General features: G+C 38.5%; 7 protein-coding genes and 1 long non-coding RNA gene across 10 annotated transcripts; 4 read left to right on the forward strand and 4 right to left on the reverse strand.

The window, feature by feature from the left end:
• Window positions 1-6,906: 6,906 nt before the first annotated feature.
• On the forward strand, window positions 6,907-10,759 carry LOC103833972. The gene is made up of 8 exons (XM_009110017.2): window positions 6,907-6,976; window positions 7,131-8,041; window positions 8,126-8,473; window positions 8,732-8,809; window positions 8,897-9,580; window positions 9,673-9,869; window positions 9,951-10,035; window positions 10,109-10,759. The coding sequence occupies exons 1-8, from the start codon at window positions 6,907-6,909 to the stop codon at window positions 10,757-10,759; spliced, it is 3,024 nt and encodes a 1,007-aa protein (XP_009108265.2).
• Window positions 10,760-11,260: 501 nt separating this feature from the next.
• Window positions 11,261-11,866, forward strand: LOC103833971 (uncharacterized protein At4g04775-like). The gene is made up of 3 exons (XM_033275897.1): window positions 11,261-11,416; window positions 11,501-11,563; window positions 11,642-11,866. Exons 1-3 carry the CDS (start codon window positions 11,261-11,263, stop codon window positions 11,864-11,866), a joined length of 444 nt encoding a protein of 147 aa, XP_033131788.1.
• Window positions 11,867-12,427: 561 nt separating this feature from the next.
• On the reverse strand, window positions 12,428-14,748 carry LOC103833970. Its single transcript, XM_033275898.1, has 2 exons — window positions 12,592-14,748; window positions 12,428-12,514 (listed from the first exon to the last, which is right to left on the reverse strand). The coding sequence occupies exons 1-2, from the start codon at window positions 14,746-14,748 to the stop codon at window positions 12,428-12,430; spliced, it is 2,244 nt and encodes a 747-aa protein (XP_033131789.1).
• A 13,044-nt stretch (window positions 14,749-27,792) lies between these two features.
• On the reverse strand, window positions 27,793-40,855 carry LOC103833943 (UDP-N-acetylglucosamine transporter UGNT1). Its single transcript, XM_009109989.2, has 12 exons — window positions 35,211-40,855; window positions 34,909-34,985; window positions 34,635-34,796; window positions 34,421-34,554; window positions 33,772-33,902; window positions 33,647-33,691; window positions 33,454-33,551; window positions 32,455-32,562; window positions 32,226-32,282; window positions 29,382-31,960; window positions 28,338-28,474; window positions 27,793-28,232 (listed from the first exon to the last, which is right to left on the reverse strand). The coding sequence occupies exons 1-10, from the start codon at window positions 35,332-35,334 to the stop codon at window positions 31,886-31,888; spliced, it is 1,011 nt and encodes a 336-aa protein (XP_009108237.1). The 5' UTR covers window positions 35,335-40,855; the 3' UTR covers window positions 27,793-28,232; window positions 28,338-28,474; window positions 29,382-31,885.
• Window positions 40,856-56,171: 15,316 nt separating this feature from the next.
• LOC103833941 (pentatricopeptide repeat-containing protein At5g02860) lies at window positions 56,172-60,186 on the forward strand. Its single transcript, XM_018653870.2, has one exon. It carries the CDS (start codon window positions 57,422-57,424, stop codon window positions 59,849-59,851), a length of 2,430 nt encoding a protein of 809 aa, XP_018509386.1. The 5' UTR covers window positions 56,172-57,421; the 3' UTR covers window positions 59,852-60,186.
• A 1,723-nt stretch (window positions 60,187-61,909) lies between these two features.
• Window positions 61,910-64,034, reverse strand: LOC103833940. 3 transcript variants are annotated; one of them, XR_004449585.1, is made up of 6 exons: window positions 63,348-64,034; window positions 62,787-63,259; window positions 62,630-62,709; window positions 62,492-62,541; window positions 62,236-62,383; window positions 61,910-62,152 (listed from the first exon to the last, which is right to left on the reverse strand). It is a non-coding gene; the product is annotated as an uncharacterized LOC103833940 (long non-coding RNA). The 3 variants fall into 3 exon arrangements; XR_004449586.1 differs by having other exon boundaries at window positions 62,787-63,227; window positions 63,352-64,033; XR_004449584.1 differs by having other exon boundaries at window positions 63,352-64,026.
• A 474-nt stretch (window positions 64,035-64,508) lies between these two features.
• Window positions 64,509-67,229, forward strand: LOC103840340 (uncharacterized protein At3g43530-like). The gene is made up of 4 exons (XM_018654656.2): window positions 64,509-65,444; window positions 65,564-66,298; window positions 66,375-66,545; window positions 66,633-67,229. The coding sequence occupies exons 1-4, from the start codon at window positions 64,815-64,817 to the stop codon at window positions 67,050-67,052; spliced, it is 1,956 nt and encodes a 651-aa protein (XP_018510172.2). The 5' UTR covers window positions 64,509-64,814; the 3' UTR covers window positions 67,053-67,229.
• On the reverse strand, window positions 67,152-70,622 carry LOC117126774. The gene is made up of 2 exons (XM_033275851.1): window positions 70,226-70,622; window positions 67,152-69,909 (listed from the first exon to the last, which is right to left on the reverse strand). The coding sequence occupies exons 1-2, from the start codon at window positions 70,496-70,498 to the stop codon at window positions 68,659-68,661; spliced, it is 1,524 nt and encodes a 507-aa protein (XP_033131742.1). The 5' UTR covers window positions 70,499-70,622; the 3' UTR covers window positions 67,152-68,658.
• Window positions 70,623-70,638: the final 16 nt, after the last annotated feature.

Consider the following 70,638-nt stretch of genomic DNA (forward strand, 5'->3'; position numbering starts at 1 on the left):
GCTATTTAGACGCTCCTGAACAAATCCAAAAACTTGCACCTTTGATCCTCCCAGATTTTCTGGGATGCCCAAATAAGACCCCATTCCTCCTAAATTATGTATACCTAAGATATCTCGAACTTCCTGTCGTGTAGCTTCTGCAATCTTGTGTCCAAATTGAATCGAAGATTTTTCAAAATTTATTTGTTGTCCTGAAGCCCCTTCATATTCCTTGAGAATCCTAAGAATTGTCTGACATTCTTCCTTCTGAGCTTTGCAAAAGAAAAGACTATCGTCTGCAAATAATAAATGAGAAATTGGGGGGCATGCCCTAGCAACCTTTAGACCCGTTAGTTGCTTATTTCGTTCTGCCTTTTTAATATTTGCGACCAATGCTTCCGTACACATAATAAAAAGATAAGGGGATAGAGGGTCACCCTGACGTAATCCCCTCTGTGGTATTATATGTCCTTTTGGTTGCCCATTCAATAAAACCTTATACTGAACCGAGGAAATGCATTCCATCATTAATTGGATCCAATGCTGGCCGAATCCCATCTTGGTTAGTAATTCTTGGATAAAGATCCATTCAACTCTGTCATAAGCTTTGCTCATATCCGTTTTTATTGCCAAAAATTTGTCCTGGCACGATTTATTAGTTCGCAAACCATGGAACATCTCCTGAGCTATAAGAATATTATCTGATATTAATCGTCCAGGCACAAAAGCCGATTGCGTCTCTGAGATCAGTGATGGAAGACAGACCTTTAATCTTTGACATAATACCTTAGATATAATCTTGTATCCTACATTACATAGGCTGATAGGTCTGAGTTCAGTCATCCTTGTGGGTCTCTCCTTCTTAGGAATCAGACAAATATTTGTAGTGTTTAACCTTGTGTCCAAATTTCCCGATGCCAAAAAACTATTGACCATTTCCAATAGATCCTTTTTTATTATATGCCATGAGTGTTGAAAAAAGAGAGCCGTCATTCCATCCGGCCCAGGAGCTTTCTCCGGATGCATCATGAATAAAGCCTGTCGAACTTCCTCCTCAGTTGCCAACCGAACAAGCCGTTGATTCATTTGTGGTGTAATTGAGGGTGTAATCTCATCTAAGAACCCATCAAAACCAGTAGGAGTTGTTGTCTGAAAGAGATCTTCAAAATAATCCACTGCCACCTTTTCTAGACAAGTCTGGAAGGTAACGCCTTATGTAGATTTATTTATCACAATTTTCTCTCTTTATTTCGACCATAGAGTAGTTAGTTAGTTACAATATTAAAGGGTAAGATTAAAGGTAAAACATCAATGAAAATATGGTGCAAAACATAAATTATATACTTATGTTAAATATTATATATATATATATATATATGTAGTATTAAACAATCATATTCCTAACCTAAAATAAATTAATTTGTATTTGTACATGAATAACATTAAAATTACAACTGAATTTATGCTAATAATGAATATATCAGTAAAATCACAAATGTTATCAAAAAATAAATTTAAAATCAAAACATCAAATATTATATAAACGATAAAATGAAATTTAACTAAATATTTTTTTTTTAAATATGGAAGCATGAAAAACTAGGATTAAAACATTAAAGAACACTAAAATTTTGACAAATAATAAACATAATATAAATAATATAAGAAAATGCAGAGATAATGTTTTTTAATTTATTATTTTGTGTTTTTGTCTCCTATTTTTAAAATTTAAATTATGGAGAATATGTAAGGTTGATGTTTTATGGGTTGTGAATCTTGTGATTATCTATAATCTTTTTGGTGCCACTCGATTTTTTTTCAGTCAAAAAATACAATAAGTGTTTAATTGCAAATCCAAATTTCCTAATTTGGTTAATACTATAAAAAAAATTGATCAAAATCTGCATCCCATAAATAAAACTATTAAACAGAAGAACATAATTTAATACATCAATTACTAATATGAATATTGAATTTTTGTAATTTTTAATATGAATTTAAAATTTGTATCTAATTTAAAAAATTTTAAAAATAAAACTAAAATTTAGAACTAAAAGTTATTAAGGATATTTTATTATTCCGTACAAGATGCCGGACATCAACTAGTGAATAACTATTTTTCAAAATTTTAAAGAACAAGATTAGTTGTCAAATTTATGTTTTTTTGCATTTTCTGCAAATGATAAGAATTTTAATTTAACAAACAGCAAAGTAGTGTGGAGATCAATGATAAAAAAAAAAAAAACAAATTCCACTATCTACGTAACTTTGGTGTGGTTATTTTATTTTTATTTTTCTCTCTTAACATCAACTTTCATTAATCAAAGAGGTGAGTACAAGATTTTAACCACATAAGTTAAATCAAACATACAAACAACAAGATCCAGTATCACCTAAGATCACTATGATGGATCCTACACTACCTAATCGAACTGTCAATGTAGTTTCTACTACAATGAGTTGAGATCACCTCACTACCGAGATAACCCGACTCTTAGACCCTAAAAACGTACCCACATAAACAAAGATAGAGATACAAGCACCAGAGAACAATAAATGCTTAATCAATACTAATTTAATCACTCTGTTAGTCCCATAATGATCAAACGTTCCAAACATGAACCAACATAGGCCACCAACCAGCACATCTCGCTCAAGCTCCATTCCCTCCGGCCAGGGCCGGTCCTGGGCTAAAGTCCACAAAACAAAGGTTTTAGACGCCAAAGATTATAAGATTTTAAGGGCAAAACATACAGAACATTTCACCTTAGAGTAGTGGATGCCAACTTAACAACTTGCCCTTCAGATCATAAGTTCGACTCTCAGCTCTGCGTTTTACCTTCTTTGACAATAATAACAGCTTTTCCTTTTCTGATACCTAATAACAATTAAATTTAATTCATTCATTGGTTGCATGTTCTAACAATCTAGTTTCTTTTATCATACACTAGGGGGTTGGCCGCGCTTCGCGCGGAGATTTTGGTGAAATGTGGTTTGTTTGTTTGATTTGGGTGTTCCGAGTAATTGGATTACAATGATCTAAGGTTTTGACAATGATGTAGAATAGCTGGTAGTTTGATATGTTGCAAGTCATCCAGTTTTGCGTTTTGTTTTAAGTTCTGTGTTTTGATGTGTGATTTTTGGTTGTAGTGTAAAATATATGTTCTATGGTTATGTAATATTGGTTTGGGATTTAAATTTAGTATTTTAATCGTTAATTGTTTCCTGCTATGATATTTTGTTGAGAACTTTGTTTTTTCTTTGAATTGTTTAAAATATTAGTGTAATGCATACACAATCACAATAGGCAAATTTAAAATATTTTGGCAATTTATATATGTATACGAAAGTTCAAAATATTAGAAACCTGATTATTTAATTTTTGTATTAGATTTTTGAATTGTTTTATTAATATGATTTAAAATTTGTTGGCAAGAAACATAACCGGTATTGAAACGTCAATTACATATAGGTTTAGTTCGTGTAATTTAAAATTAAACTACGTTGAAGATGTTTTAGTTTATTAAAAAAATCTGTTATTTCTTAGAAAAAAAGAACAATATGTATTTCAGGGTATCTTATTGTTGACGTAGTCTATTCTTTGAGGCCAAGCTTTTGTTTAAAACAAAGACAATGGTGACAGGAGAATAGAAAGGTTGGTGGGGATGGAGTAGCCATTCAAACGCACATGCAATGCAATGTGGGTTTCAATCAATAATTTGTTTGTTTTTCCATTTAGTCAGAGGGATTTTTATAATCAAGTACTCTTTAATTTTTGAAAGAACCATTGATAGAATGAGCTAATTTATCTCATGGGCTGTATCATTTGTTGGACTTAATATTGCCATTTTTTCTTAAGTATTGGAGGTTTTGGTAGTTGTTAATGAAGTCTGGGTAGGCGGCATCAGTTAAAAAGCGTACTGGCTGTTCTGAATTGGGGATCATGAATTTAGTAGGCATTGCAATCTGATCTCCTTCTCTGTGTTTATCAGATAGACTTTCCACAGTTGCAACCGTGCCATTGAAAACTTCCAATATCCAGTCTGCAAAGTTCCTTTCCTTCTTTTGTAGATGCATATTAACTGTTAATCTGAACATAGTTGTAGATGTCCATATATAAGACTAATGACGCTAGCACTGTGCCTGCTATACATAGAAAGGTTTTAAACGTACCTTTTTGTTTTCTATGGCAGTTATTATACGTAGCCTTGTTTTCTTTTTAATGTTAAATAATAAAGTCTTTATTTTCCTATGCGTATTACAACTGGAAACTTTGATAACAGTTTAATAATTTGACGACATATAATCAGTAGTTTCAGTGAACGCCAGTTGGATTGACTAAATAATGCACATGATGTACTATTGGAGTCATTATGTGAAGCTCATATGCATCTCATAACATTAGTTGAGGCTGTTGATATTCTTAGCATCGTACTTGTTATTCAATCCATCTTACGTGTGCATCACAAGCACTGAGAATGAAGCTGTGGAGGACCTCCTATCACCATTTGCAGATATCATGTGAAAACCGTAAAAGGAAATATTATAACCAAGTTTACATGTTATAAGCAGTGAGAGACAAACTTACTCGCTACAGAGATTATAATATATAGTATTGTGTAGTATATGTCAGATCAAAATAAACATCGAGTCATAGTAACATGAAGCATATAATAGGAAGCAAACAAAACATCGAGTCGGGTTTGGAAGACAACCTGGAAATGGTATGTACTAAGAATATGGACAACGACATGTGTACACTTCGCTTTAAAAGTATGAGAGATAATTTAAGTACTCCTCAAATAGATTCCGGCTTGCGGCCACCTCATTGTCAAAATAAAAAATGTCCCAGAAATAGCATTGAGGTAAAGTCGACCTGCAGATCATTTTTTGAACTTTTTTTCTTGGTTTGAAACATAAAAAACGTGAATTTGTCTAAATATAATACAAAAACTGCTCACCTCCTACAAAGTTGGGGTTGATGTTGGTTGCTACCATCACTTTTGGATGGACAACACCAGCTTCCAGCCTCTTGTGGAGGAGCTCAGCAACACTGTCAAAAACGCTTACGCACAAAGTTGCATCCCTGCCAAGTAAGGACGTGGTTTTTTAAGTAAATATCAGCTCTGGTTATAAAGATACATATTAAAAAACACTGAGTAATAGTTGGTCAGAGATATTACTTATATACTCGGATGTTAACATTGTCTGACTGTGATCCTGATATCGCATACCTCACCAATGATGTCTATAAGATATGGTTATATGGTATGAGATGTCTGAATATTTAAGTTATGACTACAGACATAGTAAGGCTGGTGAAGACTTACATGGCAGCTCGAAGTTAGTATTAGCTAAAGACATGATTTGCTCAACATTTCGGAACCTGAACATCTCAGTAGGGATTGGATTAGCAACCGCTGGCACTTCAACCATCTTTCTAAACTCGTTAAGACGGATGGCTACAACAGCGGAATTACAATCTTGAAATGATTGTTGCTTCTTGCCACATCGAAGCCATTAAGCTCGTTCATAGTTACCTCCCTAAGAAGATCTTGGAATGTGTTTAGGCGATGAACATATACAGATGTTTGGATGAGAGAGGACTGCAAAAAAAGAGATTTGTAATCAGTAGGAATACATTGTAAACATAGACGACATAACAACAAAGACTAAGACATTAACTGCTATAGATACATGATCATCAAAGAGAAGCATATCAGACGCCCATTAGTTCACAAGCCTTCTTGACATTCCTTTCTTAGCAAAATCAAATCAGAGTAGACGTGTGACAACGGTCCGAGTACACGCCCTGGCTTCTGCTTGGAAAGAAAGATCTTGGAAGAGGCCATCGTTCTTGCTCGGGTGTGTCTGATTTAAGGGTAGAGAGGAGCGATGAATCTGTGGGAACCATCAAGCCAGAGATGCTTATTTCTAGGTTCGAAAATCGCGAAGAAGCTGAAGAGGATGAAGGGTTTGAAGTAATGAGACGTAGTGGGGGTCGAGTTAACAGAGATTGATTGCAAGGTTTAATGGCTTCAGATTTAAGTGAGGTGAAGCCGTTACTGAGAAGTAGGGTACGACGAAGAGAGGGCTGGAAATTGGCTGTGAAGATAGTGAATGAGTTTTCCTAGGGTCTGATATCAGGTCTAGCTTTGTATTTTAGAGAAACGGGATCGAGACTCCCGATACAATCCGACCCGTATCAACATACTTTTTATGGGCTGCGAAATGGTTTAAATGGGCTGGGAAGGTAACTTAACTTTTTTATTCCAAGCCCAGTCTGCGATGATCTGGCAGAATGAATGGTTGAGAATATTTTGCACATGTGGCACCTTTTATAACATCCAAAATTAGTCTCTTTTATATAGTGGGATGTATTAAATGTAGTTATGTTATTAGATAAGTTATTTAAGTTAACGTAACTTAATTATTTCTCTAGACGTCTCTTATTTTATCAGCTTATAATACATGTGTGAACAAGTGAAGTTATAACAATTAACTCAAATATCAATTATTCATATTACACTTACACGTTTCATTTTTGACTACTCTTCATATGAATATCAACATTTTTTATTGATCTTCATATGAATAGTTATTGGAAATTTTTACTTCCTAAGACACTTTATGTCTTATGTATTACATAAACAGGTACTTCCCACTTGAGGAGCACTTTATGTGTGGTTATTGTCTTGCATACCTTTAATGTTGACCACATTAAAGTAAGACTAACCAAAGACACCTAACCATGATTATATTTTTATAATATTTTTCAACTCTTCAGGGTTCTGTCGGAAATTAGAAAATACACAGAAACCACTTTTCTCTTTCCTAAATCCCCAACCCTAATTTCTCGAAAAGCTCTCTATTTCTTATCTTTCTCTGTATCGTTTCCGTTGGTGACACCGGATTCAAGGAAACACAATGACGAAAAGGAAGGCCAAGAAGAAACCCACGGCGACACCGGAACCGGATTCACCGCAAGACGCTTCAGGTCAGCATTTGTTCCTCCTCCTTTTCATTTTTACATCCAATAATTTTTCAAAATTATGAGAGGGTCTTTGCCACCAGATCTACGCCAGTGAAACCGTGTTTTGTCTGGTTGTCAAAATTAGGAGACTAATTACTTGCCCTGCTCCAAATTTCAGGATCTTTTCAACCAGATCTACGTCTCCCGCCACGATTATTTGCGACAGATCGATTCCCAACAAAGCGTCTTAACATCTACTCCTCACCGGAGATCCTCCCCTTCCTTCGTCATGTTCTTAGAGACACCAAGGAGTTCCAAATAATTCGAGAGTCTTGTTTCGGAAAGCTTTTCGACATACCAGCCCGTCAATGTCCAGTATCTGCTAAGCTAATTCACTCGTTTCTCACTCGCCAGCTTATCTGTCTACCCAAAAATACGCTTTGGTCTGTTTTTGGTGGGAACCCTCTCCGCTATGGTCTTCAAGAGTTTGGGACTGTAACTGGTCTGAATTGCTCCTCTTTCCCTGAAGGATATCACCCCGACACCGCAAAGTCAGTTGTTGCGGGAAAAGACGAAGTCTGGAAGAGACTGTTTGGGAAGAAGACGATGGTAACGATTGCCGAACTTTGTCTGATGCTTGAAGAGGATAAGAAGATGGATCATTGGAAGAAGATACATATAGCTTTATTCATCATTGTCGACGGTGTTCTCATTGCTCACAAACAACCAGCACGCACCACTCCTCGATATGTCAAGATGCTTAAAAATCTCAAAACTTTCTTTGCCTTTCGTTGGGGCAGAAAATCATTCGTGAAGACCATCTCATGCATGAAACCACCCAAACCGTCTCTCAAAAACAGCAACGATCCTGTTTCTTGGCTTGTTCGAAAGCTCAAACAAGACTCTTTCAGACTTCAAGGCTTCCCTTTGACATTTCAATTGGTGGCATTTCGCGCCATCCCCCAGCTATTATCTTTCATTCCTGCTCAACCCGACCAGCGCACACTCATGGACTTAGAAGATGGTTATCTACCACAACACAAATCTATCGATTCTATCAGTATCCGCCGTGTTGAATTCTCCTCGGATGTAAGTCATCATGTTATTATATCTTACTGCCTTTACATTGAACATAAAATGTTTAATTCACTTATGCACGCTCCACTGTCTCAGCTTGCTGTCTCACCGATTATACCTATTGAAAGCCAACCGCAGTCTGGCTGGGGAGAGTGGCCCAACGACCCCAAGGATGACTGTGTAATATACATGGAACAATTGATAGCTGATCAGTTCACTTTCAACAAAGGGATGTGGCCAGCTGGTGTCACAACCGAGCCTTTGCTAAATAAGCCTAAAGCTCGTGGTCATCGAAAGGGCATGTTTCCGACTCGGGTTAAGCAATCTCTCAAACCAAAGAAGGTCATCAAGAAGGAGACGTCCTCAAGGAAGCAAAGGCGCATCTGTTCGTACTTTACACGTTCAAGTGTCGCCAGTTTCACCAACGAACAGCTCTCGGAAATGGTGTTGAAACTTCAAAAGCAGATGAAGCAGCTGCACAAACTCTTGCAAAAAAAAGAAGAAGATATCTCATCCAATGCAAAGATCATTCCATACACTTATATCCCGTAGCAAGAAACCCGCGACATCTCATAAGGCTAGACATGAAGCACCAATCCATCAGGTATTTTTTTTCTAGTTTTTGTTCTTCATATCGACCCATACTTTTTTAATAAACCAAAGAGTTCTTTAATGACTTCACCTTTAAAATTATTATTTTAGGATGCTCCCGACACATCTCACCATCAACATCAGCCTGATCAGGCACCACCACTCGATGATGATCATCCAACTGATAAGGTTTTGTTCAATCAAACTCTGTTTCTCATACATTGGAAAAACTTTCACTTATTATTGCTTACACAGTCTGTTTTGTTACGGTTGTAGGATGTGGATGCAATGGAGACAGATGAGCAACCATCCAGCCAGTCACCTATCATAAGTCAGTATGCAGTTTATCTACAACGTCAGGCTTCTGTAAGCCTGAACACTCCTCTTCAAATGACTCCAAACGACTCGCGCCCACGCACCCCTACTCCTTTCAGCTTCCCTGGTCGTGTGGAAACCATCCACACACCAACTGTCCACGGCCTTTCCGACCACAACCACACCCCCATCCACACATCCCCTGACCACAACCCAGACTCTGAGATGATCCCTCCTGACGAGAATACCACCAACACGATTCCTGAGGACGACATCCAGACAACTCCTGCTCCGGAGGAACCTAACCAGCCCATCGTTCCACCTCATCCTCACAGACACCCCAACAGCCCCGAGATTCATCACATTCTATGTCATGGTCTCAGGATATATGATCCCATCTCCCCAGACCCACCTCTTTCCAACCCACCAATATTCGACTCTACAATTGGTCCATCTTCTGCGCCAGATATTCCGTTACGATTGTCACCACTGCCTTTTACACCACTTACCTCAGCGGCTAAGCGTAATGATAGTGGTTTAGGTTTCCTCTCTCACACAGCCACACCCAATGCTTTTGCAGCCACAGCTTTAACCTCTCCACCAGTGATAGGACGTCCAACAATCGTACCTTCACCAGCTGATGAGGTATCGTTTTTTCCATCCCTTTGTCCACTTCCACACTCACAATTCCTCTGTGTTCATCATGTTAATTACATGTTGCTATGTAAACATTACAGTCTCAGGGTGATGATGAGGCAGTTATCGACCTCACACAGACAAAAGACCCCCTGAGGCACGTTCCATGTATGGAAGAGAACCATCTGGCCAAAGAATTATTCAGTTCTCCACTTGTTCCTGCTATAGCCCTCATCAGCCCACTCCCACAGATGGAATGGGACCTGTTTGAGAAAATTCTTAAAACAAACATTAACGTGTAAGTTTTGCTAACACTGAACCACTCTTATTACATGTTCACATTGTTCCTCATATCCTATCAATCCTTTTTGCATCGCAGATACCATACTACCCGGTTTGAATTTGAATTTTCCAACAAATCTCTTCTCCAATTAGCAGAACCAAAGCAATGGACAACAACCTATGTAAGTCCTGATCTCTGATTCTTTTTTCCTGGTCTCAATGCTGTTTAAAAACTCACGGTCAGTTTTCCCACAGCAAATGGAATTGCTTGTTCACATGCTTTCCGCGCGACACTCAGACATACTACAAAGGGAACATGCAGCCTTCGCCCCACCCTTTCTAGCAAAAATTATTCAGGACAACCATGTCGATTTCAGCAAGTCTAGAAAGAAAAACACTTTCGTCTGGGATGCTAATTTGGTCGACATTGTTCTCCTTCCCGGTCAGAAGTGGATGGAAGATGTCCACACAATCTACACTCCTATGCTCTGGAACGACTCTCACTGGGTGGGCCTAGCAATCAACCTAGACTTGGGGTTGGTTGAAATACTTGATCATATTCCTTCTTTATACGGCGTCAGGCGAGTCGCGAAGTTCATGAAGCCTTTGGTCGATTCTCTTCCTTACGTTGTCAAGAAAGTCGCTATGTGTGAGCATACCCAATTCCGTGGACTGAAGCCGTTTATGTGGAAACGCATTCCAGACCTGTACACAAACACTCGCTATGGTGACTGCGGACCTGTCAGTATGAAGTTCCTAGAGATGCACGCCCATGGTGACCCACCCCCTCAGATGAGCAGCATCACAGATTGCATTGTGGACAACATACGCAAGCAGTATGCGATGGACATCTACAAGACCATTGTCTTGCCTTCTTATTATGCTGCACGCTTCACTGATGCTTAGACGATATCACCTATTTCCCTCCCCTTTTTTGTGTACTATTTGGGAGTTTTCGGATTCTGCTTCTGTTGTAACGCAGTGCTCTTCGTCATGTTTCTGTCAAAAACTTAACGCTCTCTATCACTTTCAAACTCTATCTAAACTTTCTTATGCTTACTACTTACCTTTTATTGTGTTTCTATAGCTTAGAATATGGTCACGTCAATTGTGGATGATGCATTCTTACATATTAGATCCACATCCACATAAACATACTTTCACGTCGACAAACAGACCAACCGGTTAATGTAGAATATTCGATTTCCTCGAATTGATTTTGCAAGACCAACAAATATAATGAAACTTTTTTTGGTTAACCTCCTCCAAAATGCAGCCGGAACTCAAACAAAAGTTCGTTTCCATTTAATAATCTCACCTACCAAAATCCCTAGCCAGATCTGATTTCATATTCTCCTTTTACGTCTTCCTCTTGTTTTTAGAAAATTCTCAAACAAATACGCAAACATGAGCTCTTCCTCATCTTCCTCACTATCCAACACAAGGAGTCAAACTGTTGGCATCCCAACTATCTGTTGGTGTGGATCGAAGCTGACTACATACGGGGCTCAGACGAAGGAGAATCTCTTCCGAAGGTTTTACCGATGCAAATTAGGCGTACAAGTATGCTCCAACAACTTTTCTTAACACACTGCTGCTAGTTCCTAGCGCCAATGTACTGGACTAGTCTTTTCTTGTAACTTTCAGAGGAAAACAGAGCACTACTTGTTCAAATGGGTTGACGAGGCCATTGTTGACGAGGTTAACATGGTAGATGCTAAACATAATCAGCTAAAGGAAGATGTGGACTCATTCAAGATCTACACTACATAACGTCTCGAAAAACAGGCAATACAATTCGACAAAGCCTTCATTCAGCTCAATAGTCTGATTGCTGACAAAGCTACTAGCTCAGGGACAAACGACAACTCAACTATTGCCACAGAAGATACCCTACAGTCACCCAATCAGCCCTCCGATGCAAATAACTCTCGGGCACAACTTATCAACATTGCTGTTGCAGCCATTGCAGTCGGAACAATGGCATGGATTTACGCCAAGATCACTAACTAGTCCCCGATCTATTTAGTTTGTTTACTCCAACAAATGTATCACCCTGCTTATGTTTTATGGACAACTCTTTCTGCATCCATTAACTCTTGTGTTTTGTAATGTAATGCTCTTTTCTATCTACGCTTTAAACGTTCGAATCATCATGCCCATTTCGCAGTTTCGTTAAGTTCATCAACTTGTTAGCCTTATCACATGTATCATCCTACTCACACTATATGAATCTTCATAAACATTTGTCCACGTCCACATATAATTTAACTTCGTAAAAATTCGTGTGATAATTTAACTTAAAAAGATGTGCAATCAAACTTGTACACGTCCACAGATAAATAAAATTCAAAAAAATTCGTTCACAACTTCGTAAAGTTTGCTCCGTTAAGTTTGCTCTTAAACCGTAGAACCCAACAACAACTACAAGAACAACTAACATAAGTTGCAAAATACAGAGAAGCGCCACAATAGTTTTTCAATCTCCGAAAAAGGGCCATTTAGAACACCAAGCATGTCTTTCCAACCAACCAGCAAATGATCCACAACAAAAAAATCTTCCAAAACAAACTATTAGATGGGGTTGGCGCAGTTCGTGCGATTGTGCCCATACCCTCCACACCTACCACACCTGTTCTGCACAAGTTTCTTCTTTGGAACCTACATGATCACAACAACACCATCACCCAAACAGCAATTCAAACCAAAATATCTTTATATACAAAACGTAACCTCACCCGTATCTCCCCAGTCGATGGGATGCGTGTCTTGCGACGACGTCCAGCTTGCCTTTTTGTGATTGGAGGGTACACAACCATACTACTAACCTCTTCAGGTATGTCAACATCCCTTGGGTCTTCCTCTGGACTGATCACCCTTGCATATGTCTCTCGCCACACCGTTGTCTTGTACCAATGCCCGCACAATGTATCGTAAGGCACTCCAAGCCCGTCCGCTGCCAGCATCGCATGTCCGCAAGGAATTTTGATATTATCAAAATACTTACAACTACACTTCTTCTCAGCAAGCATTACCTTATCTGATTTGCTAAATTTTCCCACTATCTGGCTCGTCCAGTTATTCACAGCATTTATGCTACTTCCTTTAACAGTTGCCATGTTTTTTGTCATCTCTTTGTCCACTTCCACACTCACAGCCCCTCTGTGTTTCTCTGATTTTTTCCTCCTAGCACTAAACCACCTCGTCATTATCCTCTGAATAAACTTTACCAACTCATAAATGTTCGCCCCCCTCCCTTCCAAAAGCGCTTTGTTCAGCTGCTTAGCAATATTGCTAGTCATGATGTTATACCTTTCACCGGTGAAATTAGCGCGGGACCATTTAGCAACACCAATCTTACCAAGATATACCCCGCATGCACTGTTAGTGGCACGGATCTTCGCATAGAGTTCTTTGTACTCTTTAGGCATATGGGCCATCGCTGCAGCCGTCACCATTTGCGCTAAGTGTTTGCTAGAGAACCTAGAGTTCACATTCCTAGCCAAATGAACTATGCAAGCTCCATGCTTTGCTTGAGGATAAATCTTACTCACTGCATTGGAAATACAAACAGCCCTGTCAGATATTATGGCAAGCGTAGGAGAATCCCACAAAATCCTCTCAACTTTTTGCAAAAACCATGTCCACGCATCCTCATCCTCACTGTCCACAACAACAAATGCTAAAGGAAAGATCTGAAAATTTGCATCCTGACCACTGGCGGTTAACAAAACACCTTTATACTTTCCACTTAGATGTGTACCATCTATCACCAAAACATGCCTTAGCTTCCTGAACCCACTGATGGAAGCACCAAATGCGAGAAACAAGTACATGAAACGTTCATCACCATCTTCATCTACATCTGTCTCCAAATCAGCAATTGTACCAGGATTGGCAAGCTTGAGCATGTGAAGATACTCTGGCAGCTTCAAATAGGCGTCCTCATCGGACCCTCGCACACTTAATATTGCTTTGTCCTTCGCCCTATAGCACTTCATGTAAGAGGCATTTACACGGAGGTCCTCCAAAAGAAGTTTCTGCAAATCACGAGCCACTGGTGCCTTACCCGGGTCTCCGAACTTTGCCTTGTACACTGCTGCAATAACCCGAGATGTTGCTCTCGACTTGTAGCCCTGTCTGAATTCAATGGGGCAGATATGATCAAGCTGCGCCTTCCTTATCTCATAGAAACCACAACCCCTTATTTCATGTGCTGTCACACGCCATTCACACCTTTTATCTGGACACTCCACCACAAAAGAACCAACTTTCGTCCTTGTCTGAGTAAACTTGAACTGCTTCTTAATTGCATATATCGCGAGAGCGATCTGACAATCTTGCTTACTACCAAACACTTTCTCCACAACTATTTGGCCGTCATTTACATCAACATCCATGTCGGGGATTTCTGCAGCGTCGTATTCTGTATCATCAAACATTGGGGGGATGTCAAACTCCTCATCGTCAATATCTGCAAGCTTACGTGTTGGTTTAGCGCTCATGTTTCCACCTACAGCATCCTCACTCCCGCCTCCATTCCAAGGATTACAATCCTCTGGCTTCATCATGTGTGCTTCCCTTTCACCTCCGCCTTGGCCACCAACCTCAACATAGTGGTCAAAAGCACTTCCGGTATCACAAAAGTATGATCCTGGCCCTGTCTTTTTCTTCAGCCCTTCAACAATCTCATCCTCGTTGAACACAACATTAACAGCATCGGAACCACCATAGTCGCCACCTAAAAGCGGTTCCCAAAACTCCCTGTCATAACCCCTTGGCCTCACTTCTATCTCCTCCACATCTTCTTCCAAAGTTCCTTCTGCCTCGGTCTCCGCACTGTAACTACTATCACCCACATCTTTGCTGCTTTCTCCTTCATGGCTTTCACCCATTAATTTTTCTTATACTTTCTCTACCTCCCGTACAAAATCAACATCATCAGCAAGGTTTATGACCTTCGTCTTTGAAGCAGCAGATGGCCATAACCCCTTCTTCGAGGAACCGTTAGGGAACTTTGCAGTATCTGGTGACAAAAACTTGGCCGCATCGGGTGACACAAACCCCATACCAGAATCATCCACAACATCAGTGTCCACAACCTTCTTTAACGCTTCAAACCGAGCAAACAGATTCATCGCACCTTTCACTTTCAAGTGTTGGCAGAAATACTTCACACCTCCATCACTAGTAACCAGCACCGGTGGGGTCCTAATCCCAGTCGCAAGCTCCAGACTTGTTGGTGGCCAGTAGCTCAACGTAACACTGAACTGCGCTTCATCCATTTTAAACTCACGGAGAACATTTCTTTTAAGTTCCTGGAAACCAATACCCTCGTAAACCGCCACCATACGACCGATCTGATGCTTCTCAATGACAAAATCCCATTTACCTCCATCTCCACAGACCCAGTCTCCGCTTAGAACCAAACACTGCTCGTCCATGTCTCCAATCCTGTTTCGTTCAAGATTAATAATTTAACGACACGTTAGCAATGTTGAGGAATCCCCAGATCTATATCAGTCCCAAGATGAATGCTAAGCTCACCTTTCTCCTGCAGTGCGTTCCTCACGCCGAAAGCAACGACACACAAGCATTTAATACAAAACCTACTCCTTACATACATAACAACCCCCCACCATTAGATCGAGATCCATCCAACGGCTATTATGTCTCCCTCTATCCTAGAAACCAACCTTAATAACTCCTCTAAGGAAACATATTTGGTCCCCACAATATGGACAAGATTTTATATTATAAATATGTGAACATCCGTGTCTTTTCCTTAACCAAGGCTGAGGGGTAACTCTGTAAAACAACAGTGGGAAGAGAGGGAACAATATGTCCCTCAAGTGCAAAGTGCCTTATCTTGTCAAAAAAGAGAACAAAGTGCCTTATCTTGTCAAAAAAAAAAATTTCACATGAATAGCTGCATTTCTTTATACGTCTTTTGTTCTAAAATTGTCTAGTTTTTTTTAAAGAAAAATTGAAATGTTAAGAAACAAAGAAGTAATATAAATTAATATTCAAATTGTATATTGATTTTTTAAAACATTTATTTTCACGATTACCTTTTAATATTTTGTCTTTTATTTTTAAAAATATACTAAATTTTACAGTATTTTAGTAATCTTTTAAAAAGGACTTCAAATATAGTAAAAAATTAATATGTTCAAGGGGCATAATTTTTTTGTACGCTTTAGGCGTCATATGTAGCCGGACTGGCACTGCCTCCAGCTAACACCATCCCACTCCATAGCCTGAAACCGAACATCATGTATAGAATGAAACTTGGGTCTCGGCGACTACAATGGGACTAGAACACCGAACGGTGACGTCAAGAGTTGCAAGTTCAATCACCAGCACGACCTTCGTCACCATCGGCGCTAGAAAATCAAACTTCTTGTTGCGCATCATCTCCGAGAACTGGAGCTTGAAACTCTCTCTTCCGCACATCACACCACACCTCCAACCGTCTCACCGCCGCCAGGGAAGGTAGATCCGGAGTTGCCATCTTTTCGCATCATGCACGGTTACTGTGGACAGGGGCGTCCGTGAACCAAGCAAACTGAAACATAGGCCTTGGGCTCCCACTTCCATAGGGCCCCTAATTTTAAAAAAATTTCAATGCAGTTGTTTAATTTTTTGTAGCTTTTTCATAAACAGATAAAAGTTGCCGAGAAAAGCAAAGGAAAAATAATCTATAGAAGATATTTAGGTAAACTGGGACCCACAACTAATTAAAAGAATAAAAAATGTTAATTTTTCACTGCAACATTTCTTCTTCCTTCTCTTGCCTTTTCACACTACATTGCTTTTGAACTACTAAAATCGTTTTGAACAAGAATGTGTTATTATATTTCTATAATGTTGAGTATAAACAGGGCCCCGTTTATCTTGTTGTTTATGGCCCCGAGTAATTCAGGACCGCCCCTGACTGTGGAGCAGGGGTGGATCTACATACACTATATTGGGGTCAGCTGACCCCACAAAAATCACAAAATCTGGTTATATATGTTTATAAAGTTAGTGACTGCACCCGGTAAAAAATTACTCATGAATCCACTCATTTCGGTCTAAGTCTCTTACACGTTCTTTATTTACTTTTTTTTTCTTGCTCTATCTTATTAAATACTTGAGTTATTAACACAAATAGTCACTTTTTGTGTTTTTATTACATATTAAGACATTTTCCACTACTAAGGTAGTTTCTTAGTGGTTATTTACTTTGATACTCCCTAACTAAAGTTCAACTTGATGTTTGTGTTTGGTTGCTGTTTTTCAGTTTAATATTTTCAAATTTTAAAATAATTGAAATGGTGGAACCCAAAAAATGAGTAAACTGAATTTAATATTTACCTTATCATTTTCTTAACTTTTTAGGATACAAAATATAAAACTTTTCTAAAAAAAGGTGAAATAGTTCACTCCCAGAGACATGTTTGAGAAGACAACGGAAACGGTTGTCTAATATGGCTTCACGGAAAAAACAAACGGGCAAAGAGAGAATCGACGGTGAGGAACCTTTGCTCATTCCCTACACTCTCAACCAGGAGATGGAATCCTCTGCGCCGGAGTATCTCCACCGCCGTGTCTCGCCGCCAGGTTGCGGATGCCAAGGCTACGACTTCAGATTCTGATTACTCTCCGACACGAAGCAGAAGCAACGAGCAGAGGGAGCGATTATGCTTCTTGGATGCGACTACTGTCACTAACTGATTTAATGGAGTTTTCCAAAAAGGGAGAAGATGATTGATACTTACCTAAACCCTTGCTACTGTTCTTGGAAGGTCATTTCTCTTCTCAATAGTTCTTTTCCCTTGTTGTTTTATACATATATTAGAACTTATTGATTCGACTATAATCTTGGTATTTTTGGTTGACTTGACTTGCTTTTCAGAGGCTGCATCTTTAGTTTTTCTTCTTTTAACTCCTAATGAAGAAAGTTCTAATTGCTCGTTCTGTCCAGTCCTCATCTTTTCTACCAAGCTTGGTAGTTTCATCTTTGTTTACAAATCTGTTATGAATTTGAATGTTTAACATGTGTGAATAAAAATAGCATCCACATGTATGTATGTTTCACCAAATATAGTTCACAAAAATAGGCACTTGTGCACAAAAATAGCCACTTGTGTATAGTTTTATTTTTAAAATAATACAATATATATTTGTATTATTTTTGTGTACACGAATACATTGGGTGATGTGTACACAATGTCAGCTTCATTGTATTTACAAAATTTTCTTATACATGAGGAGAAAGAAAGATGGACAAAAGAACTCTAATATTTGATGTATGAAACAGAAGATGGGCAATAAAGATAGGAGTTTAACATTGTCTATATGTACATGTGTTTGTCAACTGTACACATGTACACTGGTTTGCAAATGTCGTGTGTATATTTGTTTACAAATGTCCACATGTACATTGGTACATATGTGTATATTGTAGACTTAAATTTGGCATGAACATATTTATCTGAAACAGAAAAACCAATGAAGCTTTATACGGCAGCAATGGCAGCAATGGCAGAGAACTTCGATGCCTCAATGTACACTTGGAGATGAAGCTTATGCTCTTTTGGGAGATGCATAGAAGTTCGATGCCACAAAGCATGAAACACAGATGAAGCAGTTTGAGAAAGATCAAGAAGCTACTCATCTTTCTTGTGTTATGTATAGGTTAAAACTTGGTAATTGCGTGTAACTTAGGATTTTTCTCTCTAATGAATATATTTTCTTTTATATTTACAAATTTTCTGGTACATGAGGAAGAAGGTGAGTGGAATAATTGTAAAAGCCAGAACACCGGACTGACATAAACGATAAAATAAGAAACGATGTTAAGGAAATATACGAATGTAAAGACGAATACAAGAACGATAAGAAATCGTATTCGCAAAGAGACATGGAGTCGAGATATGATCTCTTTCCTTAACTCAAAATATTCGCTCCGTTAGTGAGACGGAACTGTACGAATATAGAGTCCCAGGATAAAACCATGGCAGACGAATCACGCTTCACTCGTGATCGCCCTATCGAACTATAAACTCTACGAAACACTCTCGCAAAATAGACTTACGCAGAGGGATTTTTGCTGTTGGATTTTGATACGGAAAAAGTTAGAGAAATGAGAAGAGAGACGAGTTGTATTTAAAAGGATGGACGAGGAGCGACTTCCCGTAACTGTTGCATAACGTGCGCATGTTAGTGGGGATTTGGCAAAGATCTCGGGAAGTTTAAGTTACAAACTTATTCCCCAAGACTCGCTCTCTCTCTCTCTCTCTCTTATCTCGTTTAAATATCTCGAGAGGATGAACTGCATGACGTTTTTATTTTATAGACAAACTGCTTGTCGTTTTAAAATAAAATGCATGTTGTTTTTGAGATTTTAAATGGCAAAGTGTTGAGCTTAACTTGGTCCAAAAAAATAATTCTTATCGGGCCAAAGGCCCACCCAAGCCCAAGCCCAAGCCCACGCCCGAGCCGAGCCAAGCCGAGCCGAGCCGAGCCGAGCCGGACGGCGGCGGCGGCGCGCGCGTGGGAGCTCACTCTTCCTCTGAGCCGTTTAATCTAGTGTAAGTGTATACACTTATATATACTGCTCGTTTTCTCCTCATGTAACCGATGTGGGATGTTTTTAAAACTCCTTCATTAAAGTCATGAAAGGCTTCTTGAGTTAACTCCCGCAGGCCCATTTCTTTTCATCATTTCCAATTTTTTATTAAAGCCATTGGGCTTAATAAATTGGTCCAACAATCCCCAACATGAATAGAAATGACTCTATACATATGCAGACTAAATGCAGACTCGATAGACTCTAAAAAACTATACTTATTCTAATCCTGACTAGACTAGACAGACTTATCGAGAGTGTTTGCGAAAAATTCACTGTGTTTGAGTTGGTGGCATTTTTAAGCCTTGAACCACTCATAGTTAATATCTGTCGGGTTTACTTTACCAGAAGGTGAACATGATGTCTTGAACCAACCAGTGTTTTATGTAAACCGAGACAACAGGCATAACGCAGCTTCATTTTCTCGTAGAACTTAGTTCTCTATTGTGTTCATTGTGGCCCTGAACTATTCCTGGTTTTCATGAGTGAACTTAGAGAATATAGCCTTGCATTCATTCTCCTAGAAACGGCCCCATTTCACACTCATTAGGTGATTGACCATGAAAAGTATTGAGTAATACTCCTCTCAGAAGCTATGGAATCATTAAAAGCTTATGCTTATCCTTCACACATTTGTTAGCACTTTTATCATCTTAGGAGCTGGGAAGAGACTACTTATCTCAAGTGCTTTGGTTAGATTCTGTTTGATTTTGTTTTCCCTTTGAACCTACGTCTTGGGATCTCCAGTCATGATAGGTAGGGTTGCAATCAAGCATCCTCATTCGTTATAGGCTTTAAACCCATTCCTTTTGATGATTTAGCAACAACATCTTGTGACAACCCTTTAGTAAATGGATCCGCTAGGTTGTCAGCCGATTTGATGTAGTCTATTGTAATTACACCAGTTGAGATAAGTTGTCTAATAGTTTTATGTCGTCTTCTGATGTGACGAGATTTACCATTGTAGAGATTATTCTCAGCCCGAGCTATAGCTGATTGACTATCACAATGTATGCGTATAGCTGGCACAGGTTTCTCCCACATAGGAATATCTTCCAAAAAATTTCTAAGCCATTCAGCTTCTTCTGCTGCTTTGTCTAAGGCTATGAACTCAGATTCCATGGTTGATCTGGCTAACACTGTTTGTTTGGTAGATTTCCATGATTTTGCTGCTCCACCTAGTGTAAAGACATATCCACTCGTGGATTTTGAGTTTTTAGAATCAGATATCCAGTTAGCATCACTGTATCCTTCTAAAACTGCTGGTTATTTACCATAGTGAAGCCCAAAATCTTTGGTGTAGCGCAAGTAATTGAGTACCCTCGTTATAGCTTTCCAGTGTGTATGACCTGGATTACTAGTATATCGACTAAGTACGTTTACTGCATGCGCTAGATCTGGTCTAGTACAATTTGTCAAGTACATGAGACTTCCGATCACACGTGCGTACTCGTTTTGTGAAACCGCTTCACCTGAATTCTTTGTCAAGTGCATTTGGGGATCTAATGGAGTTTTTGCCGTACTATTAGAGTAATTTTTAAATCTCTCTAATATTGTTTGAGCATAATGAGATTGGGTTAAGATAATTCCGTTTGAATTTCTTGTGACTTTAACCCCGAGAATTACATCTACTAATCCCAAGTCTTTCATCTCAAATGTCCCTTTGAGCATGTTCTTAGTTTGATTGATAATGTCTTTATTGCTTCCAATAATGAGCATATCATCTACATATAGACATAGCAAAACATACGCATTTTTGGTAGTTTTGTAGTATATGCATTTGTCACATTCATTTATTTTGAAACCATTTGACATCATTGTATTGTCAAATTTTTCGTGCCATTGTTTAGGAGCTTGTTTAAGCCCATAAAGAGACTTTACAAGTCGACATACTTTGTCTTCTTGTCCGGGAATGACAAAACCTTCAGGTTGTTTCATGTAAATTTCCTCTTCTAAATCACCATTTAGAAAAGCAGTTTTTACATCCATTTGATGGATTTCTAGGTCTCTTAAGGCTGCGATTGCTATCATCAGTCTTATTGATGTTATTCTCGTCACTGGAGAATATGTATCAAAATAGTCAAGGCCTTCTTTTTGTCGGAATCCTTGAACTACAAGCCTAGACTTGTATTTTCCACCAGGTTTGCGTGTCATTATCCATTTATTCCCTAATGCTTTGCAGCCAGGTGGTAAATCCGTTATGTAATACGTATAATTTTGCATAATCGAATCTAATTCACTCCTGACAGCTTCGTTCCAAAATGGAGCTTCTGGTGAAGCCATGGCTTCTGCCAAAGTTTTTGGAGCATTTTCTACTAAAAATGCCATTAGGAAATCTTCTCCAAAAGATTTTTCCTTTCGAGCTCTTTTTCTTCTTCGAGGTTCATCTTTTTCTTCATTTTCTGAAATATCATTTATAGAAATCTCGACGCTTGTCTCAGTTTCTGAGTTCTTGTCATTGTCTCTTTCTTCTCGAGTTCGTTTTGAACCTTGTTTTTCCCTATATGGAAAAATATTTTCAAAGAAAGATGCATTTCTTGATTCCATGACTGTATTTTCATGAATATCTGATATTTCAGATTTATGTACCAGAAATCGATAAGCATTACTGTTATGTGCATATCCGATGAAGATGCAATCCACTGTTTTAGGTCCAATAGTGACATTCTTTGGTGGCGGTACCGCAACTTTTGCCAGGCACCCCCACACTTTGAGGTATTTATACGAAGGTAAATTACCTTTCCATAATTCATATGGAGTTTTGCCAGTTATTTTGTGTGGAATTTTGTTGAGGATATAATTAGTGGTAAGAAACGCTTCCCCCCACATGTTCTGGGGTAACCCAGATTCCTGCAACATAGCATTCATCATCTCTTTTAGAGTTCGATTTTTTCGTTCAGCAACTCCATTAGATTCTGGTGAGTAAGGAGCTGTAGTTTGATGGATTATTCCATGTTCTTTACAGAATTCATTGAACGGACCATCATACTCGCCTCCTCTGTCGATTCTAACTACTTTAATAGTTGTTTTAAGCTGATTTTCAACCTCGAGTTTAAATTCTTTAAATTTTTCTAAGGTTTCATCTTTGCTATGTAATAAATAAACATAACAATATTTTGTGCAGTCATCTATGAAGATCACAAAGTACTTTTTACCACCTCTAGTTTGTAAGTATTTTAAATCACATAAATCAGTGTGAATTAAATCTAGAGGTTTATTAGTTCTTTCAACACGAGGTGATGGCGTTTTTGTGAGCTTAGCCTGTACGCATACTTCACATTTTTGTTTACTTGTTTTGCATTTAGGAATTAGATTTAAATTTATTAATCTTTGTATAGACTTGTAGTTTACATGGCCTAATCTTTCATGCCATATATTAAAAGACTCAACCAAATAAGCAACTGGCTCTTTCTTATTCATTGAAACTTTTGGAGCTACAACTTTTGGAGTGACTGTCATTACATTCAGCTTGACAAGTCCACCCTTAATATAACCCCTACCCAAATACATCCCATTCTTCCTAATCACCAGCTTATCCGCCTCAAAACTTGTGGCGAATCCATTCTTGCTGAGCAAGGTTCCCGAGACCAGGTTCTTCCTCATGTCAGGCACATGCTTCACATTCGTCAGAGTGACCTCATGTCCAGATGTCATCTTCAAAATCACATTGCCGCGTCCTTCAATCTTGGAGACTGCAGTGTTTCCCATCTTGAGCTTCTCCTCAGTCTTGCTTTTCTGATAGGTGCTGAACATCGCTCTATCAGTGCAAATGTGGGTGGTTGCACCAGTGTCATACCACCATTCCTTGGGGTTGTTGCTTTCAACCATGTTGGCTTCAGTCACCACAGCAACGAGATCCTCCTCAGTGAGATTTGCATGAGCCTTCTCATCCTTGGTCTTTTTGCGACACTCAATTGTCTTGTGCCCCACTTTGTGGCAGTAGTGACATTTTCCCCTGAACTTCTCCACATTCGCATTCGCATTGATCTCGATGCCTTTGTTCTTGAAGTTTTTTTCCGAAGCCTTCAGGGCTGCAGCAATTTTGGAAGGCTTGGCAGGAGAATGGGCGTGTGCCTTTCCTTTGCCTTTGTGCTCAGCCATGTTGACACTGTGCTCCTTAGCAGTGACCTTGTCAGCAATTCGGTTTCTGGATTCCATCTGAAGCGTCATGATGACCTCCTCGAGCCCCATCTTCTTCTTCTTGTGCTTCAAGTAGTTCTTGAAATCCGCATAGCTTGGAAGAAGCTTTTCAATGAAGCTGAGAGTTGTGAATGTCTCGCAGATAGACATTCCTTCAGCAGCGATTTCATGGCAAATGAGCTGAAGCGCTTCCACCTGATCCATGATGGGTTTTGAATCCACCATTTTGAAGTCGTGGAATTTTGAAACCACATACTTCTGGCAGCCAGCGTCCTCACCTCTGTACTTCTTGTCCAGTGATCTCCATAGCTCTTTCGCCGTGGGGAACTCACAGTAGATACGGTACAATGGGTCAATGAGGCGACCCAAAATGTAGCCTTTGCAGATGAAGTCCGAATGCACCCATATGTCTACAGTTGCGAGACTGTGAACATCATCAATCCCGTAAGGCATAATGGGCTTATCCTCCTGGATGAACTTGTCTAGCTTCATCGTTGTCAGGAAGAACAACATCTTCTTCTGCCACGTCTTGAAGCCTTTGCCATCAAACTGGTTTGGCATCAGTCCTTGAGTGAACACCCTAGGGACAGCCGGAGGAGTTTGAACTGCCACCGGACGACTTGCGGTTCCTGAAATTTAACCCGTCTGATAAAGACCAGCACCGAATAGACTACGGCGAGTGGTTTCATCAGCAGCATTTCCTGCAGGGAGGAGGATAGTGCTTGTTGTTGCTGCAGTGGTTGACGCCGTGATGTTTCCAGCGGTTGTCACGCCAGTTGCATCAGTTGCTGCAGCGTTGAGTGGAGTCTGAATGACATCGGAGGTGCCAATGGGATTGTTGTTATCGTTTGTCATTTTTCTGTAGAGAAAACAGGAAAAAACGGATTAGTACTCCATTCAACAAATAACATATTATTTTAAAGAAAATAATAGTCTAAAATCGATGTTCATTTTTGGTGTTTGAACCAAATCATATCGATATAGTCTTGAGAAAACGTTTTGCAAACTCGCTTAAAGGCGTTCGCAGAAACCATTTTTATAGACTTAGAATGTTTCACAAACTCGCTTAAGAAAGCGGTCTTGAAACGATTCATTTTATAGAACGTTTTGAAGATGTATCAAAAACGTTTTGCAAAAATGCTAGAAAGCAAATCGCAAACACGGTTCCAAAACCCGTTTTTATAAATCGTTCTTCAACCCGATTCGAGCTTTAGGAATAAAGCGATTTTGAGTTAAGATTGTAAAAGCCGGAACACCGGACTGACATAAACGATAAAATAAGAAACGATGTTAAGGAAATATACGAATGTAAAGACGAATACAAGAACGATAAGAAATCGTATTCGCAAAGAGACATGGAGTCGAGATATGATCTCTTTCCTTAACTCAAAATATTCGCTCCGTTAGTGAGACGGAACTGTACGAATATAGAGTCCCAGGATAAAACCATGGCAGACGAATCACACTTCACTCGTGATCGCCCTATCGAACTATAAACTCTACGAAACACTCTCGCAAAATAGACTTACGCAGAGGGATTTTTGCTGTTGGATTTTGATACGGAAAAAGTTAGAGAAATGAGAAGAGAGACGAGTTGTATTTAAAAGGATGGACGAGGAGCGACTTCCCGTAACTGTTGCATAACGTGCGCATGTTAGTGGGGATTTGGCAAAGATCTCGGGAAGTTTAAGTTACAAACTTATTCCCCAAGACTCGCACTCTCTCTCTCTCTTATCTCGTTTAAATATCTCGAGAGGATGAACTGCATGACGTTTTTATTTTATAGACAAACTGCTTGTCGTTTTAAAATAAAATGCATGTTGTTTTTGAGATTTTAAATGGCAAAGTGTTGAGCTTAACTTGGTCCAAAAAAATAATTCTTATCGGGCCAAGCCCAAGCCCAAGCCCAAGCCCAAGCCCACGCCCGAGCCGAGCCGGCCGGACGGCGGCGGCGGCGCGCGCGTGGGGAGCTCTCTCTTCCTCTGAGCCGTTTAATCTAGTGTAAGTATATACACTTATATATACTGCTCGTTTTCTCCTCATGTAACCGATGTGAGATGTTTTTAAAACTCCTTCATTAAAGTCATGAAAGGCTTCTTGAGTTAACTCCCGCAGGCCCATTTCTTTTCATCATTTCCAATTTTTTAATAAAGCCATTGGGCTTAATAAATTGGTCCAACAATAATTACTTGGGTTTAACCTATTGTAGACACGTTAACATCAAACCAAAGAGTAAACCCTAGTTCAGTGCTTTTTCACCGGCGGCCGCTACCTTCTCTACGCGGCCGCCGGGATTCTTCTCTGATTTATTGTTTTATCTCCTCTTTCTTCTGCTTGCCTATCTCATCTATGTCGTCTTCTGCTCCATTACGGTGGCCTTTGTGCGAAGCTCCTCGTCATGGTCAAATCTGGTGACTGTAGAGTAGTTATGGAGGTTTCGATGGCTTTTGTTGGTGGCGTATGTTACGGTTTGGTGGTTTCGTCAGTCTAGCCGGCGAAGTTTCTCTGCTAGATCTGGTTTTTCTCTGTTATGTGTTTTTTCATTGGAGTGTAGCGGCTAATTGGTCGCCTGAGGTTTCCTCACATCTTCTAACCTATCTGTCCGGCGTGGGCGGCTGGTGGTTATGTCAAGCTCAAGCGTGGGTCGGGGTTGGAGCTTTGTCGCATGTGTGGAACACTATCTTTACTGTGCAGATCAATAGATCTTAGCCTTGGTGATGGAGAGGTGTTCTCTCATCTGTTTGGGAGGAGAAATATATTGTCTCTTGTCGTGAGCATCTGATATGTATCAGACAAGGACCTTACTTGGTTTGCTGTGTTATTGCTGCCGTAGTTGAGATTTAACGTGAGAGAGGTTGAAAAGAAATTCCATTGTTTTTGCTTTGTGTGTTTGCTTTCCCTTTCATCATTCTCTTTTGCTTTTACTATTACCCATAAGTGTATGGGATTAATTTACGGAGCCTACTGGTTTCTTTACTTTCGAGTTTTTGTTGCTAGACTGTTTGTCTCAGCATTGTAACGATACTTTTATAATGAATAACAAGCGTTAAAAAAAAAGAGAGGAAGAAGGTGAGCAAAGGATCTCAAATACTTGATGAATGTACATTTGTTCGTATATTTACAAGTTTGGACATTGTCCTTATGTACATTGGTTTACATGCGTACACATGTACACCTTACCAATAAGCACATGTATGTTTCATTATGTACAGCAAAACATCTACACATGTACATCATATTTCTCAGTATTCTTTATGAATTTTTTACTCTTTAAGACACTTTTTATCTTTCAAATTACACAATAGGTCACTTGTTGCTGGAGGCACACTTTCTCTTTATGCAATGTCCTATATGTCCTCAATCTACCACAACCCTTCTTAACTAAGCTGTCACTTTCCCTTCTTAAAAAAAACGATTGATCAGTTTCTGATTTTTGAGTTTTCAAAAACCAATCTATATTCTCTCTCCAACTTTATTTTTTCAGATTCAGTTTTACTTTCCCCAATTTGACGGTCCCTTTGTTTACTAACCCTAATTCCGTGAACTCTCTTCTTCTTCATCTTCAATTTCTCCATAGAACACCATGAAACCAGAGGTCCGCTGCGAGTTTGATTGTGTAATCTCATCTACACGACTTGGAAACTCTCGAGAATCCTCCACCGAAATATATATGTACGACAGTCTGGTTATGTGGTTCTCCTTTGGACGAATCTCTTTATTGTGAAGTAATGAAAACGTTTTCGTCTACAAATTTTTATCAACAGATTCCGTCCATGTCCACAAATTTAATCCATGTCCATGTCCACAGATTTAGTCATGTTTCTTTGTCCACAACAATAAATTATTATGTTTACAATTTTTGAATTCGTCGTTCTATACAACAAATTATATATCCTACATTTATCATATTTATTGAGATCTTTGTCCACCATTCTTTATCCACAAATTTATTTTTTATGATCGAGAACGTCTGCTTTTAAAAAATTTAGGTTCATGTCCATGTCCACACATTTTTATATAAATGTTTATATATCCATGTCCACACATTTTTATATAAATGTTTATATATATATGAAATGGATGTTGAAAGATAAAGAATCTTATGTATAATTTATTATGTTAATTATATTTATTTTATATATTTTAATTTTTGAGATAAGAGTAAAAAAAAACAAAAGTGAAATAAAAGAAACAACGATAGCATAAAATAAAAAATAAATGGTGGACACTTTCTTATATACACGTACTTGAGTACATCTGCAAGTTATTTTTTCTAACTAGATAACAAATTGACTTTTCAGATGCTTAGCTAAAACAATTATATCACTCTTTTCTATCGTTGAACAAAGGGCATATGAGTCCAAAAGATGTCTCGTACACCGTGAAAGTGTGCCTCCAGCACATTGTGTCTTAAAGTGTCAAAAAAGAGAAAAATGTGTCCCATAGTGAAATCAACTCATTAAACAAGTTTGTATCAATGTTACACTACAGGAAAGAGAGATTACGCCCTTTAACTCGCAATGGGAGACGAGTAAAAACAAAATGTATTGATTACCTTGCTTTTCTGCTGCAATTCTTGCAGATTTAATTATGTTGTGCCATGGAAGTGTGTATTTCAATGAGCTACAACCAAAAACGAAATGAACCAAGTCAAACTAAAGAACTTGAAGGGATCTCTGAACGTTAAAGCCGAGGATTCCAAACAAAATAATTATTTGAGAATCAGACCTCATCTTCACCATCTTCATCCTCGCCATTGGCGGCTCTGTCTCATCGCCGCTGTCGTCGTCTTCGTCCTCATCGCCGTCTTTGCCATCTCCTTCTTCATTTTCTTCTACTGGCTGTTAACGGAGTCCGGCTAAAGACTGCAAAACATGAATCTTATCGTCATTACCTTTTTCATCGTTATCTTGTTCTAAAAAAAAGAATTTAGATAAAGAAAGACAAAGAAGAAAAATAAAGGAAATAAAAGAAGTGTTGTCACAGAAAAAAAAAGAAAGAGAAAAAAATGATTTGTGTCCGCATGATTTAATATTTTGTACTTTAGTTAGTATACTTTAGCTAGTATATTTAGTCAGCTAGTAGTTAGTTAGATTTCAGTTAGAAATAATAAAAGGAGGGGTAGCATTGGTTTTTTACATGTTGGGAAAAAGAGAAACTAGTGTTAGAAAAAGAAAAAAAGTGTCATAGTAGTAAGAATTGTCTTATGATGTAATAATAAATGACTTAGAATGTAAATGTTTCTAAATACTTTTTCCATGTCATTAAATACCACAGAAGGTTCCATAATTTCTTGTGAAAAATGCATGTGCATTTTAAAACACATGTACAATTTTATAGTTACATTTTATATATTCTAATATACACAACTATAATATTCATATATGATACAATTGTCAGTTTAGTAGTTTAACTATTTCATCAATAGACAAATGAACACAATTAATTAGCTTAGACAAAATATTTAATTTTAAAAACATAGATATTATTTTATCAAGAATTTTTTATTCTACTTATCTAATTACAATATGTGAATTTTCTGTTTTGTTTTTGATTTTTAAATTGTTTTGCACATTTTAAGTGCAAAATTTTAATACTATAATATCTGATATATATAATTTAATATTATTTTATATTTTATTAATATTATTTTTAATTTTACTATAATCAATATAATTTAAATATATTTATATGATAAATGGCCCCAGTAAAATAATTTTCTGGATGCACCACTGCTGTGGAGTTATAGTTGTAGATTGGGAAAAGGCAAACCTGGATCTAACAAGACTGGCCTTAAAGTATGACTCTCGCCACTGCTGTCCCTTCTATGGTCTCGCCGTCTCTCCATAGGACGCTGGAAGCTGTCTCCGTTGAACATCACCAACGATCTTCAAGAGGTTCACTACAATAAAGAAAGGCGAAGCAAATCGACCGAGTCGAGATCCAGAGGGTGATAACAAATGAGAAAACAAAAAGAGGGAAGAGGTGTTGTCTCCAGCGCTCCACGACGACCAGAGTTAGGGTTAGCTAAAGCAGCGTCTACATAAACCATAACTTTGAGTTTTTAGTTTGGTGTGGTTATTAATTGTAGAGAAATTTTTTAGGATGCCCATTTTAGTTTCTTTTTACCAAAAGAGCCTCAAGAAAAGAAAAGTTTCATTAATGGAAATATGTACACTAATACGTCTAGAACTAACTAATATAGACTTAGGGTTAGAGTTAAGGATTGGAGTTTTGTGGTGAGGTTTAAAATTTTTTAAAATAAATAAATATATATTAAAAGTATTAAAATAAAAATTTTAAAATAGTTTCAAAAAGCATTTCAAAATTCAAAAAGAAAATTTGAACTTAACAAATTCGGAAAAAATTTATAAAAAGTTTGAATTTGAAAACATATAATCCGAAACTATTAAAAAAATAGTTTTTATTTTTTTATTTACGTATATTTATATATCTATAATGCAAGGAGTAGGATTGTCCTTTGTCTATTTAATAAAACCTCTTTTGGTCATTTTTTTCTCTAGGCATGGGTACTAGGGTTTTCGGATCTGGTTCGGGTCAGTTCTTTTCGGGTCCGGGTCTTTCTGGTCCTAGAGATTTGGACCCAACTAGGTACTTGGATATTTTTGGTTCACGTTCAGGCTGGTTCGGATCAATAGTTAAAATACATGTAAAATACATGTAATGTTAGGGTCCATAGCGGGTCTGAGTCGGGTTCGGATATTTACGATACAAAATATCCAAACTACCCGAATTTCATCAAAATTTAGCCAAACTTTCTCATATTTATCTTAAATTTTACAAAATAACCAAAAATTTAAAATTAAACATTTTTCATATTAGTTGAAAATGTTATACAAATAATAATAAAGATTGCTAACAAAAAAAAACATTTCAATTAAATCATAAAAAATCGTTGGAATCTCTTTTGGTGATAAAAACTTAAAAAAAGACTATTTGAAATAATTTCCCTTAATTGTACCATTTAAATACAAAGATATCAAACTATCTATATCCTTCGAACTTATCTGACTTGCGTGTGAAACCTTACATCAAGATATTAATAAAGGAATTTCATATAGATAGTTATGTAAATTGGATTACAAGTGTGTTAAAGAAAAGAAAAGATTTCCTTAGAAACAAAGTTTGTTACCAAAAAAAAAAAAGTTTGTTACTTCATTTGAATATTAGTTAAATGTTCGTTCCTTACGAAATGAGTAAAGAGTATAGTGGTTGGGCTGCCTGTGCGTTTCGATGGATGCCTTTGAGCAGAATTCTAATTTCAATTGTTTGATGATTTTTGTTTGTATTTCAATTTTATCATAAATTTGATATTATTTTCAAATTTATTTTTTAAAGGATAACTATTTTAAAAAATAATTTAAATTTGTGATTACAAATATTAAATTAATTCTTCTAAATCATTTTTAAATGCTTAAAAAATTTATAAAACATTTTTTGAAGTATTTAAACCCAACTCTACCTTCTAAATATTAAACCTTGAAAAATAATTAAAAACTAAATCTAAAATGTTAAGGTATTTTGATTAAGGGTATTTTTAAATAATGATAGATAATTTTTTATATTTTAAACAATTTTCGGTGGTGAATCTCATAAGAAAAATAGTTCGCCGATCCAATAAAATGTTTGAAAAGAGTTGTTTGTGTGTGTGGTAGCGGTGGATATGTTATGAACAAACGAAGATAAATTTTGAAATTAATATAAAACAAAACAAAATTCGATCAAGGAGAATACTCATTTTAGAGTTTGCAAATGGGATGTTACATCTAATATCTACACACGTATATGTTCGTCACCCCTGAAACATTGATTGATGGCCTCAAACATGAGTTCGTCAATTTTTGTTTTGATGACTAGAGTATGCAGACACTATATAGGACCTTACTAGCCGTAAATGACATTTCCGTAGAAATGCGATTCTGGAAAACTGGTGATTCTCTCATGTTAATCCACTAATGTCCACATGGAAGATTAATAATTTCGCACTAGAAGAGAGTCGATACATGGCATGAACTAACATAGCAACTCTTCCTTTAGTGGGGACCATTAGACCACCATGATGTGATTGAGTTCGTCAAATTCCACATAGTTGTTTAATAAAAACATGGTTTTTTTAAATTTCATTAACAAATTAATACTCATATATATGAAAAAAGTTTTAGTAAAATTATCAAATCAAACACAGTCTTAGGTTTTCTAAATTGACATAATAGCTTCTGATTTAACATTCTATTTGGTTTTAAAAACTTGTAACTTTACATGCCTTTATATTTTAAAAATGCATAAAGCATAGATCCAGCAAAACCGAGAGATTGACCCACCACATTAATCTGTATTACATATAAAACTGCAAATTAGTCCTATTGGAAGTTAACATTTCTAATAAATAAAATAAATGCAACAATTGCAAATAATTTTCCACGAAAAAATATTAGAACAGAAGGAACGACAAAAAAATTAGATTGATATAATTGGTTACAATCTTTAACTTTGTGATTCTTATTAAATTAAGAAAGAAAATATGAATAGCTAGATGATAAAAAATAAAGATGAAGACGAAGAAGAAAAGTGAAGAACGGAATGATGCAAACTTACCCAATCAAAGGGAAGTCCAACAAATATAAGCCAACCTAGTAAGATTGTAAACAGATCCTGCCATCCATATTATATACCATTATTAGTAAACATTAAGGGTGTTCGAATATTACGTAACAGTTCTAGCTCTATTTAAACTGAGAAAATTATGTTTACTGAAATTGGACATAATGAATTTTCTAGTAACTCGTAATATTGTGAAACATAAAAAGTACAAGCTTCAATATACCTTCATATTACCACATATTGAATGTGTTAGTGCTGAATTAACTGTTGTATTGAGGAACACAAAGTAATTTATCAAGAAAGCCAACAAACATGAAAAACATATCACCACCTGCAAAAATATTCAAAACTTGTTAAATAAATCATTTATTATATTCTTACCATTCTAAGTTTTATGAACGATTAATTTCAGTTAATAATATCATTTTTATTCTCCAATGAAACTCTATCCTGATATAATATATTGAACATATTCTTGTAAATATCTGTATGATTTGTTTTATAGAAGTTTAAAAACCATAAGGTTATATGTATATATACATTATACTTTAGCAAAAATATGTATATATACATTGTCATATCTACTAATAAATTACTTTATACATGACATCCGTAGTTATGAATTTAATTTTGATGTGTTATATATTGATGGAGCGGAAGCAACGATAAACAGCTCAACCAAGGGGTTATGGAACCACGCTTGGGACCTGCCAGCTCAACCAAGAGATTCTAGGGAATCCTCACTTGGGACATGCTTCTTGATTGATGAATCTAATCAAATCAATACAAGGGATAGATAATACAATTCTCCCAAAAGCCAAAGCTCTTTTATTAATCAAATCAAACTGAATACAACTTTAGGCTTGAATGCCTATTTATAATAAATCCTTAAATCTATGAAAACCCTAATCTTAATTAAAATAGGAAACTACTAAAATATAGAAAATACAATAAAAAGTAATTATCTATGTAAACTAGTAAATAATAAAGATATTTAAAATATTTTCAAATATCTTGCTGCATCATATATGAATCATTTTCTGTAACAAGTTGAGTAATTAACTTATGCCATACAATGGAATGGGGTTAATCATTGATTTGCAAGTACATTTGCTAGAATATTGATTGAAATTATATTACATGAGAAATGTACAAGTGTTAAAGATATTGTCTAATGAACAAAAGCTTTCATATAAAAACGATAAAAATAATAGAAAAGTACCTGAAAGTTAAGGGAATAGAGATGAGGAAAGGATAACATGGCTTTAAGTTCACCCTTTATAGTTGTCCAGAACAACAAAAAGGGAATGCAAATTATTCCTGTACGTTACAAATATTTGAAAAGAGAGTTTTAGTTTGATTAAATTATAAAAAAAATAGATTGATAGAATTAGTCCGAAAGTAAATTTTCTAACCATTACACCACATTAGCCCAAAGGTGTTAAGGCCACTAGATTTTCCTATAAACACAACAAAAAAACTAATAAACTAAGCAATTGAAATTACTTTAATGAACATCGTAAAACGAGAGGCATATTACCGGTACGTGCAATCAACGCTAGATAAGTCGCGGTACATATATTCGCTGTGAACACCAATCCATACCCATAAGCATCAAATGATAAGTCCCGGATTCCAGCGATAATAGCACCTAACAGAATTATTCCTACACTGGTAGGAATAACTGTATCATTAGTTTTTTTTTTTTGAAACACTACTGTATCATTAGTTATATATTCTATTTAGCCAGTTGTATTCCTTTAATGCTAGTGGTATAAAAATCTCAAATCCATTCTTTTAGTTAAAATATGTTTCACGAATCATCGATCTTTCTAGAATACTAGAATTTACATTCTGTAACGTACATATACAACTAGAATTTCAAATATGATATACATTCAAATACATATTTGTGTCAAAAATCTATATCTAAATAAGAATGTATTGATCATTTTAAAGTAACTGTTTTGAGAAATATATATATATCTGTGTCTGTGATCTTTAGAAAGTAGTACAGTCGAATATTTTATTTATGTATATACAGTACAGATTGTTATGAAGACTGATGCTTATAGTCTATAATGTCTTATAATAATTTTAAATATCTCATACGTACAAGACTGGAGAAATATATTTTTAACTAAATGGTGTAATAGCATTTCTATTTCGATTGTGTAATATTATAGTACCTGGAGATGACTGAAGCTGAATGCTTTTGACCAGAAAGAAAATATTCCATGATCATTGTAAAAAGTATAGTTGTGCGTCGAAGAGTAGTGTACATTGGTACATTGATATTGCGTACAGATTCCATCGTAACTAGCTGTTATAAAACCAGTAATGTAAAATGTATTTTTTATGATAATTTCATGATCAAAGAGTAAACTAAAAATCTACGCATACCATATAAAGTAGATACGTGAATGCAAGAGGGATAGTCTGAACCAAGCGTCTCGGAGAAACAAAAGTTAACAAACTGTCGTGCTCGCTCTTAGACTTATCAGTACAGAAGGATATGATCTTAAAATATTTCATTACATACAAAATAAAACAAGAAGAAAGCATCTGCAGTACAAAAAGATGTATGAAAATCTTTTAATCATTAGTTGTTAGAGTTTTACGAAATTGAGCATTTAGACATTTTAACAAAAATAAAATTTAAAAGTTAGAGGGATACCTGAAGCAAAGTTATGACATTTGCACTTGGAAAACTAAATGAAGAAAGTGCTGCTTTATTGAAAATTACTAGAAGAACTGCATGAATTGAATTTAGAGCTTATTAGCTGTGAAACATTTGAAAAGTCTTTGAAGAATTAAGACTTGAGTGTGCTAAATAGGATATGAAAACAAATATAAGATATATATACATATTCTCTTTATCTTATTATATGAATCCGAATCCGAGTGGTACATAAACGTATCGTAGTATCTGAGTTTGAATTCGGATCTAGTAGTATTAAAAATACAATTATGACATACCAGCGGATGCCATGTAGGAGACTGCGGCAAACACCCCTTTAAAAGACATGCCTGATGATGAAAATCTCGCTCTTTTTGGTTCTTCAGTTAAAATTGAAAGCGTCTTTTTCTCTGGTGACCCCATTCTTTCTCACCTTGTATACTAATTTGAGTCTATAAAGATACATCTAACCTATAAAATATATATAAAGTCTGTCTACATATTAAAAGTGGATACGTAACAAAAGGACCAATTAAAATGTTTCATCTGTAAATTTTTTATTTGCCAGTTCAAGATTTTGCAATAAGCACACATATATTATTTAGCTCTTGTTTCTGTTTTCTATCATATATAGAAGGAAAACAATATAAAACAATTAAATGCTAATCAATTTAAGAATATAATTTTCTTAAACACAAAGATATCTGCCACAATATTAAAAATACTAAATTTATTTATTTATTTTGTTGCTATATTATTTTCTAAGAAGGTGTATTGATGTAATATCAGAACCAGTTATCCATTTGTCTTCAATACATGATTTATTACCAGAATCTCATCCTTATCATTTGAAAAAATTAAATAATTCTCAATGAATGTTAAATACTAAATTCAAAATTGATAGTAAGAAAATATTATTTGATTTAATACAAAATTAAGCTTTACATAATTTATTTTGATATAAATTTGTTATAAATATACATTTATAAGAGTTATAAAATAGATCAATTGTCCTCATTGTATACAAATAAATTTATAGTAAAAACATATAGCTTTTCTATTAATTTTTTTTTACTTTTATGTCTTGATCAAATGAGTCTTTAGGTGGATTTCTTTAGTTTCTTTTTTGGGTTCATTTCTTGGTATTTCTAGTTTTTATCTATTTATTTTAGAAAGTGAACTCAAAAAATTATCTATTTTAGAATACAAGTGTGGATCTAGTATAATATGTGAATTAGCAAAGACTTGATTCATGATCTTATCAAAATATAGTTCCACAGTCTTTTGTGGCGATCCTCAGTCCACCTTTAAGCTAGTCAACTTTAACATGACCAATAAGATTTGGTGAATTCCAATCTTATATCATGTATTCAATCTATGGATTTAGCATTTTTAACGTTATTTTGCCAATAGTATAAACCCTTGTTCAAAACTTTGCTAGGCGCTATGCGTATGCTTGATCGATCCGGGCCTAGCGAGTTAATAGAAACTCGGAAAAAATCAGGGAGTAATCGGAGATTTATTTTAGGGTTATTTTTGAAAATATTAGTTATATATATTATGTTTCATCTAGAATTATTAAAATGATGAGTTAGTTCAGTGCTAAGCCGCTTTATTGCCTGCTATGGACGCGGGGTCGAACTATAGAGTATGTGTTTTAGTGATTTTAATTTTTTTCTTTTAAAGAAGGTTGAAATTGTCAATAATCTTTCTTCTTCTTCTTCATTAGATCTTTTTTTTTTGTTTCTAAATTTTATAGAGGCAGCTGCACAAACAGAAAAAAAAATTTCTTTTTTAATTTTTGTTCTTTTAATGTCAATTTTTACTTTCATTAAAAGAAAAAAATTAAAATCACTTTTTCTTTGTTCTTTCCATAATTTTCTCCATTTCTCTCGCTGTTTGTGATGAAAGTCACAGATCTATTGTAGTATAGTTGATTTTTATGTTAAAAGAAGCAAATGTTTTGAGATTTTTTTGAAGATCCGATTTTCTTCACCGAGGATAGCCAATCGCCACGGCTTCTTGCCGCCGAACGCTTTTTCTCCGTTTAATCTGTCAACACGGGCCCGTTTTAAAAAAAAGGGTATAAACCTAAAATAATTTAGATAACTTCATAATCAACATAGACAAGATATAATGGCTGAAACGAAACACTCCGTGCTAATTTGTCTATATGTGTTTTTTGCGTGATTAATATGTGAAATTTCAAAAGTGTTGAAGACCTTGTATCTCTAAAGTTTCTCAAGATTAAATGAGAAAGCATGACATTATAATGGTTTCAACACCATATTCAACATTTTCAAACAATATGCGGTGAAACTTACTCCTTTTTGATGAGATGCTCTTATGAATTATTATATACCATGTTTTTACTATTTTTGATCATGATATAAATCTTTTAAAGAATCTTTATATTATGTTTCGAATCTGTTTTGAAGTCTATTCAGGCCTAGGTACATTTTGGAGAAATATGGAGATCATGAGCCATTTGGAGATTAAAGAGAAGAAAACTCGTTAGCTGTGCAAAAACAAAATACATAAGTTAGAGTCGATATTTGGAGAGTTTTGATCGACACCAAGGAGGTGTCGGGCAACACCAATGTTGTTTGACATAGCTGACTTAAGTTTCCAGAATTACACTTTTGGCCCATAAATTTTTCAATTTGAAAGAAGACCTTTGGACGTGATTTAAGCTATATAATCTATTTTTCTAGCCACAGTTTAGGCTAACATTATTTTACTCAGAGAATGACTAGAACTCCAGTATACTCTTATATTTTTATGCAATTCATTCAGTTTATCGCTATGTTACATGATTATGTATGAGTAGTCTACTTGTTAGGTTTAAGGATTTTCTATGGTTTTGATAAACTTATAATTTATAGAACTGCTAGGGTAATCATTTTGTATCCTTGACTAGAATTATTCTTATTGCTCGTTTCTAGAGTAATTAATCAAAAATAAAGAAATTGAAACTGAAACCTAGAAGAACAGAGAATCTGAATTAATCCTAAAAAACATAAATCAAAATGAAAAGAGATGATGAAATAAAAACCCCAAACATAAATTGATAAAACCCTAGGAAAGGCCACTCTGTTTTCGGTTGGATAAATTTTGAAAGGGATCGGACTGGATCGATTTTGGTAATGAAATGGATTTGTGGATAGATGTCGAAATGGATAATGAACTTGGGTGATGATCTATGAACTGATCGATCAGTTGCTTAGAAGTGTTAAAGATCGTGTAGGTCACCATTCAGACTTGATCAAAGACGAGTTTGACTTCAAAGATTTCCCTCCTAGCAGTGAATACGGTGTTCAAATAAGAACAAATGATTCACAAATTTAAAAGAGATTTTTTTAATAAAAAGGTGAATGATTTTAATCATTGCTACTTAGGATTTTTTATAGGATTACATTACGTAGAAATCAAAAAATGAAAATTCTAAAAACAAGACTTAGAAAATAGAAAATAAAGACTTGATTTTTTGTGGAAAACCGAAATGTGGACTGAGACTTTTGACTGGAGTTTGAATGCCTATTTCCCATGCACGACTTTGACTCATTTTGTTGATACTTCTTGGTGAAAATGGGCTTGTTAAGCACTAATAAAAAGGCTAGTCGAATTTAATGGTTGGATGATGGGTTGAGACAGTTTCTGTTTCATTTGGACCGGTTTCTTCATTTTTCTTCTCATCCCTTTGTCTTGACCTAAATATAAACCCAAAAGTCCTCATATAACAGCACAACTAGTCTAGCATGTAAGCTCAAGTCTTCTCACGGTCCAAAACTTCATGGATCATACTGATAAGACTCATAAACAGCCCACTGAGCCAAGCTATGTCAGTTGTTTAAATGTTCCTACCTTGCTCTTTTTTCCTTGACATAGATGCTGGTCATGGTTACATCACACGAAAGTCATATGCTATCTCTAAACTAAGATGAATCTTATGTTATGTTGTAAGAAATTGTCTCTTTCTTTTAATGTTGATTTTAATACAATCAGTCGTTGCAGAAATCATCTTTTGTATATTTTGAAACAAGAAGATAAAGCCGTTCAAAGAGGTTCATACATATAAGCCTTATTTTTTCATAGCTTATATTTTCATAGTTATGATATAATTAGATTAAATGTTCATAAAAAAAAATCATTTCTCACTAAGATCAATATGAATCAATCCAAGCAACAATGAGGAACCATGGGAGATTTTCCCAGAAAGTCACAAAGAAACCGAGAAGAAAAGAGAAGAAGAAATAAACTTGACAATTTTCTGATTAATGAATCTAATCTCCACGACTGTTACTTGTAGACACGCACTTGAATTCATCTTTTTGATGACATGGCTTTGTCGACGAGGCCTTATTGCCATAATCCTTTTTCTTATATCAAATGAGAACCTTGTGCATTTTTTTTTCCTCATTAGCAGTTCGTAACCAACCGTTCTGCATCTCTTAAGGTTTTATCAACAGTAGCAGCACCAAAGGCAATGATGAGCTTATATCTCCAACGGTGCCATATAGAATAGGACTGGTTTTTGTACTTTGTCTGAACTTTCATTTGTACCTAATCAATTCCCCAAACACACATAGCTGCGAAATATACAATTTGGTTGCATAGCCACTCTTCTCATTTCTGCTCTTCAACCAAATCAGAAACATATGATGATAGATCTTGCTTATGTGCTAAGTCGGCTTCATTCACGGAGACATGAACCTCCTCAAAACAATGAGCAATGTGTCGCTTCCTATACACCCACTCATAGTCTTGCTGGGAAATCTTCAGAGAAGACTGAGACATGATTGCCTTGAAAACAACAGGAAGAGAAAACTGACATCACATGAACAATGCTCTACATTTGATGACCAACGTGTCTCTATTGTATTACACAAGTACCAATGCTTCTCCACACTATGACAGCCACAACTCGTTAAATCTTAACCATATTATTGTTTCTGAAATTTGTACTTATTCTTTCTTCATAGAGAACTGAATCATAACATAGAAAACTTGTATTTTCCTCAGGAGATATCTATGTTCTTCAGTTTGGACAACAATGATTGCTTCATTAGTCATAATTGCTTAAACGCTTCTGTTTATACTTAAATTTCCAGTTTTTCACATACTTCGCTTCCTTCCGCTATTATCAATCTGTGATAGAACTTGATCAAACAAGTGGTTTGCAACAAGCTCAACATCAGGATCATGTGATTTCTGAATCGATTCTTTCACCAAATCAACATCTAGAACATATACTTGTTCAAAAGGTGTAAAAATTAAAAATACACTTCTCATATCACAGCATATATCATCCACCAAAAAATCCTCACATGATTGCGATCTCTCCGTTTTAAACCACACAAAGTAGAGTTTTATACCTGAATTGATTCCTCTTGTGAAGTAGAATGGTGTAGGTCACTTGAATCTTGTTGCCTAATCGTTGCCTGATCTTGTGTCCACGACAGAGCACCATCACTGACCAAAACGAAATCCATTTCTTCACTTGAATCATTTTCTTGAACCACTGCAGCCATCTCTAGAGTTGTCTTCTTTTCCACAGTAGCAATAGGCTCTACAGGATGAGCCATTTCATACAATCTTCCCACAGAGAAACACTGCTTGATGGTTTGAGGTTGAAACATTCTCACATTGACCTGAGTATCATTTCGTAATCCATCCAAATATGCTCCAACCAAACACTCTTCAGGAAAATTGACCATGGATCTAAGCGTCTATAATCAGTGATACCATCAATATCTCTTACAGGTAGTAGAGAACTAAATAGAGTATGAATCAATTATAATCTCTATCTTTGAATATTTCTCCACCATGTCTTCGGATACTTGTCTTCAAGAAACAAGTGGATTGAATCTATCGTCTCACGAACCACTGCATCACGGTTAAAAACAACACTATATTTTCCCTTTTTCTGTTGAGATTCGATCAAAACCATCTTATATGGGTTTTAAATGAGGTTTTTCTTGGGGGGGGGGGGAGGTGGGGTGGGGTGGTGATATCCCATCCTTGGGGATAAAATGGTCGAGAGAGTAAAAGTCATAATCTGGAGCCAAGCTTCTGGGAATCTACGTATTTCGAAGTATAATAAGTTTGGATCACGAAAAACTTGACATGATTCAAAAAAAATGGAAGATTGGTCGAGCATCTACTTGGTGGTAGAGTCGCGGGCGATAAGGATCGATCAAGAAGTTTTGAAGTACGGGGTGATCGAAGAATTGATCGTGAGTGAACCATGGGTCGAAAAAACCGCTCGACCATGGTTAGGACAATGTGATAGATTGATCAGAAGAGCGTTTTGGAAACATCACGTTTTTGGAATCACGACGATCGAAAAGCTCGACGTTTTAGAAGAACGACGTTTCTTCAACACGAAGTTTTCTGCAAAACTTTGTATCAGTAAAATATTATGTTGGAAACATAATATGTATTAAGCAGGACGGAAATTAAGCAGAACGGAAATTAAGCAGGACGGGAAGCAAGCATGATGGGAAAACTCTGTTGGGGTCAAAAACAATTATCTCGAAATCAACGTCTAAAAATTGTGTTTCCGTACGAAACACTTTCTCAATACACTCTCGACAAAATTTCTAAAGCAGAAGACTCGAGAGAAACGGATCACGGAACCAAACGAGCAGCCCAACTCGCCCGTTCGGCGAGTTGAACCGAACACAACGTCCAACTCGCCCATTCGGCGAGTTGGTCTAGACCTTATGCCTTTCACTGGACCTCGGCGGATTAGTCCCTCGTTTCGTATCGATTGGAGTTACCGTTGGAACTTTACAATAAGAACCGCGAAGACTCGTTTTCCCGAATAAAGTCCATGGTTATATTAGAAACGGTTAACTTAACACCATAGTTGTCTAAACTATACGAGAAGTGTGGACTTTCCTCGTTAAGACGACGTCGTATCAAGAAGCGTTCTTTCTAAGAAATCATAAAAACGTCTAAAGTCGAAAAATGGCCCAAAGAGGCCTAGAACACGGCTAGATGCCCACTTACAATTTCGTATGAAATTGAGCCCATCAATTCGATGACGGTGTATCTTTACTTGCAGAAGTAGATAAATCTCGCGAAATTGGAAGGTAAATGTCAAGTTTCCAAGATAATGATGAAGATCAAGAAGAAAATGAATATTTCCGCAAAATGATAAACTTGACCGAGGGGCAAAAAAAGGGAAACGAAAATCGACCCAAAAGGCATATATAAGGGGAGCTAAAGCAAAAGGCGCAGGGGAGAGACCTAAACCTAGAAACACTCTGCTAGCTTAGGAAAACTTAGAATTTAGGCGACTCGATTTTACTTATACTCTTTTCGTTCTTGTTTTGAGATCAGATTGGCTAGCGGAACTCTGTCTGTCTTGTCTCTCAGAAATCATGTAACCTTGTTCTTTTATCAATCAATAATACGCCTCTAAGCAACTTACTTTCAATATTCTGTTATCTTTGTCCTTTTCGTTCTTTGCGTGTTTACGCAGATAATCCGCCTCAGAGAAATTTAAGCTTTCCTATCTTTCTTTATTTTACGGAAATCGACAGTGCGAATTTTGGTTCCCACAACGCCTCCAAAGCGAAACAAAAGAAAAGGGAGAATGGGCCCTACATGTAGATGGGTCCAACAACGTTAGAGGAGCTTTAGTAGGAATAATACTTACCTCGCCGATATGAAATACAACCTCAAGAGCCGTAAGGTGAAACTTCAAGGCAACAAACAATGAGAGCGAGTACGAGGCCTTAATCGCATGGCTGAAACTCACCCATCAAATGGGTGCAGAGAACATCCAGGTCTTGAGCGACTCCTAGCTGATAATTAACTAGGTGCATGGAGAATATCAAGCAAAGGACGACATCATGATCCAATACATGGCGGTCGCCCAGCGCCTCATCAAGAAATTCAAGAGGTGCAAGCTCAAGAAAATTCCTATGGAGCAGAACTCGCAAGCCGATGCTCTGGCCAATCTAGGATCCTCTCTCAAAACGAATAGCCAGATGAGCATCCCCTTGCTTGTGCCTCAAGGGCCAGCCACCCTGGAGGAATCACAGTCCGAAGGGATCTCCACTATCGCAGAGGACGAAACCTGGATGACCCCCTTAATCCGATACATAGAGAATGACATTTTCCCGGAAGACTGCAACGAGAGCAGAAAGATCAAGAAGCAAACCGCAAGGTATTACATCTCCCAGGAGAAATAATATCGAAGGTCCTTCTCTGCCCCGTACCTGAGATGCGTCACGCCTCGAGAAGCCGCTAGAATCCTCGTAGAACTACATGGGGGAGACTGTGGATCCCACTTTAGCGGCAGAAGCCTGGTGCTCAGGGCCAGAAAGACATACTACTATTGGCCCACGATGGCCGCAGACGCCAACAAGCAAGCTAAACACTGCGATCAGTGTCAAAGACATGCTCCGGTTTCCAAACTCCCTCCAGAAAACCTCAAATCCATAAGCTCAATGCGGCCCTTTAGAAAGTAGGGCATGGATATAATGGGAAAATTACCTACGGCGCCGGGGCAGAAGGTCTTCGTCCTGGTAGTAACTGACTACTTCTCGAAATGGGATGATGCAGAAGCACTCAGCCGTATAACAGAACTTCAGATCCAAAAGTTCTTGTGGATAAACATGATCACCCGCTTCTGGTTCCACAAGAGATTGTCACCGATAACGGACCCCAGTTCACAAGCCACAACTTCAAGGAGTTCTGCAAGGACTAGGGCATAAAGCTCACCTTCGCCACACCCCAACACCCCCAGTCCAACTGACAAGCCGAAACCACGAACAAGACCGTGGTTAATATGCTGAAGAAGCAATTGGAGGGTTCTCACGGGGAATGGGCAGAATAACTACACGGAGTCCCAAGACAGCGACACAGTAAAATCCCTACTCGCTGGTCTATGGTACTGAGGCCATAATACCCACGGAAATGCACGTGAGAACAACGGCCTCATGGTCTACCTCTCAAGAAGAGACTGACGAACTGATGTCATTGAGCCTCGACCTACTCGACGTAAGGAGAGAGGCTGCTCGACAAAGAAACTGGTCCTACCATCAAGATGTCACCAAGAAATACAACAAGAATGTCAGAAACAGGACCTTCCAGCAAGGGGATTGGGTTCTGCGGCGAGTAGGCTGCAACACCAAAGAGAAAGCAGCATGGAAACTCGCCCCCGGGTGGGAAGGACCCTATAAGATAATTGAGGTGCGGGGAGCAGAAGCCTACAGGCTGCAAGATCGTAAGGTAAAATACAACCCAACTGCTAGAACGCCCTTCACCTCAAAGCTTATCATTTCTAAAAACGATATTCGGATCATGATTTCTATTGCTTCACTATATACTATTTAAGCACTATGGTTTCCTACTCCTATGTATACTAAACGTCTACGGACAAAGCTTATATAATAAAATAGTTCCGACTATAAGAGTAGTAGGAAAACCAGTATACTTAAAGGGGCATACGAGCTGGATAAGGTCTCAAGAGACCTATGATCCTGGCCAACCCTTACCAAAAAAGTAGCACGTCCTCGGAAAAACAAGTGGGTATGAGACATAAAGCAAGAATGGGTCTGCGCAAGCCTGAGTATGCTGTCAAAATTACCTAGACCCCCGACGCAGCCTAAGGCGCATCGAGGTCCCTAGAGTACCACATGTGAAAAGTACATGTATTAAAACGCTATGTGATACACAATACAGGGAACACATGGTATAATTGCAAAAGTACTGTGAAATACATGGAGTAAAAGTGTAAAAGTCCAGGAGCACATTACAATCAATGCTTCTCCCGACGTCGAAAGCAGTAAAGTCTAGCACTTGGGTCACTACCCCAGGTAGACCCACACCAATACCCCCCTAAGTCTGATAGTGGCTTCCTGCAGAAGCAGCATGCAGCATAGGAACTTGATAGTGGACAGCTTCCGATCGGCAGAATGCAAGATCCGAACAGGTACCGGTAGTAGTCTTGCCTAGGAAGGCGGAGTACGATCCCTGCAAAACCAAAAATTCCGGTTCCCACGGGAACTCCAGGCCCAAATATGATCCCATGATCTAAAAAGAAACTCCGAGTTCCAAACACGATCTCAGGATCCAAAAGGTAAACCCCCGGGTTCCCATATAGCCTTCGGGTTCTTGATGAGATCTCAGGATCTAAAGGAGAACTTCTGGGTTCCCATATAACCTCCGGGTTCTTGATAAGATCCCAGGATCTAAAGGAGATCTTCCGGGTTCCCATATAACCTTCGGGTTCTTTATGAGATCTCAGGATCTAAAAGAGAACTTTTGGGTTCCCATGTAACCTTCGGGTTCTAAATGCGATGTCAGGATCTAGAGAAGAACCCCCGGGTTCCCAAAAACAACCTCCGGGTCCTCATGGGACCTTCCCGGATTATAACCTCCGGGTTCCAAGTCCGGGTTCTTAAAGCTTAAACCTTCGGGTTCAAAGCTAACCTTACAGGTTCCAACTAAAATCTATGGGTCCGGGTCCAACTCGTAAACATGAGAGTAACCTGCGGGTCCTGAAGAAAGGGCCTATCATCTTTTCTAAACAAAATCACGAGTAACCTGTCTACGGAGGGTAGAATGTGACTCATCCCTGCAGCAAAGGAATCCAGACGCAAAGGCTCATCTTAGCAAACAACTAAGAAGTCTAATATGTTAGAAGATAATCCGAGAAACATTCTCTTTTAAAGAGAAAAAAGCCACAGCAGGGCCATTTTCGAAAAGATATATATGCCACGACAGACTGAGGTTCAAACAAAAAATTGTCATTCAGAAAAAAGGGAAAATCAGAAGAAACAGAGATATAAATTCAAGCTGAAGACCCTCCTGGCTTGGCAGACGAATCCACTTCCATCTTGGAAACCGGCGGAATGGCGGGTTCATCCTCGAAAGTAGGAGGGGGAACACCTTTGTTCCTCGCCTCTTCTCGGATTACAGCCTTGAAGTGCTCCAGCGCCTTGGCTAAGTCCCACTGATCACTTTGTTTCTTCAACGACTCTCTCATTAACTCCCAGTGGGAAACGACCCTCGTTCCGTTCACAGCCATCACCATCTCAAGCTTGAAGGTCTCCGCCGCCGTTTAAGGACGTCAATCCCTTCTTTCAGCTCTTGATTCTTCTGACTTGTAGCCAGCGTATCAGCTGAAGACGCCTCGGCCACCTTCTCCAGATCCTTCACCTTATCCTTAAGATCGCGGATCTCCAGTTTTCGAGCCATGCGCTGATCTTTCTCTTCTGACACCTGGCGCTTCAAATCCTTGATTTCCTCTCGAAGGACCATCGAACCTTCATTAGATAGTCGCTCCCCGAGTTGATAAAGCGGAGAGACAGTCTGCGCGAAATATAGATCCCCATCAAAATACACAGGAGTAAAAGGGAAGGCGAGCATGTGGTAACTTACCCGAAGTAGCCCTCCTTGGAGAACTTGAATCACCTCCGAAGGATCCCTACAGGAAGGACAATACCATCCTGAGGGAACACCTTCAGGTTCAAATTAGACAAATCCGTAGCCAGATTCCCTGCAGAGCAAGCAATATCAGCTGATTGTTGCCCTGATCGAGTTGTCACACCACCGCTTTTGGGCTTCTTTCCCTAACGAGATGAAGACGGTTCCAGCTTCACCACCGTTGCACGACGGCTACCTGTGATCATCACTTCATCCCCAGATATGGTTCTACTGCCGGATCTTTTCTTCGCGGACATCACTTTCGCCGCGCCCTGGTAGGCCACGAAAGGATCATCGGCGACATTCCCTGACATGTTTTCTGAATAAAAGTAATCATCAGGCGTCCGAGAGAAAGTAAAAGCAGATAGGCTAAATAGGTACTTACTACAAAGGCTGCTGCGTCGCAGTACAATCTCTCTGACCAAGAAGTTCACCTGGCGACGATCAAAAGGAACTTGTCGTGCCCGAAGAACGGTGCTTCTTCCTTCCGAAGGGGCATGATGAGTCCCAACTGCAAAAAGATGTATGGTTGAGAAAAATAACCAACCAGCGAGAGAGTCGACCACGTCCAACGCCTACCTACAAAATTCCACCGATAAGAGGATCCGGGGAGCCTCATAAACACATATTAAGCAATTCATAGTAACAACAAGGTATAAAACTGCATAGATATAGAATAAATAATAATGGAGTTCCAATCACAAATCTCTATGTATCTTTTCTCCAACTCTACTAAATCCTAGAAAACCTTTTGCTATGAAAACTAGAGAACAAGAAAGCACACTTTGCCTAAAACACATTGGCAAGCTATAAATATTAGGTCAAAAACTCGTCAGGAGAAATATTGTAAATTGGTGAAATCTTGGGCTCTAAGTCGGCTGGAACAAAATGGCGCTTCGCTGTCGATTGATGTCACAAGGCGTGCATCAATCGATTATTTCCTATGAGTGTCGACCTCTGGTCTTGCTCGATGGTCAGCTCGGATGTTCTCTCCTTTTATCTCTAAAATGCTCCAAAATCACCACTTTCTTCCATATCACTCATGAACCTATAAATATACTAAATAGACTCTAAAACATAGTAATTAGTTATTAAAACACTTATAAACTATTGCTAAAAGTGGGTAGAATCCATGGCTTATCAACCTTCCAGGAAGGGGATTGGGTTCTACGACGAGTCTTCGACAACACGAAAGAGAAATCAGCAGGAAAGCTCGCCTCCGGATAGGAGGGCCCATATAAGGTAATCGAGGTGAGGGGAGCAGGAGCCTATAAACTGCAGGACAGTAACGGCAAGGTCTAACCTAACTGCTGGAACGCCCTGCATCTCAAACTTTATCATTTTTAATACGATTTCCGGATCATGCTTTCTATTGATTTAATACTATATATTTATACTTAAGTATAATTGTTTCCTACTCCTATGTATGCTAAAACGTCTCTAGACTGAGCTTATATAATATAACTAGTTCCGACTAAAGGGGCATACGAGCTGGATCAGGCCCGAGGGACCTCAGATCCTGGCCAACCCTCTATTTTCATGATATGTTCATGACAAAAACACTGGGTGTATGACATACACACCAGAAGCACACTTTATCCCTACTTCTCCAGACGTGGAAAGTAGTAAATCTGGTGCTTGGGTCACAACACCATGTAGACCCACACCAGCACCGATCGATAAGACTTGTGTTTGCCTAAGCCTTGTCAGGGTCGAAGTCACACCAACACGTGATTAAAGACTAAGAGTGGCTTTCTACAAAAAGCAGAATGTAGCACAACAGGATCTCGATAGTGGCCTACTTCCGAGTGGCAGAATGTGAATCCTAAGTCGAGATCGGTAGTGGCCTACCAAAGGGGGGGGGGGAGAATACGATCTCGAAGAAAACAACCTCCAGGTTTAATCAAACAAACCTCCAGGTTTAATCAAACAATCCACGGGTTTAAACAAGAAACCTCCGGGTTCAACCAACAACCTCCAGGTTCAAAAGTCGGAACCTCAGGGTTTTGAATCAAATCTCCAGATTCCAAGCACTCCAAGTGCTAACCTCCGTGTTCCATGCATTAACCTTCGGGTTCTAAATATCAACTGTCGGGTTCAATAAGGCACCTCTAGGTCCTAGAAAACACCTCCGGGTTATAGAAGATACCTTCGGGTTCAACAAGCACCTCTGGGTCCTATAAGATAACCTCTGGGTTCCAAGTATTAACCTTCGGATTCTAAACGCTAAAATCTCTGGATTCTAAGTAAGACCATTCGGGTTGACAAGAACGACCTTCGCGTTCAGCCAAACACCAACGGGTTATAATCGGCCCCCAAGTCAAATATAAAGATCCCAGGATCTCTCGTCAAGGAATTCAAATCGTAACCTACCTAAGGGTGGTGCGATATGATCCTAGCAAAGTTCGAATCAACGGGATCACAAATCACCTACTCAAGGGAGGCTATTTAAGAAAAATCAGGTGCGGAGGAATCAAAGTCCCAAAATCCATTCAAAAGAAGAAGCCACAAAGGGCCACGAGTGTAGTACCCTGCCCTTCGGGATAAAATGGTCGAGAGAGTAAAAGTCAGAATCCAGAGTGATGTTAGGAGTTTTCAAGGCTCCTAAGACAAATGTTGTAGTGTAAAAGATTGTCGAACCAGTTCTGAGGGATATCAAAGCACTGAGAATGCTAGTACTCACTTAATCTAAGTGCAACCAATGATTTAGATGAGTTTAAACTACTACTAATACTAGAAAGCAATAACAAAATGATACTTTCTTGACTAAGGGAAAAGAGAACTCATGGGCATAGGGATTAGACCTTGGGTGATCAAGTATCGAACTAAGGATGGCAAATGATCAATCAAACTATCAGCCTTAAGCCTAGACACAATTCTAAGCAAACTCTATGTCTAGATGAATGCTCATTTGCTAACATATCTCAAACATCAAATGTCTTTGGTTGAATAATATGAAAGCAATCATTACTAACAAGTCTATTAGCTATCTTAGCACCTTTAACAACAAATGTCTTTGGCAAAGTATACTAAAAGCCTAGGAGAGTTGTCTCGGGCATTTCATCGAACACCTTTCGGGTGAGAAATGCCTAAGGATCAACAACTGAGTGGCCAACTCAGAAGATGCATTATGATTACTCTACTAGCAAGGAAATATGAATGATCTACACTAAAACATCCTAGCTCTAACCTAATCACCCTTAATCTCCCTAACCCATGAATTCAAAAGGTGATTACTCACTAATCTCCATGATTCCTCTTAAACCCATATTGGATTTTAGATTAACCATGTAGAGAAATAGATAAGAAATCAACAAGAACACAAGATGAAAGCAATGAAATCTGAATCAAAAGAGGTTTTTTACTAGTTCTCTTCTAGAAAAGAGATTATCTTGCCTCCAATGGCTTACAAAAGTACTTAACTTAGGTTTAGAAAGTGTAAAACATCAAAACAAATGACCAAAAGGTCCCTGAAATAACATAAAAATCGTCCAAGCAAAACACCCGGAGTGACCTGGCATAGTCGCTCCAGGAGGTCACTCCCGACGCGTTTTTTCGTGTCTCGGCGCGTCAAAACGCGAGTGACTTGAGCTGGTCGCTCTGGCTGGGAGTGACTTGAGGTAGTCGCTCTGGCTGGTCGCTCTGGCTGGGAGCGACCTCGGTAGGTCGCTCTGAGAGGTCACTCTGCGATACTCGACCAGGATGGATATGCCTCTAGTAAATTGATCATAACTCCTTCATTACATCTCCAAATGACTTGAAACCACTTCCATTAGAAATCTAACTCAATTTTCTGTGTCTCCACAAAATCTTAGCAACAGAAGATTTCTCTAAAGGCTCCATTCATGCTCATCTTTCACCCCATTTTGGATCACAATGCTCCCAAACATCTCAAATCACTCCATGGCACACTCCAGCACCTAATAAGGACAATGAATGCAAAATGCAACCTAGACATGGCTAAATCCTAATCTATATGATGAAAATGCTCATGGATGAATGGATAAAACAATGTAAATATGCAAGATATCACAGAGCTAAGCTTTTGGGAGTCTATGTATTTGGAAGAATGTTGAGTTTTGATCACATAAAACTTAACATGGTTCAGAGTAAAAGGGAAGATTGGTCGAGCATCAACTTTGTGGTCGAATTGTAGGCGATAAGAATTGATCGAGAAATGTTGAAGAGCGAGGTGGTCGAAGAAGTCATCGTGAGTGAACCATGAGTCAAATAATCTGCTCGAACATGGTTAGACAATGTATTATATTGATCAGAAAGACGTTTTGGAAGCATCACGTTTTTGGAATCACGACGTTTTAGAAGCTTGACGTTTTAGAAGAACGATGTTTCTTAAGCACGAAGTTATCTGAAAAACTTTGTCTCAGCGGAATGTTATTTCGAAGATATCAGAAGCAGGATGGGAATTAAGTAGGACGGCAAGCAAGCACGACGGAAAAACTCAAAATTGGACGAAAACTCTAATTTCGGTATTATGGAATTTCTTGGGGAAGCCGAGGCTATGGAAATATTTACCCAAATAAAGTCAGTCTGGAGTTTATTAAAAATATTCAGCTCATCAGAACGGAAACGTAAAAATATTCGGAATTGATCGCGGATCAAAAATTTGACCGAAATCAGACAATTGAACCTAGAAGCTCGAGATGTCTCAATGCATGAGTCTAGGACGTGCTGTCTACCATCTAACAAGATGAGTGTCAACAGAAGCTCGAGGTGTCGATGTGCATGGAAGCAGTACATGCAGCCTGACATGTAGAAGCACGAGGTGGATCGACCAAACACGAGGTGTTGTTGCGCATGCAACCGAAGCACGCTGATCGACATGTGTGATATGGTGTACCTCCTTGCCTGAGTTCCAGTCATGCAGAAGGCCATCTTGACTTGGGTGTGTCATCCTGCATGTGACTGAGACATTCAGCCAGCCATGTGGAGCACGAGGTGCCGCCACACGTGCGTCCGGAGCCATGCGGAGAGACACACGGGTTGCCACCAATCTGAAGCTGATTGGTTGCTGTCTCCTATAAATACCCCCACAACCCCAGATCATTTCTCCACATCAAGACCTGTCCAAAGCCAGTTTAAAACGTGGGAGAAAAGTAGAAAAAGAGAGAAAGAGTTTCCAATCTTTTTCGAAAGTTTTAGAGAGTCTTCGAGGTCAGTTTCTCTACTGATTTTGAGTCAAGCCTAGAGAAGGTTATGTCCAACTGAAATTCAATCAAGTGAAGATAAGTTCAGATAGGAAGCCACTCCAAAACTTGGGTAGATAGATAAAGAGAGAAAGAAAGTGGTTGATGTAGAGTATGGTCGATTCTAAAGACCGATACTCCACCGAGAAGCCAAGTTCTGTCCAATTGATGATTCTCTACGATTGTCACGCGGAAACTCTGTCCAAATGAATTCGTCCAGGCCAGCCAGTTCCTTTGATGATCAAGTGGAGGTGCTGTCCAGAGTTAGTTCAGTTCCACGGGTTCAGTCGAAGTTCTGAAGATTTGATACTCCGCCGGGAAGTCAGAAGAACTGTCCAGAAGCTAAAGAAGATTATGTCCGAGTTCAGGTCAGTCCGTCCAGGCCTGTCAGTTTCTACATGATCAAGTTGAGGTTCTGTCCAAGTCAAGATCATTCCAGTCCAGTCAAGACGTTCATCTTGGATTTTGGCCAAGTCTTCTCCGATCAACCAGCTGCTTATCGGCAAAGAACACTATGAGTTGGTTTTGTTTGAGTTCCACTTGGAACTTAGGATAGATCGAGTCGTATATAGAGTAGAATGCTCACGCAGTTGCATGATATAGTCCTTAGGGTTATTTGTTAAACTGGACTCAGTTTAGCACGGGCTAAGCTGAAATAAAATGGAATTAAGACTGAGTTAATAACCTGATTAGAACTACAATGATTGATTATAGTTGAAGTGAATTACGGATCAGATGCATGTCTTGATTATTTATTATTTGGTTAATTCTTATGGGTTAGACATGCCTTAGGGATGTTAGGATGATTTCATGGTAGTGATTATTCTTTGTGCATGGATTGTGGTAATGTTGTTGTCTAGGGGATCTTTGGCCATATAGGCTGATATCCTAGTTTGTATTGTTTTGTACTACAAGTCATATGCCATATAGGTCGGACTACTAGTACTAGTTGTTAATCTCGTAGACTCCTAAGTATTGTTTAGTTTAGGATAGGAGTCTTGTCTCTTAGGTCTTTACTAGGGATAGTTGTGTCAAGTATGCCGACAGCAGGTGCAAAACCCTCCCATGCTAGGCATGTTTTGGGGTGTACCAGTGGTTTCTCGCCCTCGTATTCAGCGGGTTCAAGGAAACCCCTTATTTGCTGGATCGGGAAGACTCAGATAGACGGGGCCATGGCCTATGTCTTAAGATTACACGACGGTGTAATGTGGCAGCGACCAGAAGGACTGTGGTCTGTCATGCAGTGACCCGATGGACAGTGAGCCGCAGTCGGTTGAAAGTTCCTTCTTCTGGCCTTTGTGGTAGGAATTAGGATATTGCTGATAGAGAAGATGACCACGAAGTCACCATTTCCCGGGGTAGTGTGTTGTGTTGTGTTAAAGTGTCGTGTTAAGTTAAGGGTTATGGAACCCTAGAGTTATCATAGCACTGAGATATAATGTTACGAGATAGATCAAGTTGTAGTTAGTCATAGTCTTATTATTGTAATTGTGTTTGGTTGTTGATTGATTTGTTTGCAGGTTCTGGCATTAAGTCCTAAGTCTGGATTAGGTACCAGATTAGGCTTGGTGTGTATTTGGTTAGTGTAGGCCTGAGGTTGGCATGTATGTGTTTGAAGAATTGCTTGTGAAGGGTGGTGGATATTGAAAGCTATGTGGTATCATTGGGTGGCCGATCATGTTCTTGTCTGATTGTTGGTCGACCGGCTAATGATACTTGCATAGTCTACGTGTCTACCACTACATGACTACTGAACTCAGGCATATATATGGTTAACTAGGGATTGGTTGTTGACTTGTTTTCATGCAAGTTTCCGTTACTTGAAGCTAGATCATGGCAAGAGGCCAAGTCTAACTTAGTAACGGTTTGCTTAGCCTTAGCTTTTATTGCATGCTAGGGCTAGATTGATTGTTATTTTGGGTTATGTGGGTTAGAGTTTAGGTTATGGGTAGAGGCCTCTAGCTCACTGAGTAACATTAGGTTACTCACCGAACTCTGTTGTCCTTTTTGCATGTAGCTTTAGGTAAGAATGATCGGATAGCTTAGAGCTGGACGTTAGGACCGCCAGAATAGATTTCATGCCTTTTTGTATACGGTATATATTGAGATTGTATTTAGTTGACTTGATTTGATATTAGGCCGGGCCTAGTCTTGAATTATTTAGTGTATGAATATTTCTTAAATCAATAAAAGTAATTGTTTTATATGTGCATCATGAGTATTCTGATATTTGACTAGTCCAGTCTAACACAACGTTAGGTTGTAGTACGGGTTGAAAAGCCTTAGGCCTCGATCTAACGGAAAACGCTAACTCTTGCTAAGGGTTGCAAAGCCTTATGCCTTGAGTTAGTGGTACGAGTTAGTGGATGAACTGGTCTAATTCGTGGAGTAAATTTTGTGACTCTGACCGGATCGTCCCTAGCCCCTCACGTAGCGCTTCCGGAACATGGTGTTGGGTTGGACGGTCAGTCATGTTCTTGTTTGATTATTGGCTGGCCGGTTGGCTCATTCATCTCTAACCCTGGATGTTGAACGATCGATCGGTCATGTTCTTGTTTGATTGTTGGCCGGTTGATCAACCTTATGTCTAGGACGGTTGGGGGGTGTTACAGAGGTGGTATCAGAGCATGGTTTCATCCATGCTTCAGGAACTGATGATTTAATCGGTTTTAAATATTTATCGAGTCAAAAAGAGTCACAAAAGGTATTAGGGAAACCGGTCACGTTCAGCGATAGGATTTGTGGTTTTAGGAATTAGGATTGAGATAGTGGAATCTAGAATTGCTAGGTTGGTTGGTTAGAATTTTTAGGTGATCACTCGCCCAGAACCGAACCGGCCTAATCATTTCCACAAGCGATCCTGATTCAGCCTCAACTCTAATCCAATCCGGTTTTGTTGAATAATCCGCCCCATTCCATTTAAGGTAAGCATGTAAGATTTCAATTATGATTTCTAACCGGTATATTGTTTTTGGTTTGTGTTGGTTTTCTTTATTTTAATTGCAATAAACTTATGGGCCAATTGTTAGTTCTTTTATTTTATTTGAGTCCAATAATTCAAAGCCTTTGTTAGCTTTTGCCTTAGTGTCTAGTCGGTCCTCTTTTTTTTGGCCTTGTCGATTTAGAGTCCAAGAAAGTTCTTGTTGTTTTTGCATCAAAGTCCCCTAGAAGGACATAGCTACCAGGTATTTAATCCCCACTATAAGCAGCCTTGTATGTCTTTTAGCTTATGAAATATATGAGACAGTTTGCCCCAGCAAAAAAAGTCCTAAAGTCTTTCTAACTTGTGTGAGAAGTCGGCCAGGAAGCAACCGAATCTTATCAAGCTTTCATCATCAAGCTTGTGGCGATTCTTCACTCCATTTCCATCCACCGATTTAGCTTGAGAGATACACATCCAGCAAACCAAATCCCATCTTCATTCATCATTCATCCAGTGATCTGTTGAGAGAGATACACATCCATATTTTCATTTGTGTTCATCATTTATCATATAGTTGTTCTTTGTTTTATCATATAAAATCCATAAAAACTCATAAAAATCTTCTCATTTGTTTCAGGTACAAATCGGCCAGCCCATCTTCCATCGCATCCGCCTAGCCATCCGTCCCCTCCAGGCCGATCCAATACGAACCTCAGTCTAACCATCAATACAGTCTGAATCTCATGTGGTATCAGAAACGTCCTCGTTGCGCCTCACGACAGGTCTCAAGACCCCTATCAGGTCAGAAACGAGATGGCTAACCAGCTTTGATACCATTGTAACGCTCCGACCATCCACAGCTAATGGGTCCCCCACACTCGCTCACTCGGCCCGTGGACCGTATCCCGTTCCAACCAACAATGCGTAAATTTTCCAAGGCTCATAATCATTGTTTACTGGGTGTAAACACCACATGACTTTTCTCCGTGTTTTAGTCTCACTCGCACGGTTATCGCGTATCACTTCCCGATAGGTCACCCATCCTCCCACTGCTCTAGTCCAAGCACGCTTAACTCTGGAATTCTAAACGGATGTGTAATGAAAAAGGTAAGTCAATTTTTGTGACATAGGTAACCAAATCAATTATCTTAACTTTTCTGTAACATCCTGAATTGTGATATATGAAAATGCTTAAAAAATTGATTTGACTACCTATGTCATGAGTTCAATCTAGCACTACTGGCAAAGCAATTATGGAGACTGGTCCAATACCCTGATTCACTGGTTGCCCGAGTATTAAGGGGGAGATATTATAGGATGACCTCGCCATTGAGAGCGATCTCTACTAGCAGCCCATCATATGTGTGGACAAGCATCTCCGCAGCAAGGAAGCTTTTACTGCTAGGGATCAGACAGAAGATTCACTCTGGCTATGACGTCAGGGTGTGGGAGGATCTGTGGATTCCAACGACACCTGCTAGACCTATAGCGCATGTGATGCACCTAAACATGAGGGTCGGTGACATCATTAATCAGGAATCAAAGGAGTGGGATGTAGGACTACTAGATGATTATGTCCATTCTGATGATATACCACTCATTCGCAGCATGGCCATAAGCTCTACTCATCGTCGAGATACAGTCAAATCTGGATACTGGGTTGCTCAGAACCTGTTGAAGCAAGAAGAGGAAAAGGAAATATTAGAGCCAAGTATCACTAAACTTCAAGCCTTTGCTTGGAAGTTACAAGCGCCAAGGAAGATGTGCCATCTTATATGGCAATTGATAACGGGTCAGGTAGCAGTAACGAAGAATCTAGTAAGGCGTACTATGAGGTGCGATAATTATTGCCCAAGGTGTGGGGAAATAGAGGAATCTGTAACTCATGCAATATTTGAATGCCCTCCAGCCTTGCAAGTATGGTCTTTATCGGCAACTCCTACAAGTCCAGGTTTATTCCCAGTGGCAAGCTTCTACACAAACATGGACTATCTTTTCTGGAGGAAAAATAATATCATTGCACCAGACCAAGGCAGGGATCCTTATCCCTGGACAATATGGTATATTTGGAAGGCTCGCAATGATAAGCTTTTCTAGAGTATAGACAAAGACCCTTTGGAACTCGTTCGATACGCAGAGAGTGAATGTCAAGCCTGGTTTAACGCGAATGAGACGATACCGCCACACGTCCAGGCCAGCAATAATGATGTAAACCAAGTCTTAAGCTTGGGTAATATCTGTCTACTAGATGGATCTTGGACAGCTTCTGATCGCTTTAATGGATGTGGATGGGTATGGATGGATAGTAGGGAGGACATACAATTTATGGGAACACGAAACTTCACTCGATGTGAATCAGCGCTGCATTCGGAGGTAGAAGCGCTGCGATGGGCGATGGAGAACAGAGCCTTGGTCTTACCATGGCTTATCTTTGGAACTGACTGCAAGGAGCTGATTGCAATGATAAATGAACTCCAGAAGTGGCCAAAATTTTCGACAGAGTTGGAGAAGATAGAGACGCTGCAGATTTGTTTTCCAGATTTCAAAATCATCCATGTACCACTAGTGCGCAATCAGCTTCCTGATTTTTTAGCTAAGACTGCTAGGAGCTTTCGTAGAGATTTACTTTTCATTGGTTGTTGTATTCCGGTGTGGTTACCCAGACCACTTCAAGCTTGAGTAATAGAATGGCCGTTTGACGTAAAAAAAAAAAAAAAAAAAAACTACCTATGTCATGAATACGAGTGTTTTGATCTCTAAGTAAGTTATGGCCGTTTTTCCCTCGCATATACACCACTTTGACCATCTTTAACATTTAGGATATTTTGGTCACTCTAATTTAAAAATAAAGAATGACGAAATTAATTAATAACAAAGAAAAGTTGAAGAGAAGATATATCCATTTACTTCTCCTCCTCCTCCTCCTCGTTTCTCTCCAATGGCGGACAAGCTAGCTCTCCCTCTTCTTCTCCCAAGCACACCTTCCCCAAAGCCCTTGTTTCACGACCACCACCAACTCTCCAGAACGCCCTTTCTCACCTCACAAACTCCTCCTCCTTCTCCGGTAGAGCCTCTCCTTCACGACGTCTTCCTCCACCAAAACCCTAATTCGAGAAGACCCATAACCCCACAACCTCCCAAAACCCGTAACCGAACTCGAATCGGCAAGTCACGAGACCCTAACCTCGGAAAGCCTTGGTCTTACCATGGCTTATCTCCTCATGGCCAGCAGATTCTCCGTTCCTTAATCGAACCCACTTTCGATTCCGGCCAATTAGACCCTCTTCTCTCTCAGTTATCGGAGTCGTCTTCCTCGGAGTTACTCGCTCTTCTCAAAGGATTAGGCTTCCATAAGAGATTCGATTTAGCTCTTAGCGTGTTTGATTGGTTTATGAAGCAAAAGGATTATCAATTAGATAACTCCGTTGTCGCTGTTGTTATCTCGATGTTGGGTAAAGAAGGAAGAGTCTCTTCCGCTGCCAACTTGTTCAATGGCCTGATAGAAAACGGCTTCTCGCTTGACGTTTACTCGTACACTTCGTTGATATCTGCGTTTGCAAATAGCGGAAGGTATAGAGATGCTGTGATGGTGTTCAAGAAGATGGAAGAAGAAGGTTGTAAACCGACTTTGATTACTTACAATGTTGTTCTGAACGTGTTTGGGAAAATGGGCACTCCCTGGAGTAAGATTACGTCTCTTGTGGAGAAGATGAAGAGTGATGGGATTGCTCCTGATGCGTATACGTACAACACGCTTATAACTTGCTGTAAGCGAGGATCTTTGCATGAAGAAGCTGCTCGGGTTTTCCAAGAGATGAAGATGGCAGGGTTTAGTCATGATAAGGTTACTTACAACGCCTTGTTGGATGTTTATGGCAAGTCTCATCGGCCTAAAGAAGCTATGAAGGTTTTGAACGAGATGGAGCTTAGTGGGTTTACACCGAGCATTGTGACTTATAACTCGTTGATATCTGCGTATGCGCGTGATGGAATGTTGGATGAAGCCATGGAGCTTAAGAATCAGATGGTGGGAAAGGGAATGAAGCCTGATGTTTTCACTTACACCACGCTTTTGTCCGGGTTCGAGAGAGCTGGGAAGGTTGAATCTGCTATGAGTGTTTTCGAAGAGATGAGGAACGCTGGTTGCAAACCGAATATTTGTACGTTTAATGCGTTCATAAAGATGTATGGTAACAGGGGGAAGTTTGCGGAGATGATGAAGATATTTGATGAGATCAACGTGTGCGGTCTTTCTCCAGACATTGTCACTTGGAATACGCTGTTAGCAGTCTTTGGCCAAAACGGGATGGATTCTGAAGTCTCGGGTGTGTTCAAGGAGATGAAGAGAGCAGGTTTCGTACCTGAGAGAGAGACTTTCAATACGCTTATCAGTGCTTATAGCCGATGTGGTTCGTTTGAACAAGCTATGACTGTTTACAGGCGAATGCTTGAAGCTGGGGTCACTCCTGACCTCTCCACTTATAACACTGTGTTGGCAGCTTTGGCACGTGGAGGAATGTGGGAACAATCTGAGAAAGTTCTTGCAGAGATGGAGGATGGTCGGTGCAAACCGAATGAGTTAACTTACTGCTCGCTACTTCATGCGTATGCAAACGGCAAGGAGATAGGTCGGATGCATTTCTTAGCAGAAGAAGTGTATTCTGGAGTTATCGAGCCTCGAGCTGTGCTTTTGAAGACTCTAGTCTTGGTTTGTAGTAAGTGTGATCTTTTGCCGGAAGCTGAGCGTGCGTTCTCCGAGCTTAAAGAAAGAGGGTTTTCACCAGACATAACCACATTGAACTCCATGGTGTCCATATACGGAAGAAGGCAGATGGTGGCGAAGGCGAACGAAGTGTTAGATTACATGAAAGAGATGGGCTTCACACCAAGCATGGCGACGTACAATAGCCTCATGTATATGCATAGCCGGTCTGCAGATTTCGGGAAATCAGAGGAGATCTTGAGGGAAATACAAGCTAAAGGCATCAAACCAGATATCATATCGTACAACACAGTTATCTATGCGTATTGTAGGAATACTCGGATGAGAGATGCTTCTAGAATCTTCGCAGAGATGAGAGATTCAGGGATTGTTCCAGATGTGATCACTTACAATACATTTATCGGTTCTTATGCGGCTGACTCGATGTTTGAGGAAGCCATTGGCGTCGTTAGGTACATGATCAAGAATGGGTGTAGACCAAACCAGAACACTTACAACTCCATTGTCGATGGTTACTGTAAGTTAAACAGGAAAGATGAGGCAAAGCTGTTTGCTGAAGATCTGAAGAATCTTGATCCTCATGCTCCTAAAGATGAGGAACAAAGGTTGCTGGAACGCATAGTGAAGAAATGGCCAATAAGATAGTTGGAATTCTAGAGTCAGGACTATTGGGCATATCTGCTTATCGCAGTAAGCTATACAATCTGCAGCTGACCCTTCATCATCGTCTCACTTGTACAGATGAAACTGAAGTATGAAACCGTTTGGTGGTTTTTGGTTAGCTTATGTATGGGACTGATGTTCACTGGATCACTTCTGCTCAAGCTCCGGTTCCATTTTTCCCCTTTCTGATGATGAAAATATGGAACTTGTTTGACTGAGATCGTTTCTAGATCGGAAAGGAGATATGTTGTCTTTTGTGTCAGGCTAAGAAGCATAGTGATTAGTTTATACGAATTAGTTGTATGTTTTGAGACGTCTCTTTTAGCTTATACTAGGGATTTTACCGCGCTACGCGCGGTTATATATTTTAAATTTGCTAATTTATCATTTATACTATTATGTGGATTGTTTTGTTTGATTTATATTCTTTATAAATATTTACTGGTTTTATAAATTTCAATATTTTCCTTTGGTTCTTATGAATTTGGAATATGATTTGCTAACACAATGTAGTCTATACGACATATTTTGCTATCGTAAAATGTACTTACAATTCTTTAAATAAAAAATGATTTGCATCATTAACACACTGAGTTTGGTGTTATTTTTTCTTAGTCGTTGATATTTGTTGACTTTCTACGTGGTATCTATTTCCTGTATTTGTTTTCTTAATTTTCATTTGAAACTTTAAATTATGTTTCTGGAGTTTTTTTTTGCTAAAAATGTTTCTGGAGTTATGACTAATTATCTTGCACTATGATTTTTTTAAGAGATATCAAGTAATATGGATCTCTAATCTTTCATAATTTGGGATTAATGATCGTTATCAGAATTATTTTTATTTTCGTTATTCAATGTGCAATAATGAAAGTATTTGTTTTTCATCTTATATAGTTAACCACTCGAATGTGAAACTATGATAAAAAAAAATTCATTAAACTTTTCTTTTTTTACATACTTTTCAATTGTGTCTTAGGGCTACAATATCTTTTTTTTTTTAATTTCTCAGTTTTGGAGGTTCATAGTTTTCAGTTGTTTTTCCTAAGTATTTAATTATCTTTGGTTTTTAGTTTTTTCGTTTATGTGTTTCCTCTAGGCTTTTTATATGTTTAGCTATATTTTTGTTTTGTTTTGTTTTTGTTTTAGCCCTTGTCTTTGTAGTTTGTTTATTATTGTGATATAATTATTAGTAGGTTTTTATTTTTAAAAATATTCCTCTCCTACTACGTACCATGTACATCCTTATATTGATTCTAGTATGCTTTTTGATTTGAGGTAATTTTCAGTTATATCTATTATATTAAAACATAAGACTATATTAAATTTATATTTGTAGAACACATTACTAACGGAATATACTATTGAGATATTAGTTCAAATTTAATATTCTATTAAGAGAATTTCTCTAAAATAGTTGTTTTTAAGTTTTTATCACAAAATAGGTCTCAATGAAAAAAATGATCAAAATAAGTTTTATTAAATGGTAAAACACACATTTTTACCCTAGGATTAATTAATGTAGATTTAGAGTTAGAGTTAAATGGTGGAGTTTTGGGGATAAGGTTTCAAATTTAAAATAATGAAAAATAAATATTAAAATTTTCAAAATAAAAAAAGCTATTTTGGTTATTTTTTTAGACTATTTTTGTGACAAAAACTTAAGTAGAATTATGTGAGAGGATTGTCTTTCTATTAAGACTATTTTATATTGAAGAATTAGCTTATGTTTCTTATAAAATAATGTCATTATGTGAGAAGAACACTGTATTTCTCGATTTCTATTCTGGAAAATATAGTAATTCATGCCAAAAAAGTATTTCAGAGAAATGTGTATATAAAACGTGACGGATGTATAAATAATATTTTAGTTGGTTTCAAATTATATTTGTTTTTTTTTACTTAATTCAATTGTTCTCTATAACATTACATGTGGTAGAGGGGAGGAAATCATGATGATGCAAACGCAAAGAGCTCCGATCCTATGTTTCTTGGGAGAAACATGTTAAAGAGTAACAAAACCTTTGAGCTTACTTTTGTGCGAACCCAAAAATATTTTCATATATAAAACAATACTTGTATCTTCCTAAAACTGGTAAGCTTAATTTTCATAAACCAGATGATATTTGTAATTTGGCATCAGAGTGTATGATAGACCTTATAAGCTCAATTATGTAATCATAAGAAATGAATACATATCGCTTTAAAAGTTAAAACTTTAAAAAAATAAAAAAATCATCGTGAACCCTTAGAATCATCCTTATTGTTTTGACCCTTCATTAATCTCTGCAAAGAAGGAATCACACGAAAATGATAAGATAACCAAATGGATTCCATGATGGTTTAAACAGTAAAGGAAAATAACCGACCTGGTTAGGAAGTCAGTCTCTATCTGAGATAGTCTAACTCGCATATCAGGAGCCGTTGGAGCAGCTCCAGGCCTAATTGTAGGCTACAACTTGTAGCGAAAGCTTCACTACAGACACCTAACTAATTCCTTTAGAAAAGCCTCTCAGGCTGTTTCACAAACATGCATGTCACACCGTACGTTAATCTCAAGCCTGTTTCGTCCTAATATGTGAACTAATGAAATCAAATAAAATGTATCAGCAGCTTGTAACATACCGTACGTGTTTCCAATAAAAGTTGGTGGTTCAAGATAAAATTGATAAGGGCTGCAAAAGAATAATAATTAGAGTGAGATATGAGTCTTAACATTGTTTTTATAGTTCAACTATTACTATATAAATATCTAGAGCACACCTTTAACTTTGCAAGCCAAGCAATGGGATCAATGATGGTATATGTTATAACTACGCTGTTGCAAACACGTGCGACTTGATCTTCAAACAGAAACAATAATATAAATGGGAACCATAATTCTGTAAATAAATCGATATGAACATGGTAACTAAACTACCTTGCTAAGGGATGAACTCTTCTGATATACCATGTCCAAAGTCTTCTCTACAACAGATAATACGGCCCTTTTATAGGAACATGATTCTTCCTTATAACAGATACTCTTAGAGATTCCCTTCGTAACCTCACCACAACATAAATAACCTGACGCTGCAAAATTCTCATTAGTATAAAGACTTTTCAATAACTCAAACCAGATTTTACCCAGAAAATGGATATAAAGAGAAGTTTCCTCAAGTTTCCTCAAGTTTCCTCAAGTTAATCTATGTTAATCTGAAGCATAGTTTCCTCAAGTTCTTTAATATAATTTGCCGGTGTCCAGTAGAATTCATCTTTGCTAACATTGAGCTTCCACCAAACTCATTAAACTCAACATGTGCATGTGTCAAAGAACATAAATTCTCTTTAAAAAATCAACTGAATGTTGCCCGGCATCATCCTACAGAGTTAAACAGACAGTGACAGAGCTATCTGCATAAGAAGTGGTTGTTATTCATGTGTTGTATGATGGGAGCGTTTCAAACGTGTGGAAAAAAGAAGACAAAAAAAATTCACTTACGAACCTAGTACGAACCGGAAGGCAATACGCTGGTGGATGATGATCTTTTGGTATGGGAGAACAACATAGGTCACAGGACGCACTGGAAAGCAGTAGTTCTGATTCGGCTGAGATGGCTTTAAAATACAGGACGACTGGAGACTTTCCGGTGGATCTCATTGTCATAGTTTCAGCTTTCCTGCGACTTTTTTGGTTCGTCGGCGGTCTCCCACCCCTCTTTCTCTTTCGGATCTCGTTCTACGTTGTCGGAACAGTTTCGTTTTGGCGTTATTTGGAGGCACTCCTCCTTTTTCTCCGAGATCCGGGTAGGTCTCTGTAGTGGCGGGCCTCAATGTTAGCTCGACGGTCCTGTGGTTCGTCGGATCTTCTGGCTGACACGCTCTGTTTTGAGGATGAGGGAGTAGAAGCCGGTACCACAAGTTGATCATCGGGATCTAGAGCTATTGTGAAGAGAGACCGCCGACAACGGGACCATCAAAGGGGATGGCAGTTCTTCTGGTTGCTCTCCTTTCAGGCGTGGTCTCTTCTCTCCAACGGAACGACGAAGGGGGTAGTGCGCGGATTTCTCAGACCTGTGTGACGATGGCGATACGGACGATCTCGAAGCGGTTAGGGTTTGGAGTCGGGTCTTCAGATCCCGGCGTTTTGCGGCTGCGGGGCTCCTCCGAAGGTGATCAAGCATGATGGTGAACTGTCGACGGATCTTGCGCTGGTTGTGGACCCCCAGCGTGAAGTGGCGGCCCACCGGAATGCCGACTGCTGGTGTTCAATTCGGGGTCGGAACTCAGTTTCTCGAGCTTTCTTTTGCTCATACCATTATCCTCTCTGCTATTAGATTGTTTGTTTGTGACTGAGGTTGAAGCCTTGTAAGCTAGAGCCGACGTTTCTCTGGTATACCGGACGATTGTACTGTTTCAGATCCCCGTTTTAGGGTTAAAATTAATGAAAAAAAAAAGAAAAAAAAGGGAGTTGAAAAGAATCCATAGAGATGAGAGTGGAGAATATATTGATTGATAGGGGGACATCACCTCCAATGCCCACCCTCCTTATCGGTCAATCTTTGAAGGACATGAAACAAAAAGGAAAAAATATAAAATGGCAAATTGCTGGAATTTACAGTTAACCCTAAGGAAGGTAAACTATTTACGGGTTTTACCAAGTTTAACCGGAGAGAAAACCGAATCGAATTGAAATACGAACCAAAGATCATAAATTAGACTTAACCGTTCCCAATCCAACTTAAACCCTCCGATCCAATCTCGATTTTAACCATCTCGAACCCGAATCCAAATAACCACTCAATTTCGATTTAAACCAAGTCTCCCCTTTATTTCCATTTCCCCTCTCTCTCGGGATCCCCTCTCTCTCAACGGTTTCCCCCAAATTCGAAAACGTAACCCTAGAACATCCCACTCCCCTTCGATTCCTTCGATTTCCCTTCGATTATTCACCGAAAACGTGTGAATCATGGTTGAAACTAGGCTGGGTAAGAGAAAGGATAGGCCTCCTCCAACGGCTCCTCCTCCGCAAAAGAGCGGGACCTCGAAGAACTCGAAGAAGAACAAACCGAAGAAGAGTTCCAAGAAGAGAAAAACGACGGATGAGGAATCACCGGCGGTTGATTTTGTTGGAACCGTGGGAGTTGCGGAGGAGAATGAAGTAGAAGAACCGGCTAAGGATGTAGAAGATCGGGAGAAAGAGAAAGAAGAATCGGAGAAGGAGAAAGAAAGGGAAGAAGAAAATGGAGACGAAGATGAAGAGGAAGAAGAAAATAGCGATGAATCTCAAGAAGAGAAAGACGAAAATGGAGACAAAGATGAAGAGGAAGAAGGAAATAGCGATGAATCTCAAGAAGAGAAAGACGAAAATGGAGACAAAGATGAAGAGGAAGAAGGAAATAGCGATGAAGAAGTAGAGAACAAAGATGAAGAAAAAATCCAAGAGGAGGAAGACACCGGAGAAGAAGAGAACGGGACTCCCGAAGAGAACAGAGGTCAAAATGAAAATGAAAATCAAGAACAAGGAGAACCCCCATTGGAAGCGGAATTAGGAAATGTTGATGGTGATGGTGAAGGGGTTCTCGGGCAAGGAGAAGAGGTAATAAGTGTGGAACTTGAATAGGGTTTAACTAGATATACTAGGAAAGGCTCGGATAACTTAGGAGAACTATGTTTTAGTACTTGCATAACTGATGTAGAACACAATGTTACTTGCAGGAATTAGAGGCAACCGAGGCAATCAAACCGTTGAGGATGTACTTCTATGAGTCGGAGTACAAGAAACAAATAAAGCTAGCGACCAAATGTTTCGTCAAAGACGTTATGGTTACATTTGACAATCTGGAACCGCCGATGAGTGATACTGAGAGGAAGTGGTTTGAGAAGCATCCACAATTCTGTCACGTGTTCCACCTGGAGAAAGACTCAAACCACATGGTCCAAGGAATGTGGATGTTGCTATTGCGGACAGTGGATAGCTCGAAGAGGAAGGAAGTGTGGTTCATTGTGAATGGTGTTCCCATCCGCTATGGCCTGAGAGAACACGCTTTGATCTCAGGTCTTAGCTGCCGCAACTATCCACTTGGGTATAAGGAGTTTGGTGATAGAAAGTTCGTGAAGCGCCATTTCAAGAAGGGAGAATCAATAAGGCTTGAGGATGTCAAAGCGAAGCTGTTGGCTATGGGAGAACACAGAGACCGGCTGAAGATGATGGTTTTGTTCTTTTTAGGAAGTGTTATCTGTGCGCAAACGAAAGTAGGAAAAGGCGCCAGAGATGTTTTGGAATTCTTCCAAAGAGCTGTGGACGATCTCGAGTTCTGCGAAAACTTTCCATGGGGGAGGTACTCGTTTGATTACATGGTTAAGGAGATATCGCACACCATAGATCATTTTGGAGGCCGGGTTAGAGAGAAGACTTTATGGCCACTTCCAGGTTTCTGTCTGCCACTGGAGGTAAGCAATTGAAGATAATCACCTTATCATTTGTTAATTTTATTGTGTTAAGTGTTTGTACATGATTGGTATGTAGTTGCTTGCTTTTGAGGCAATTCCCAAGTTGGGATTGAAGTTCAGAAAAGAGGTTGAAGACGTCGATGTAGACTGTCCTAGGATGTGCAGATCAGTCTTTAAATCAGCAGGGATGAAAGGGTTTTCACTTTCAAAATTGAATCGGGAACTGGACAAACTGGACAAAATAACGGTATGTTTCTTCCCCTACAAACTTTGAAAATGTTGTAGCATTATACTAACATAAGATTATTTTTTGGTTTTAATTTTTTGGTATCAGTCACGGGATATCCACAGCATCCTTCCTACCAAGACAGAAGAAGAAGTAGCTCTTTTGGAAGAGATGACTGAAGAGGAGGACGACGTTGATGTCGATGATATTTCTGTTGACAGTTGGATAAAGCGTCTTGCGGAAGGACATTCAGTCTTTTTTGAAGAGATGTATGATGTAGACGTTGCTGCGCGTGATCCAAATGCACAAGAGGCTGTCGACGAAGATCAGGATGACGAAGAAGGTGGAGAGGAAGGAGGCGCAAGCCAGAAGAAGATGATGGAGGAGTTGATCAAACAAGTGAAAATGTTTGGCACTCAGCTAAAGAGAGTTAAGAAGACAATGGACAAGTTTGAGGAAAGGATGGTGGTTCCGTTTGAGGCGTTTATGAAGAAAGCTATGGATGAAGGGCAAGGAAGCAGGGAGTGAAGAACTCGGTTATGTATTTTGTAAACTCGGTTATGTATTTTGTGGGAAGTTGGACCCATTATTTTGTTGTTGTGTGGATGTTGGAAACCTATTGACTTATTAGGTATGTTGGATGGAACTTGTTCTTGTTATCATGGATGTTGCAATCTTGTTATCATGGAAGTTCTTATGATTATTTTTTGAATGTGCCTCTTAAGGAAAACTAAGAAAAGTAGGATAACTTAATGAAAACTAGGACAACTAGGAGAACTTGTAGAACTTAATGAAAACTAGGAAAACTAGAAATACTAGGAAAACTAATTCTTCAACACCACACTTAAACTAAGCATACAATTCTTCAAACTTCCTAACAATGTCATCTTCTTCATTTTCGTCATTCCCGCCCCCGCCCTTCCCTGTCTTCTTCTTCTCCAAGTGACTTTTCATTTCAGAAATGGTCTTCTGTAATTGCTCAATCACTTTATCCTTCTCCTGGATTTCATCACGGGCTTGAAGCAATGCTCTCCTTTGCCATTCTGTACCAACCTCTTCATCGAACCAAGAGAAGTAATTGCATTCATTTCCAAGCTGCAATAAGGTCAAAATTCAAACCCAATTCAAATTCAGATTCCATTATATCCAGATTCCATCATATATTCATACCTTAAAACGCGGACAGCCATAAAAGTGTCGACCAGGATTTTTCTCAGTCCAAGCTTGCCTTATTTTCGCCGGCAAGCCACAGTGACACAACCTCAGACAAGAAAATCGGCGGCGGCTCCTTTGCGATAAAGACGAACCCGAACCCGAACCCACTTCCATCTTCACTTTTTCCATCTCACTTGCTCGGCGAGGGGGGAAGAGAATTCGATTCTCAAAATAGAGAAGAGAGACGAGAGAGGGAGAGAGACACGGGAGAGAGGGGGGAAGAGGAAATGGGGGGAGAAATAGAGAGAAAGAGAGAGGGAGAGATGAAAAAGGGATAAAAAGTCAAACTGAAAGTACTTGAAAGGCTTTGGGAGGGGAGTAAATTTGTGTGGTTGAGATAATTGCCCAAAAAAAATTTGTTCATAGTTATACCCAAGATACTAGTATTCCCAACTTTGGTCATAGTTATATTTTTGTCGGTTTCTAATTTATTTAGTGTTACTAATCTATTAAAATTGGTTATCTAGTTTTACCTTCAATATTACTAGTTTAAATTGTTATATATATAGTTCCGTGCAATTATATTTAGCGAATAGATATAACTCGAAAGTTTCGTTTGTAAGATGTCTTTGGCCAACAAAGTGTTATTGGAATTACAAGGTCTCGTAAGGGATACATGAGAGTTTTTTTCCTAAATTTCAGAAATTGATAACCGAGTTTTATTATAAATATATGTTAGAGTTGCGAAAACAAATATAAAACAATGATATTCAGGTTTTGATAGAGAAAAAACTATGAGATTCGAGTTTTGATATAGATAATACTAATGTCATTACAAAACAAAGTAGATTTCAAGTTTACGCAGTTTTCCAAGTCATACAACACGATACAACACGAAATGAAACAAAGTTCAAGAGCCACAAAATCAAGTACCCAAATGCATTACTCGAAATATGCATTACTCCAAATTCATCCAAATTTAAACTCTTTTCCTTCCTTGCCGCTTGATGCGATATGGAGGTATGATCTTCACCTCCTTGATCTGATCTGGTACATTCCAAGAAGCCATGTCGGGCACAACATTAAGTGTTCTGGAATACGCCAAATGCCACATTTCCGTCCAGTAGTATTTTGAGCACAACTCATGGATATCAAGGCGCCTGCCATCAACATTCCTAGCGAAATAGATATAAGCTGCCAGTCCATGCAGACAAGGGAACTTTTCATAGTCCCACACCTTGCAAGTACAAGTTTTTCCAACCAAGGTCGCCCAAAACACCTTTCCTGCAGTGTCAGTGATCTCGTACTTAAGCTCGTAACTATCAAGTTCCCGCACAGGTAACTTATGTGCAACAGCCCATAGATCGTGCAAGTAGTTCTCAACCCGAGGCACCAGTCTTGTATTCATTGATCTAGAAACAACATCCTTCCGTTGAGTGAACCAATCAGAGAATTTCCTAATGATACAATCCAGCATTGGTATTAAGGCCCACCTTGTTGCCTCTTTAAACACGTTCTTCATTGATCCCAGAGTGTTGCTTGTATCCAAGTTGTACCTATCACGTGGGAAAAAAACCCTTGCCCATTTGTCCTTTTCAATACCACATTCCTCCACATACTTGTACGCAGCTGGACATCTTATCTTAAATGAGTCGTAAGCAGAATTGAAGTCATCAACCGTGTAATATCTGCCCAACTCCATAAGTTTTTGCCCGACTATATTCTTGTTGACGTTACAAGCATGTAATTTCACCTTTTCCTTCAAATGCCATAAACAATGACCATGGTGAGCCTGTGGAAATACGTTTCCTATGGCGAAAATCAAGCTCTGATGAAGAGTACTAATGAAAACCAGTTCAGAAGAGTCTGGTATAACACTTTTAAGCATCTCGAAAAACCAAGTCCAACTAGCAAGATTCTCACCATCTACTACTGCAAACGCAAGTGGATAACTCTGACCATTAGGATCCTGAGCTTTCGCGAAAACTAAAACACCACCGTTCTTCAGACGTATCCCCTCCACAGCTATCACCTTCCTCATAACTGCAAACCCTTCAATGCAAGCTCCCAAAGCTATGAAAAGGTACTCAAATTTACTTCTATCATCCAATTTCAAACAGGTTTTTGTCCCCGGATTCACTTGCTCTAACATGTACAAATAGCTATACAACATCTTGTAGCTCTCTTTCGGACTACCAGGTATATCTCTGACGTGATTGCTCATTGTGTCCTGCCAAAAGGAACCAAACAAAAGAAACTCACTACAATTTCCCCTACTATTATCCTGCTACAGTTTTACCAGTTATTCGAATTTTTCCTGTTTTCCTAATTCTACCAGTTGTACCCAGTTATTCAGTTTTACTACAATTTATCAAGAACAATTGAATAATCTAGGGTTTATCCCTATCCCTCAACTCCAATTCACCTACCGAAATTCATTATACCGAAATTTACCCCGAAACTAAACAAAACTTGTCACAATTACAAATCTATTAAAACCCCCAAAACCTACTTCCGAAATAATGCTCGAACAGAGCATAACTTACCGGCAGCGTTCGAGAAGCTGAGAGAGAGAGGAGTGGAGGAGGAGTGGAGGAGGAGTGGAGGAGGGGGAGAGTGGAGGAGGAGCTGCAGGAGGAGCTGTAGGTTGGGTGGTCTGGGGGGAGGGGAGCTCGGGGAGAATCGGGATTCACTTTTTTCTTTTTTTTTAGACCAAACCAACAAACATAAGAACCACTTTTAATTTTTTTTACAGACCAATCCAATTCAGATCCGACCAAACCCGAGTTATGTTGGATGCCGATTTTGGTTTGGGACATTCTTGGTTCCAATTAAAATATGTCCTTTTGGTCTTTTCACATATTCATTAATGCTTGATGGGTATAGTATATTTTATGGTGCATAGGAGATTGATTGAGGAGGAGATTGGGCATTGGAGGTGATGTCCCATTGATAGGAT

Source organism: Brassica rapa, chromosome A07 (genome assembly GCF_000309985.2).
Source record: "Brassica rapa cultivar Chiifu-401-42 chromosome A07, CAAS_Brap_v3.01, whole genome shotgun sequence".
Taxonomy (NCBI): Eukaryota; Viridiplantae; Streptophyta; class Magnoliopsida; order Brassicales; family Brassicaceae; genus Brassica; species Brassica rapa.

Excerpts from the sequence above, each read along its gene's own strand:
- LOC103840340 (XM_018654656.2), top strand. The coding sequence starts at position 64,815 with ATGGTTGAAACTAGGCTGGGTAAGAGAAAGGATAGGCCTCCTCCAACG. Across the intron at positions 65,445-65,563 it reads TTCTCGGGCAAGGAGAAGAG|GAATTAGAGGCAACCGAGGC; the intron begins GTAATAAGTGTG and ends TGTTACTTGCAG. Across the intron at positions 66,299-66,374 it reads GTTTCTGTCTGCCACTGGAG|TTGCTTGCTTTTGAGGCAAT; the intron begins GTAAGCAATTGA and ends ATTGGTATGTAG.
- LOC117126774 (XM_033275851.1), bottom strand. The coding sequence starts at position 70,498 with ATGTCCCAAACCAAAATCGGCATCCAACATAACTCGGGTTTGGTCGGA. Across the intron at positions 69,910-70,225 it reads CAGCTTCTCGAACGCTGCCG|GACACAATGAGCAATCACGT; the intron begins GTAAGTTATGCT and ends TCCTTTTGGCAG.
- LOC103833972 (XM_009110017.2), top strand. The coding sequence starts at position 6,907 with ATGACGAAAAGGAAGGCCAAGAAGAAACCCACGGCGACACCGGAACCG. Across the intron at positions 8,474-8,731 it reads ACGAACAGCTCTCGGAAATG|GATGCTCCCGACACATCTCA; the intron begins GTGTTGAAACTT and ends TTATTATTTTAG. Across the intron at positions 10,036-10,108 it reads AGCAATGGACAACAACCTAT|CAAATGGAATTGCTTGTTCA; the intron begins GTAAGTCCTGAT and ends GTTTTCCCACAG.
- LOC103833943 (XM_009109989.2), bottom strand. The coding sequence starts at position 35,334 with ATGGGGTCACCAGAGAAAAAGACGCTTTCAATTTTAACTGAAGAACCA. Across the intron at positions 34,555-34,634 it reads TCACGTATCTACTTTATATG|CTAGTTACGATGGAATCTGT; the intron begins GTATGCGTAGAT and ends GTTTTATAACAG. Across the intron at positions 33,552-33,646 it reads TGGGCTAATGTGGTGTAATG|GAATAATTTGCATTCCCTTT; the intron begins GTTAGAAAATTT and ends TGTAACGTACAG.
- LOC103833941 (XM_018653870.2), top strand. The coding sequence starts at position 57,422 with ATGGCGGACAAGCTAGCTCTCCCTCTTCTTCTCCCAAGCACACCTTCC.
- LOC103833971 (XM_033275897.1), top strand. The coding sequence starts at position 11,261 with ATGAGCTCTTCCTCATCTTCCTCACTATCCAACACAAGGAGTCAAACT. Across the intron at positions 11,417-11,500 it reads GATGCAAATTAGGCGTACAA|AGGAAAACAGAGCACTACTT; the intron begins GTATGCTCCAAC and ends TGTAACTTTCAG. Across the intron at positions 11,564-11,641 it reads TTGTTGACGAGGTTAACATG|GCAATACAATTCGACAAAGC; the intron begins GTAGATGCTAAA and ends CTCGAAAAACAG.
- LOC103833970 (XM_033275898.1), bottom strand. The coding sequence starts at position 14,748 with ATGGGTGAAAGCCATGAAGGAGAAAGCAGCAAAGATGTGGGTGATAGT. Across the intron at positions 12,515-12,591 it reads CATCGACTGGGGAGATACGG|GTTCCAAAGAAGAAACTTGT; the intron begins GTGAGGTTACGT and ends GTGATCATGTAG.